This window comes from Sminthopsis crassicaudata, chromosome 2 (assembly GCF_048593235.1).
Source record: "Sminthopsis crassicaudata isolate SCR6 chromosome 2, ASM4859323v1, whole genome shotgun sequence".
NCBI classification, from domain to species: Eukaryota; Metazoa; Chordata; class Mammalia; order Dasyuromorphia; family Dasyuridae; genus Sminthopsis; species Sminthopsis crassicaudata.
This window is the reverse complement of record NC_133618.1, coordinates 57,304,300-57,376,388: the sequence shown is the minus strand read 5'-3', so window position 1 is coordinate 57,376,388 and position 72,089 is coordinate 57,304,300. Positions and strand designations below refer to the sequence as shown.

At 40.4% G+C, this 72,089-nt stretch overlaps 1 protein-coding gene across 3 annotated transcripts; it reads left to right on the top strand.

Moving 5' to 3' along the window:
* The first annotated feature begins 28,897 nt into the window (after nucleotides 1–28,897).
* OSGIN1 (oxidative stress induced growth inhibitor 1) lies at nucleotides 28,898–67,675 on the top strand. 3 transcript variants are annotated; one of them, XM_074286359.1, is made up of 6 exons: nucleotides 28,898–29,067; nucleotides 60,968–61,054; nucleotides 62,600–62,736; nucleotides 63,154–63,345; nucleotides 63,582–63,673; nucleotides 66,250–67,675. In XM_074286359.1, exons 2-6 carry the CDS (start codon nucleotides 61,012–61,014, stop codon nucleotides 67,196–67,198), a joined length of 1,413 nt encoding a protein of 470 aa, XP_074142460.1. In that variant the 5' UTR covers nucleotides 28,898–29,067; nucleotides 60,968–61,011; the 3' UTR covers nucleotides 67,199–67,675. The 3 variants fall into 3 exon arrangements, with proteins under 3 accessions (XP_074142460.1, XP_074142458.1, XP_074142459.1); XM_074286357.1 differs by lacking the exon at nucleotides 28,898–29,067 and adding an exon at nucleotides 55,070–55,279; XM_074286358.1 differs by lacking the exon at nucleotides 28,898–29,067 and adding an exon at nucleotides 55,471–56,261.
* Nucleotides 67,676–72,089: the final 4,414 nt, after the last annotated feature.

Here is a 72,089-nt window from a genome sequence, read left to right as displayed (position 1 = left end):
TATATATATATATATATATAAAGTGTTTTGCATACCTCATTACATAAATGTGATTAATGATTATGATTTCCCCTATATTTTGGGATCCTGCCCATGCCAATCCAGGAGCTTTTCTGTGTGAGGGACTCGGGATAAAGGCCGCCCCGGCCTTCCTGGAAATCCCAATTCTCCATTCAGATGCTGGGACTCCTGTGGGATCCCCACACTAAGGGGATGCTGTGGAGCCCGTGGTCACGAGGTGGCGCTGCAGGACAGTGAGGGTTGGTTCTCCGGCTCAGCCCGCTGGACTTTCTTCCCTGCAAAGTGAGGAGAGACGGCAGATCCCTTCCCTTGTACCCCGGGCCTCTGTGCCCGGCGTCTGCGGCCCTTGGCCTTCCTCATTCACAGTTAGGCTTGGATCTTCCAGGGTTGGCTCCTTGATGAAGATAGGATGTCATTTACCCATGGGAATGGGGCAGAGGATGGGAGAGAATGGGGAATATTGATCAGAGTGAGGGGGGAGAATGGGAAAATATTGATAAAAGAGTGGGGGGAGAATGGGAAAATATTGATAAAAGAGTGGGGGGAGAATGGGAAAATATTGATAAAAGAGTGGGGGGGCAAATGGGAAAATATTGATAAAAGAGTGGAGGGAATGGGAAAATATTGATAAAAGAGTGGAGGGAATGGGAAAATGTTGATAAAAGAGTGGGGGGAGAATGGGAAAATATTGATAAAAGACTGGGGAGAATGGGAAAATATTGATAAAAGAGTGGGGGGAGAATGGGAAAATATTGATAAAAGAGTAGGGGGAATGGGAAAATATTGATAAAAGAGTGGGGGGAGAATGGGGAATATTGAACAGAGGGAGTGTGCTGGGGAAAATAGGGGAATATTGATCAGAGGAATGGGGGGATATGGAGGAAATATTGAGTAGAGGAGTGTGCTGGGGAGAATGAGGAAAATATTGAGTAGAGGAGTGGGGGGGAGGATGGAGGTGAGGAGAGGATTCAGCCTCCAGCACAAGACTCTGTATACAGCAAAGATCAGTAAAGACTTGTTGAACACACAAGGGGAGTTAGTCAGGAAGGCTTTGGTTGGAGCACGTAGCTGGCTGCTGAGTATATAGAACGAGGAGGAATTGCAACTAGAGTGAGAGGCTGGAGTTGGACCACGTGAGGTGCATGGGACCTGGGGCCCTGTGGTAACAGATTACACCCTTCCCCTTTTTCCCAGGAGCTGACTGGGACATTATATAACACTTTACAAAACACTTTGCATCCAATATCTTCCCTGATCTCCCCCCCCCCAATCCCAGCTAAGTCGATACAATACAAATGACGCCCCTTTTACAAATGGGGAAAGAGAGGCTCAGTTAGATTATGCAATTTATACAAGATCACCTAGATAAGAGCCAGGCTTTAAACCCATTTGTTTCTATTGAAATCCATGGTATTTCCCTTACACCAAAGCTGCTTGACAGGGGGTGAGAGGACCCTTGGCCAGCATATGAACACAGATGCATGGGAGGGTCTGTGAGAAGGGGAGCTATATATAGAGCACGTGAACAGCTAAGGGGGGAATCACTGAGCTAGAGGAGGGTGTGGAGTACAGGGAGCAAGGTTAGCATTTATATGGAGCTTCAAAGTCTCCAAAACACTTACAAAATGTTATCTTGTTTTATTCTCACCATTATTATCCCCACTTTACAGATGAAGATCCAAGCAGATAGAGGTTCAGTGACTTGCCCAATGTCATAGGATTTCAGTTCAGGTCTTCATGCCCAATTGCTTTATTCACTTCACCATCCAGCTGTGAGGATATGCTCCCATATGTAGAGGAAGGTTGTGTCTGAGGGGTGTCGGGATCTGTGGGTGGAAATTTCAAGGAGCATGAGAAGTGGCTAGGGGAGCCTCTGAGATACCTCCTGATTGCCCAGAATGGCTCTCTCCAAAGGGGACAGGGGCTAGGAAGTTCACTTCTGTGAGCATATCTTGACCAAGGACAAGGGAAGTGAATTAAGTCATGTGGCTTGTATTGCCCTTCTTTTTCCCCCTTAACTTAAGCCTGAAGAGACTATTTTTGTCCTGTGCCTCAAGGGGCTGCCTGGAGAAGTAAGTGATGGCCACAGCTGCTTCTGACTGGGTATGCTCTCCCTTAAGAATGCTTGGAAAGAAGGGGTGGCTCTGTGGAAGGCTAGGAAGAACTTTTCCCACAGAGGCCCCTCACCAACATTTGGAAGTCCAAATCTGTCTCCCTCCCACCTCCATCTAACCCTCCCTCCAAATGACAACAGCAGCCACAGAGAGAGAGGAACAGTAACAGCTGTATTTAGCCTCATGGGATTTCATTCTGGAAGAAAACGTGGAGATCATCTGGTCCAGACCACTCAAATTACAGATGAGGAATTCTTCAAGGAGAGTTAATGGACTTGGCTCAGAAAACTAATGTGACCTTCCAAGGCCTGGTGAGGACTCCGAATCCTACAGTGTCAAAGCCAGAAGAAACTAGAGATTTTGTCCAAATGGCTCATTCCATAGAGGAGGAGAATGAGGCAAAAAAGAGAGGAAATGGCTTGCCCAAGACAGATTTTTCACTTGAACCTTTACTTACCCTAAGCAATAAGGCAGCACAGTGGAGGGAGTGCTAAACTTAGAGGCAGTAAGACTTGAGTTCAAATCCCGATTCAGACACTAATTGACTATATCCCCTCCATCAGACCATGAACTCCTTGCTAGCAAAGACTGCCTTTTGCCTACCTTTGTATCCCCAGCATTTAGCACAGTGCCTGGCACATGATAGGAAGTCAATAAAAGTTTGTTGACTGACTGACTCAGAGCAAGGCAATTAACTGCTCTTAGCTTCAATTTCTTCACCTGTAAAATGGAGATTATAATAGTACTTTTCTCCCAGGGTTGTTGTCAAGATAAAATGAGACAAATCTTTGACAAACCCAAAGATACCAACATTAGGGACAAAATTCATTATTCGGAAGAAACTGTTGGGAAAACTGGAAATTAGTATGGCAGAAATTAGATATGGATCCACACTTAACACCATATACCAAGATAAGATCAAAATGGGTCCATGATTTAGGCATAAAGAATGAGATCATAAATAGATTAGAGGAACAGAGAATAGTCTACCTCTCAGACCTGTGGAGGAGGAAGGAATTTATGACCAGAGGAGAACTAGAGATCATTATTGATCACAAAATAGAAGAGTTTGATTACATCAAACTAAAAGGTTTCTGTACAAACAATACTAATGCAAACAAGATTAGAAAGGAAGTAACAAATTGGGAAAATATTTTTAAAAGGAAAGGTTCTGCCAAAGGTCTCATTTCCAAAATATATAGAGAACTGACCCTGATTTATAGGAAACCAAACCATTCTCCAATTGATAAATGATCAAGGGATATGAACAGACAATTCTCAGATGATGAAATTGAAACTATTTCCACTCATATGAAAGAGTGTTCCAAATCACTACTGATCATAGAAATGCAAATTAAGACAACTCTGAGATACCACTATACACCTGTCAGATTGGCTAAAATGACAGGAACAAATAATGATGAATGTTGGAGGGGATGTGGGAAAACTGGGACACTAAGACATTGTTGGTGGAGTTGTGAAAGAATCCAACCATTCTGGAGAGCAATTTGGAACTATGCCCAAAAAGTTGTCAAACTGTGCATACCCTTTGATCCAGCAGCGCTACTACTGGGCTTATATCCCAAAGAAATACTAAAGAGCGGAAAGAGACATATATGTGCCAAAATGTTCGTGGCAGCTCTTTTTGTTGTAGCTAGAAACTGGAAGATGAATGGATGTCCATCAATTGGAGAATGGTTGGGTAAATTGTGGTATATGAAGGTTATGGAATATTATTGCTCTGTAAGAAATGACCAGCAGGAGGAATACAGAAAGGTTTGGAGAGTCTTACATGAACTGATGCTGAGTGAAATGAGCAGAACCAGAAGATCACTATACACTTCAACAACAATACTGTATGAGGATGTATTCTGATGGAAGTGTATATCTTCAACATAAAGAAGATCCAACTCACTTCCAGTTGATCAATGATGGACAGAAATAACTACACCCAGAGAAGGAACACTGGGAAGCGAATGTAAATTGTTAGCACTACTGTCTCTCTACCCAGGTTACTTATACCTTCGGAAGCTAATAATTAATGTGCAACAAGAAAAAGGTATTTACACACATATATTGTATCTAGGTTATATTGTAACACATGTAAAATGTATGGGATTACCTGCCATTGGGGGGAGGGAGTGGAGGGAGGGAGGGGATAAATGGAAAAATGAATAAAAAAAAAAAAAAGATAAAATGAGACAACCTACAAAGCTCTTTGCAAACCACAAAACACTATTGCTATTATCTTTCTCCTGACTTGCAGTTCAGGGGTCTTTGTTGCCCATTGAGGAATAGTCTCCAGGAGTAATATTCCAACTTACTTTTTGGAAAGAAGATGCCACACTATCTAAGGCTTAGTAATGGGTTTGGAGAGAGGGCAGAAGAAAAGGGGGTTCATTTGATACTTGGAGGTTCATCAAGAGAGTTTCCTGATCAGTTTGAAGAGTTAACAGGATGGTGAGCCCTTGTTCAGAACTTTTGAAAGCATCTCCTTAGAGTGTGTGTGAACATGCTTATAATACTTCAATGAGAGGATAAAATATGCTCCTGATCAAAGGTCAATGACTGGATGGGCCCCCAAGATGAACTGGTTAGTTGGTCCCCTTTGGCCCTTCCTGGAACAGGGATCTCACCACTAAGAGCTGACCCCAAAATAAATTGGTTGATTGAGACTCATGGAAGATGGACTCATGGGAAGAACAGAGAGATTACCTGGGCTTTTCCATTTTTCTCTTTCTTTTAGACTTCAGCATCCAAAGAGATACTAAGAGTACAATAGATACAGCCAGTGAAGGGTGATTCCTCGGGCAGTGGACTCCCAGAATCTGCTTCTACCCAGAGATGAATCACTTTATTGGATAATTCCAGTCACTTGGAGCGGCTCCAGACTGAAAATTTGGTGTTGGACTGTTATGGGCCAGAACTTGAAACAAGGTGCTAAGTCACTGATAGAGACAATGCTTATGTACTTAGTTTATACCTTTAAAGGAGTTCACACCTTTAGAGAGCATATATAAGGAGTTAAGGAGATTTACAAATCGGGCAGAAATATAAGCAAAAAGCTCTCAGGGCCAGAGCCACAAGCCCACTCTCTGGGAGGAGGAGTCAAGATTCATTCCAGATTCCACCTTTGTTCTGGCTGGAGATTCAGAGGGAGCTCTTGGAGCCAAGGAGAGAGACAGGTCTCTACTAAAGCGAAGTGGGCCCCAGGAAGAGATTCAAGACTTTGAAGGAGAAAATAAAGGATCTGGACTTTAACTCCTGGCTACATTTGGGATTATTACACTGATCTGAAACTAAGCCTGCCTCCAGAAGCTCCCCAAGAAATCTGCTTCTAGAGAACATTATATTTTAGAGAAGAGAACATTACAATGGACAACCATCCTGATAAAGAGAAAGGGAATGTTTAGATGACGGGGATCAGGTGAGAGAAGAGAATCTTGTATATGGCCCTAGGACTGGAAAAAGGAGCAGTTGCATAGGGGTAAGACTTTGTACAGTCATACTTCAGAGATATGGGACAACAAGGTATGTCAGTGGATAGAGTACCAGGCCTGCAGTCTTGAGGACTAAAACACTTATTATGTAATCCTGCTCAATTCTGCTGTTTGCCTCAGTTTTCTCATCTGTAAAATGATCTTGAAATGGAAATAGCAAACTACTCTAGCACATTTACTAAGAAAAACCTAAAGTATTAAAAAAAAAAAAAAAAGGAGTCAGACATGACTTGAAACAACTGAACAACAAAAAACAGAGACATTGTGAGCATAGTTTCGGGCCACCATAATAAAGAGAATATTGCATAAAGCAATTCACACAAATTTTGTTGTTTCCCAATGCACATAAAACTTATGTTTAATATTTAACATGTATGGGACTACCTGCCATCTAGGGGAGGAGGTGGAGGGAAGGAGGGGAAAAGTTGGAACAGAAGTTTTTGCAAGAGTCAGTGTTGAAAAATTACCCATGCATATATCTTATAAATAAAAGGCTATAATAAAAAAAACATGTTTATACTATATTGAAGTGTTTTAAGAGTGCACTAGTATTATGTCTCTAAAAACCGATGTGTGTAATTAATTAAAAATATGTTATTGCTAAAAATGTTAACCATCTCCTGAGCCTTTTGTTGATGGCTGCTGACTGGTCAGGATGGTAATTGCTGAAGGTTGAGGGGACTGTGGCAATTTCTTAAGATAACAATCAAGTTTGCTACATGGGTTGACTCTTCCTTTCACTTGAACACTTAGGATCGATTTTAGGGTTATTAATTGGCCTAATTTCAATATTATTTCGTGGAATAGGAAGGGCAAGGATGGGGAGACAGAGATGGGGAACTGTGACTTGGTGGAGCAATCAGAAAACAACATTTATCTATGAAGTTTGCCATCAGGTACATGGTTTGGAGTACCCCAGAAGCAATAGTAACATCCAAGATCATTGAGCAAGAACTAGAATGTAACACAGAGATACAATGTGAGCACATGCTGTTGGTAAAATGGTACCAAAAATTTTGCTTAATGAAGGGTTGGACAAACTTTCAATTTGTAAAAAAAAAAAAAAATGCACCATCTGTGAAATGCAATAAAATGAGGTCTGCCTGTTCTCTGCTGTTATGGTTAGTTATTCAGCTAGTGTGGATGCAGTAAGAGGGATTGTATGTCTAGCAGCACCAAGAATGTTTCCCTTCCAGTGGGGCTAAGCCCTTAGAATAATTCTATAAGGAAAAATGCCTAAAATGATCTCCGTGGGACTAATTTAAAGAGAGATTCACCAGAATGATGGGCTCTTGTCCATTTAGCAATCTCAGGGAGATCAAATGTATATAATGGGGCTTAGTCTGAAGAGCTCGTTTTAGGAGACTGTCAAAAAATGGAACCCACATAGAGAAAGAGGGAAACCCTACTATTTGTGTGCTATTGTCCCTTTTGCAGACCTCATCCATTGTTTAGGGGATCAGGGAGGTCTTTTCTGCATTTCCTGCAGGGTAAAACCAAAAAGTTAAATCAGTTCCTCTCTCTCTTTCTTTCATCATCTCTCTTTCTGTCTCTACCTCTTTCTGTCTTTCTCTGTCCATTTTTTCCTCAGACAGACAAACCCACAAATTTCTGAGCTATGTGGATAGAGCACACCGGATTTGGAATTAGGAAAACCTGGATTCAGATTCTGTCACAAACACTAACTGTGTCCCTGGGCATTTTGACCTTTCTTTCAGTTTCCCTTAGGTTTAAAACAAGGGTGATAGATTTTGTGGCCTCTAAAGCTATAGTTTTATGGTCAATCAAGTAGCAAGTATTGATAAATTACTTAGTTAGGCAGGAGTAATACAAAGACCAAATGAAAGTGATCCTTGCCCTTACCTAGTTTATAGACTATGGGGGGGATACCACACAGATACACTAAGAATTTTAGGAAGGGATGGAGTAATGATTTGATTTTATTGATTTTCATAAATACCAATTCATAATTTCTAGAACTTGTATAAACATGTTTATGATGTGTATATATTATATGTCTGTATGTATATGAGTATTATATATGTATGTATATATGAGAGTTATATATGTATGTATAGATGTGTGAATGAAACAATCTCAACTTAAAGAGATTTTATTTTCTAACAGGAGATACATACATACATACATACATATATATACACACACACATATATATAAACAAAAATATAATTATATAACTAATGTATAACATATATAATTTTATATCTATATGAAACATAACCAAAAATGTACCATATAGTTGTCCCTCCTTTTAGAATGTAAGCATTGTGTGAGTCAAGAGAGTTCCATTCTTTGTATTTATATCCCCAGCATCCAATGTAATAATATGTTACATTATATTATGTTATGTTATGTTCTAATATATTATGTTATATATAATTAATAAAAACTTGTTGATGAATCAACTCAAAATAATGATTTATCAAAAAATGGGAGGATCCTTGAAGAAAGAACTTGTGTCTTTTCATACTTCAACCATTCTCCTTCCCAAAAGATGCTTGGAGGGAGCACAATGTGAGCACCTCCAAATCTCCCTAGAATGCTCTTTCACTGATGTTAGAGAGCTTCCTGATTACAGTTGCAGCGATGTCTCACTTCATTTAGACAGCACCATAGATATGTTATGGATAAGCTAAGAAAGCCCAGGCTCCCAAAGAGAAGTGATGCACATCCTAGTCTAGCTGCAGCATTGGGCTGTAGCATCCAATCCGTCCCCAGCTTTTCCTTTTCTCTTGAGCCATCTCATTCACCCCAACTTGAACCCCCATTGGGAGGAAAGTTGGCAGGATTTCCCAGAGAGGGAAACTCACTCTCAGTCCATAGGGGTAACCCTAGGATAGGGAAGTCTGTCTACTATTCAAATTTTAATTCCTGAGCTCCCATTGATGTACTTCCCATTTAAACAAATCAAGATGACATAATTAACTCTTAATCATGCAACACTTACCAAACCAGTGTCACAAAACCAGAATAATTATAATATAATCTACTCCTCTCCCATCAATAGTGTTTGTAGGAAAAAATGCAAACTTATAAAAACTTACTAGGGAGACACTTGACTAGGGAAATCCATGGGTCCCTGGGAGAGAACACAACTATGTTTTGTATGTTTTGACTTCCCTAGCCTCCTAAGGGAATAACTTGTGTCCACAAATGAACTACTAGGTCAGAGTGGCCTGCTAAGTCAGAGCTCCTTCTATGATGGTTGCCCCCTTCTAACTGCTGTTTTCTTAAGCTCTGAGGCAGTCCTACAATCTTTTAGAAAAAGGCTGAGCTTGTGATCTGACAAATTATTCAGCTCAGCTTTCTTGCTTGGAGTCTGAAGGGTTTTCTCCTTTTAAACCCCAGATGACAGTAAAGAGCAAAGGAGAGAAGCTTCTCCTTTCCCATATCAATTTTGTTAAATAGCAAAAAGTCCTTCTTCCTTCAGTCAGCTCCCAGAAGCAAAACTTTTCCTCCAATCAGCTGAATTCCCAGCAGCAGATGCGTAATCTATCTTCCCCTCGTCAGCTCAGAAGGCTTCAAGCTCTGCTCTTAATTCTCAGCCATTTTTCCATGAGTCATTTATTTAGTTAGGCTCAGCTGAATAAGCTCTTTTTAAGCGGAAGGCTTCTTTTCAAGAAGCAGAGGGTAATCTCATTTCTCAACCTTCTAATCGGTTGGTTTTGACTGGACTGAATTCAGCTCACTTCAAGGAAAGGGAAACCTCACTTTGCTTCCATCTTTATTCTGCTCCTGTGTTCTTTCTCATCTTCTTTGTCCTGCCTTAAAGTAGGATAACTTTGTGTAAAATGGCACACTTCTAGTTTGGGATGAAGAGAAAGAGGAATAAAAAACCTCACATTTATATTAGATATGCCACAAATAGACAATATATAATTGTCCCATAATCATCAAAACATTCTAATTCACAGAATTTCCCAATTGTCAACCTCAGAGTGCTCATAATAATTATACTAAATTAGCCTCTGAGGAACAAGATATTTTATCTATCTGCTTCAGTAAGTACTTTTCTTTGATGGTCACTTTCTCTCAGATTCTCTCAAAATTGCTTTCCCCCTCCCCCCCATGTATATTTCTATGCAGAAAAGTACTTTCTCAGAGATTTAGGAGTAGCAGTGTTTCTGCTCCTCTCCATAAAGTTGTCCAAATCTAAAAGGGGTACCATATTACAATATGATTATAAGAAACCTCAGAGATCATCTAATCCAGCTACCCCATTTTTATAGATAATGAAGTTAAGGCCTTCAAGGTCACATTGATGATCTTACTTTTAAGCTTTAGTAAGATCTGAGCCCAGGTTCTCTTGATTGAAGGCTTAGACCTTCTGAGTTTTAGGTGCTGCTGGAATATCTTTATGCAAATGTCCAACAAACTATATACATATATATATATATATATATACATATATATATATGAGAGTCATTTTGTAGATGTCATTGAATCCATGAGAATTATATCACTAAGAGAGAGATTGCAGAGAGTCATTTCTGCCTCAGTTTCCTTTTCTGTAAAATTAAGGGCTTGTACTGGGTAGTTCTAAGGTCTAGTCCCCTCAAGCTGTAAAAATCTCTTCTCATTTGTCCTTCCAAATCCAATGAGTTGCCAAATCCTATTAGTGTAAGCTCCTTAAGCTCTCTGGGCTTCCATTTTGTTATTTCTAAATTAGACTAGTTGACCTTTTTAAGGTCTCTTTCAGCTCTCTGTCTACTTACTACTTCATCATCAGTTTTGAACTACATATGACACAGGAACCTGGAGCTGTCTTATCTGATTAAGATCTTTCACTCTGATCACATCCTCTGATAATCATAAAATCTCAGATTTGTAAAGGACGTAGAGGCTACATGGTACATTAGAAAAACTAGAGGGAATCAGTCAACAAACATTTGTGGTTATTGTTATTATTCAGTCATGTCTGACTCTTTGTGACCCCAACTGGGTTGTTTTTTTTTTTTTGGCAAAGAAACTGAGACAAACAGGGTGAAGTGACTTGCCCAGAGTCATACAGCTAGTGTCTGAAGCTGGGCTAAAATTTAGGTCTTATTGATTCCAGACCCGGTACATCAACTAGAATCCCCAGCCAACATTTATTAAGCATCTATTATGTGTCACTTATTGCTGCTAAGGGTTGAGAATACAAAGAAAGGTACAAGATAGTCCCAGTCCTCAAGGACTTACAACCTAATAGGGAGAGAACATGCGAAAAAGATGTACAAACAAGCTATAGGCAGGATAAATTGAAGTTAACCACCAAGGGAAGGCTCCAGTGTTTATACAGTGAATCAGGACAGGCTTCCTGCAAAAGGTAGTTGAGCCCTGAAGAAAGCCAGGGAAGCTGGAAGGCAGAGAAGAAGAGGGAGAGATGGCTGGAGTAAATATAGCCAGAGTCCACAAATACAGTGTCTGCTTCAAGGAAGAGGCCAGTATCAGTCTTAGTATCCTGATTCCAGCTCCAACCATTACCTAGTAGTTCAACCTTAGGCAAGCACAGATTCCTCATCTGCAAAATGAGAACAATAATACTTGTATTACCAATCTCACCAAGGACTGTAAGGAAAATGATTCAAATATCTTATATTACCTATAGAAATGTAAATTAAGTAATTAGATCTAGGATTTTAACTTTTTTTTTGTGTATCATGGGAAAACCTACAGACCCAGTCTTAGAATAATATTTTCAAAAGCATAAAATAAAATTCAAAGAATTACAAAACAAAATCAATTATATTGAAATCATTTTATTTCCCTCCAGTATATGGATCCCAGGTTAAAAACATCTGACGTACAGATCAAAACAATTTGAAAAATATCCATTTTTCATGGGTAGGCTGAGCTAGTATAATAAAAATGACAATTCTATCTAAATTGGTCTGCTTGTTCAATGCCATACTAATCAAAATGCCAAAAAAAAATCCTATTTTATAGAGCTAGAAAAATTAATAACAAGATTCATCTGGAATAATAAAAGGATAAGAATATCAAGGGAATTAGCAGAATCAGACATAAAACTTATAGTTTTTATTAAGCAGGAGTCATCTTAACTATTTGATACTGGCTAAGAAATCGTGGTGGAGCAATAGAATAGGTTAGCTACATACAACACAATAATAAATGACTATAGTAACCTAGCATTTTTTTTTTGCTAAAGCCACTGGGATTAAGTGACTTGCCCAGGGTCACATAGCTAGGAAATGTTAAGTGTCTGAGACTAGATTTGAACTCAGGTCCTCCTGACTTCAGGGCTGGTGCTGTATCTACTGCAGCACCTAGTTGTCCCTAGTAATCTAGTATTTGATAAGCCTCAAAATTCTAGCTTCTGGGATAAGAATTCACTATTTTACAAAAATTGCTGGGAAAACTGAAAAATAATATGTTAGAAACTCAGCATAGATCTACATCTCACACCCCATACCAAAATAAGGTCACATTGGATTCTTGTTTTGGGCATAGAAGTTGATACCATAAGCAAATTAGGAGAATAAGGGAGAGTTTACATATGAGATCTTTGGAGAAGAGAGAAATTTATGACCAAAGGAGAACTAGAGAACATTATGAAATGCGAAATGGGCAACTTTGATTACATTAAACTAAAAAGGTTTTGTACAAATGAAATAAACACAAACAATATTAAAAGGGAAGCAGAGAGATGGGAAAAAATTTTACAGCCAGTGTTTCTGATAAAGGTCTCATTTCTAAAATATATAAAGAACTGTGTCAAATTCATAAGAATACAAGTCATTCCCCAATTGATAAATATTCAAAGGATATGAATAGACAATTTTCAGATGATGAAATTAAAGCTATTTATAATCATACAAAAACGCTCTAAATCACTATTGATTAGAGAAATGTAAATTAAAACATCTCTGACTGCCATCTCATGCCTCCCAGATTGGCTTAGATGGCAGGAAAAGATAATGATCCCTTGTTGAAGGAGATGTGGGGAAACTCCATTGCTGATGGAGGTGTGAGATGATCCAACCTTTCTAGAGAGCAATTTGGAACTATGCCCAAAGGGCTATGAAACTGTGTATATCCTTTGATCCAGCAGTACCATTACTAAGGTTGTATCCCAAGAAAATCATAAAAAGGTCCCACATATGTAAAAATGTTTGTAGCAGCTCTTTTTGTGGGGGCAAAGAATTGGAAAATGAGTGGATGTCCATCAATTGAAGAATGGTTGAATAAGTTATGGATTATGAAGGTTATGGAATATTATTGTTCTATAAAAATGATGAATAAGCTGGTTTTAGAAAGGCCTGGAAAGATTTACATGAATTGATGCTGAGCAAAACAATATATTCCAGAAGTACATTGGACACAGAAACAGCAAGATTGTGCAGTGATCAATTATGAAAGATTTGTTTCTTCTCCGTGTTTCAGTGATGCAAGTAAATCCCAATAAATTTTGTATAGAAAACATCATCTGCATCCAGAAAGAGAACTATAGAGACTGATTTAAATCAACACATGCTATGTTCACTTTTTTTCCTTTTTCTTCTATTTTTTTCTCTTGTGGTTTTTCCCTTTTGTTTTGATTTTTCTCTCCCAACATAATTCATAAAGAAATGGGAATGTTTAAAAAATGTACATATATAACTGGGAGAAATACAATAGTAATGAAAAAAAAATACCCAAAAAGAACATCTAACCTAGAGTTATTGTATCTCACAAGGCAATCTGGAGCCTCCTATATAACATCACAGATAAATGGTCAAACAGTGATTGCTTATGGTCAGAAATTCACCTAGAGGGTACAGTGATTAAATTGTTTGACTCTGGAAGATCTGAATTCAAATCCTGCATGGGACACTTAATAGCTGTGAGGCTTTGCACAATTTACTTCTTTCACACACAACTAATAAACTTCAGTCTCTTCTGAAAAATGGGGGAATAATAGCACCTACTTCACAAGGTTGTTATGAGGATTGAACAAGTTGGTAAACCCAAGTTTGCTAACCCCAAAGTGCAATATAAATGCCAATTATTTTTATTTTTAATGGAGTTTTTTCAAATAATGAAAATCTGTCTTTTCTCCCCACTCTTCCTCCTCTTCTGCTCTAATCTCTCAATTGAGAAAGAAAAAAATAAAAGCCCTGTCACAAACATGTCTAGTCAAGCAAAACAACTTTCCCCATTGGCCACATCCCAAAAAATATGTCTTAATCTGCATTCTGGGGCTGTCACCTGTAGTCAGGAGGTAGGTAACGTGTTTCATCACGAGTCCTCAGAGTTCCAAGTCCTTGCAAGGTGTCTATCTTTACAACAATGCCATTATTGTATAAATTATTCTCCTGGTTCTTCTCACTTCACTCTGCATTAGTTCATAAAAACCTTGTCAATATTTCTTTGAAACCAGCCCCTTTATCATTTCTTACAGCTCAGTAGTATTCCATTGCATTCCCACCACAATTTGTTCACATAGCTATTAGCACTGACCTTCCAAGTGACCAATTTCATTTGCAGACAGCTGTGATTGTTAGGAAATTTCTCCTCGCATGTGCCAAGTGCTAAAACCTGCTTCTCTGCAACTTCTAACCATGATTCGTACTTCTGCTTTCTGGGGCAAAACTGAACAAGCCTAATCCTTCTTATAAAAATGCAGCCTTTCAAATATTTAAAGAGAGCGCTTAGTATCTCCCCTCTCCCAGGCTTTCTTCTCCAAGCTAAACATTTCCAATTATTCTACTGACTCTCTAGAGGTATAGTCTCCAATCCCCACACAATCCTGAGGACTTTCCTCTGGATGCATTCACCTTGGCAGAGTCCATCCTCACACATGACTCCCTAAATATTCTCCTCTGCGCTAAGATTCTCTCAATTAATCTTTGGACGATGTGGTCTTGAGTTTCTGTATCCATTCTGGTCATTCTTTTTTGTATATGCTGTAGCTTGTCATTATTATTCTTGAAACATGGCAATGGGCTTGTAGCCCTAAATCATTATTTCCTCCAAGATTTGCACAGGATTAGATGTGACCATGGCCCGACCTACCTGTCACCAGGTAAGTCTTAGCATCCAGGTGTGTCCGATCCTGTGGATTCACTGGGCTGTAACTAAAACATGATTAAGTCTTAAAGCCTGTTTCCAAAAGGGGGAATTAGGGTCTCAAGAGGTAGGAGGTAGGGTGCAGATTCTGGGAAAAGGGCCTGTAGTCACTTCCCAGGGCTGGGTGTGGCCCAGTGGATTTTCATTGAGCTGAGGTCAGATCTGAAACCCCGTGCCAGGATCCAGAGAGGAGCACTAGAAAAGCAAATCATTAGACTTGAACTCTACAAGAGATCTTGGTGATCTAGGAGTTTAGCATTCTGCTGTAGAGTGGGAGAAGCGATAATACTGTATGAGAAAAAATACCGCCAAGCATTTGCATCATATTTTGGCTTGGACACTCACTAGCTAGGACACGAAACCCGTCTGGTCTCAGTTTCCATTTTTTTTTTTTTTTTTTTTTTTTTGCAAAATGAGAAAATTAAACTGACAATATTTCCATTTCTTTCAATTCTAAATCCCGTGAGCCCAGATGTTGCCTGGATGAGTCTATGGGATTCATATAGCTTCATGGTTTCTAGGATCCAAAATCCTTAGGTACAAAGCCAAACTCTTTTAAGTAGTACAGAATCTCAACAAAATCATAAACTTGGTAAAGTTGGTACTAGGAGTAAAGGTGGTGGATGGGCAGATAGAGAACCAGGTCTAGAGTCAGGAAAATTCTTCTTCCTGATTTAATCTGGGCTCAGACACTTACTAGTTGTGGGATCCTGAGCATGTCACTTAATCATATTTCCCTCAGTTTCCTCATCTGTAAAATGAGCTGGAGAAGGAAACAGTAAGCCATTTTAGTATTTTTACCAAGAAAAGCCCAGATAAGGTCACAAGGAGTGGGATGCAACTGAAAGAACTGAATGACAAAAGTTGGTGGGAGTAATCCTTCCTCCACATTTCCCCATCAAAACCCCTTTTTTTCCTTCCCATCCTCCTACCCTAATCATTTGTCATATATTATGTAATGTACTGTATGGGGCAGTAAGGGCTTAAGATTTTCTATTTTCATTTTAGGAGGAGATTCTTGAAGGACAACAGAGGTCCCCACTGAATAAAGCCTACTGGAGGATAAGTGTTGAGACTGATACATGAGGAGAGTGGTTTCTATCTGGTACCTTTAAGCCATAAGATATAGCATCCTTATGGAAGTGGATATCTTCAACATAAAGAAGATCCAACTCACTTCCAGTTGATCCATGATGGACAGAAACAACTACACCCAGAGAAGGAACACTGGGAAGTGAATGTAAATTGTTAGCACTACTGTCTATCTACCCAGGTTACTTATACCTTCGGAATCCAATACTTAATGAACACCAAGAAAATTGGATTTACACACATGTATTGTATCTAGACTATATTGTAACACATGTAAAATGTATGGGATTGCCTGTCATCCGGGGGAGGGAGTAGAGGGAGGGAGGGGAAAAATTGGAAAAATGAATACAAGGGATAATGTTATAAAAAATTACTCATGCATGTATACTGTCAAAAAAATTTATAAAAAAAAAAAGATATAGCATCCTTCCTATTTGCCAGTCTGGCACTCTGAATGGCAGTTCCCACAGAGCAGGATCTCTTGCCCACAAACCATGTAGGACTGCCTTACTATCACCATGGGAAAGGTTTTGTTATTAGGGGCACTAATATGTACAGAAGGGATTGAATTAGAAGACTGGACTTGGACCTCTGCTGTTTAGTACCTGTATGAACTTAGGCACTTACTAAATACTTGTTCAAAACTCCATGTAATTCTACTCAGAAATATCATAACTAGGCTAATAAAAATAACAATAATATGAACTGGTATCTATAAAGTACTTTAAAGTTTATAAAGTGCTTTAAAATATTATCTCACACCTCACAACAACCTTGGGAACCAGCTGCTATTATTATTATTCCCTTTTTACAGATGAGAAAACTGAGGTACAGAGGGATTAAGTGACTTGCTACTAAGTATCTGAAACCACAAAGAAGAGGAAAATAACCTATGTGCATGTACAGAAATATTTACAGAAGCTCTTTTTGTGGTGGTCAAAAATTAGAAATAAGGGTTCCTATCAATTGGAGATGGCCATAAATAAATGTGTTGTAATATTCTTCAGCAAAAGCAGGAGAACAAATAATAAATAAAATTACAACAATGTAGTCAAGACAAACAACCTGGAAATATTTAATAACAACAAACCGGGATTCCAGAGGACCCATGATGAGCATGTTCCCCACTTCTTGACAGAGGTGGTGGTCTCAGGGTATTGAAGGAGAATTTCTCTCTTGATGTGTGCAATGTGGGAATTAGTTTTGCTTGACTCTGCACAATTGTTACAAGAGATTTATTGTTCTTTTTCTTTTCCAGTGAGAGGAAGTGGAAGAGAAGAACAAAATAAAGTTTTATTTATTAAAAATAAAATTGAACTTAAAAATAATGAAAATACTTGTTAACTGACTGATCAACTGAACATATATATACTCAACCTTTCTGAGAGATCTCAATTTGATTCAATGCAAGGGATATGATAGACTAAAGACCCTCAACCTTTGTTTTGCCTTTGAATATGAATCTCTATGGAAAGTATAAATAATTGCATTAACACCACATTAAGAAGATAGCACCTCCTTGATGAAAGAATCTTTGATTTTGATAATTATTGATTCATTAAAACTTCTTTGACATGAGTCAAGGCTAGCTGACCAGAGGTCCAAAAGAACTGAACTCAGGTCTCAGAGACTAGAGAATGAAATTCCCCTCAAGGAAAGAATCCTAAGCTTGATGATCACAGTATATAAGGAAGGGGAAACTATTGACTTTGGTGAAAATATTACCAATTTATATATCCACTATTTCACCAGCAACAGATCAGGAAATAAAGTCTTCTGGGGGCTACTTGCAGCTGCCACTGCTTTTGAGATTTTGTCATTATCTTGTCACAAGTGGAGAAAGAAGGTCCTCTATTAACTACACTTTATGGAATGCAGCCATTCTCCAATATTTCCTCATAGTAGCATCATATTATGGGAAGTAACTAAATGGCACAAAGAATAGGGCACTAACCTTGTGTTAGGAAGTCATGAGTTCATAACTAGCCTCAGATACCAACTATAAATCCCCAAGAAAGTCACATGACCTGTTTGTCTCAGTTTTTTCTGTAGGAAAATGGGGATAACAACAGCTTACACCCCAGAGTGATTGTAAGGCTTAAACGAAATAATGTTTGTAAAGCATTTTGCTAAACTTAAAGTACCATATAAATACTAGTTATTACTATCATTACTCTCATGAGGATTTTAGAAACTGCTTCACTGCAGAAAGCTACAGTATATGGGCTACAATGCCCATACTAAATAGGTGTTTAATAAATGTTTGTTGAATGAAAGCAGGCATGGACAACCTATAGGTAAGGCAATCTCTATTTCATAGAAGAGATTCAAAATCCAGTTTTAATACCATTTTCCCTTGGTTTGATTCTCTTATGGAATCCCAGAATTTCAGAATCAGAAAGATCCCAGGTGTCGGAGTGAAAATCTCTACTTTCACATTCCTCTAAATGGTATCATTATCTACTTGATTAATTGCCTAGAGGATGAAAAAATCCACCATTGCTCTGGTTGGTTTCACTTTGGATTCCTACCTTTATATATAAATATCCCAAAATCTACTTCTTCTCAACTTCCATCCACTGTTCCAGGAAACAAATCTTGTTGGGTGGAATAGATTCATTTAGAAAGTGGATTCGCACTAGAGTCATAGGGTCATTAATTATCAAGATTATTATAATAATAAAAATATTGATGTGATTATGCTTCCAGAGTCAGAAGTGAAATGGGGAGGATATTGTTTTATAAAATTTAATTTTTTTTCCTGTTTATCTTTTTTAAATAATAGCTTTTTATTTTCTTTTTTGTGTCAACTATATTTCTTTATTTATAATAAAGCCTTAATAAGGGCTCTCTTAGAAGAGAAGACTTTGAGGTACAAAATGATTCTTCAGATTATTTTGGGACAATGAAAAGCTCAAAATAATAGAAATTATAATTTAATTCAAATATTGAAAGAAATATCCACACATTCACTTTCTTGCTTTTTCACTTCTTTGACTAGAATTGCTGCCCTGGCCTTCCCCACCTTGAAGTTCCCAATCATTGGTCTCTTTTTAAAGGCTCATTTAGGTTTCTGGATGAATACTCTCTAGAAGCCACTACATTAGAAGAGTCTCTTGTTTAAGTTCTCTTTGGGATACAGACCCAGTAGAGACACTGCTGGATCAAAGGGAAAGCATAGTTTGATAGCTCTTTGGCCATAATTCCAAATTGGGCTCTAGAATGGATGGATCAGTTCACAACTCCGCCAACAATAGAGTCTCCCCACATTCCCTCCAACATTTTATTAGTATATTTTCCTGTCATCTTTGCCAATCTGAGAGGTGTGTAATGACAATTTAATTTGCATTTCTCTGATCAAAAGTGATGTAGAACATTTTTTCATATGACAAAAATTGGTTTTAATGTCTTCATCTGAAAATCGTTCATGGTCTTTGAAGATTTATCATTTGATTCTTATAAATTTGAGTCAATTCTTTATATATTTTAGAAATGAGGCGCTTATCAGAATTCATAGATGTAAAATTTCCCCCCAGTTTTCTGCTTTCCTTCTAATCTTGTCTGCATTAATTTTGTTTGTACAAAATCTTTTCAATTCAATATGATCAAAATTATCCATTTTCCATTTCATAATGTTCTCTGGTTCTTTGGCCATAAATTCTTTCCTTCTCCACAGATCTGAGAGGTAGATTATTCCTTGTCCTCCCAATTTTCTTATACTATCACTCTTTATGTCTAAATCACGAACCGATTTCGATCTTATCTTGGTATTAGGTATTGGTCAATGTCTAGTTTCTGTCATCTATTTTCTAATTTTCCCAGCAATTTTTGCCAAATAGTAGATTCTTATCCCAGAAGCTGGAGTCTTTGGGCTTATCAAACGCCAGATTACTAGAGTCACTGATTACTGTGTCTTTGAACCTAACTTATCACACTGATCGACTACTTTATTTCTTAACCAGTAGCAAATGATTTTGATGAACACTGATTTATAATATAGTTTTAGGTCTGGCACAGCTGGGCCACCTTTATTTGCATTTTTCCCATTAATTCCGGGGAGGGTGAGCAGATGGTAAGAAGATAACTTGGACAGAAGGTAAGGATGGCTGAGGCTTTCTAGATAGAGTGGACTTGTGACTTTTCACACTCACTAGTTAGAACTGCAAAAGATTAAAGATAGGAGTATCACAGTTAAGGGGGTTAAGAGAGAGGAACAGAAAATACTTAAATATCACTTTTTAAACTTTTGCTCAAATATAACTTCCTTGAAGACAGGAAAAATGTCTTTTTTTGTTGTTTTTGTATCCCCAGTGCTGCCAAATGTCATGCACATACAGCATTTTATAAGTATCATTGCAAGCAGTAAAGAATACCAATATTTTGACTATGATAATGAAATAATCTGGTTATAACACTGACAAAAATACTGACATAGGAAGGGGAAGCAGATTTTGGCAGAAAGCTGATGAAGCTTGATTTTGGACATACTATAATTGAGGTACCATCAGGATACAAGTGGAAATTTGTTAATATGCTAAGATGTAAATGTGAAGCTTAGGAAAGACATAAAGCCTGGAGATAGGAATCTGAGAGTTATCTGTGGAGACACTGCACAGATAGTTGAAGTCATGGGAATGAATGAGATTTCCCAGACAATGACTGCCAAGAGACAAGATGAGAGAGCCAAGAACAGAACCTTGGGGAAAACCCACCTTGCAAGGGAAGGAAGAGGATGAAGAAACAAAGGCGAGATTGAGAGCCAAGAAAATGGGATGTCTCTGAAGCCAAGAGAAAAAAGAAATAAAATTAAAACAATGCTTAAGTTCTACTTCCTACCCATCAAAATATTCACAGATGATATGAGGAAATAGCAATTGTAGGAGGACCTGTGGGAGGATAGGCACAGTATTGTGCTATTTTGTTGATTGGTCCAACCATTCTGGAAATCATTCTGGGATTATTTATCCTTAAAATCACTTAGCTGTGTATGCTCTTTGATCCAAAGAGATGAAAGATGTGAAAAAGCAACAAAAATATTTACAGCAATGCTTTTTTTTGCTGTAGCCAAGAACTGAAAATAAAGTGGATGCCCACAAATGGGGAATGATTGAACAAACTATGCTACATGTATATTATTGTACCATAAAAAACAAAAATATGTTGAATTCAAAGAAATCTGGGAAGATGTATGAACTGATAAGGACTCAACTTTAGAAATCAATTTATTTTAGGCTCATAACAATGTAAAGGAGAATAACTAAAGGACTTCAGTTCTCTGATCACCCCAGTGATCAATTATGACTTTAGAAGTCAATCAGTAAGCACTTATTAATAATAACTGTGCAAGGTAGTGTATTAAGGGCATGGGGAGACAAATATGAAATAGTCCCTATCCTCAAGGGACTTACAATCTAATGGAAGAAAACGTACTAAAGGAAACTGAAAAGGATACAGGGATAGAAGACAGTACTTGGGAGAATGGGGGGAAGTGAAATTATGGAGAAGTTCAAAGAAATGAAATTTGTGAGAAATAGAGAAATGCTTGGCTAGAGCATTTTCCTTAAATCGAGGCTTTGGGAGAAGCTCTTCCCTCCACCTCCCAATCAGAGGGACAATGAGTCCTGAGGGTACAGATGAAAAATTGAGTATCAATACTGATGAAATCTTGAAGATTTCAGCAAACTGATAATGAAACATTATAATCCTCTTGGCAGAGAGGAGCTGAGCTAAAGGTTCACAACAAGACATTCATTTTCAGATATAACCAATGTTTTATTAATTTTGCTTGTCTATAAAGGTGACTGGGCACTGCCAAGCTGAGATCAAAGGGGCTGCCACCTTGGCCAATCTCCATCCTTTATCTATCCTTGAAGTTCACCCTGGGTTCACTGTTGTGAAGTTTTTATCTTCTCAAGAACACTAGTCTCCCCATGACTTTAATTCCACCCTCATCCCTAATGATTATTTTCTGCTCTAAAGATTCAAGAAAAGGGAGAAAATATAAGGATACCCAGAATCCCAACATTAATCAGGTAAAGAATAGATTGTTTAATTCTTACACAAAAAAGGGAATGCTAAACAATAAATGCTAAAAAAAAATGACTAGTTAGGACAGAGTCCAATAACTTACCTGACCCATAGAAATTCAGTTGAGAGGCTAAAATTTCCAAGTGTTATTGGAATGTTCACAAACTATCCTTTCAAGAGCTACGAGGCAGCCATTTTATATTTCAACTTCAATGAGGGCAGTCTTATAAATGTCAAGAAAACTTTCTTTCCAGCTTTCTGGCTGGTCTTTGGTGGCTGTGGCTACCATTGCATCAAACATACCATGCTGTTTTTGTTTTTTTTCTTCTCAGGTTATTTTTACCTTCTTTCTAAATCTGATCTTTCTTGTGCAACAAGATAACTGTATAAATATTATATAAATATTGTATTTAACATATACTTTAACATATTTTTAAAAAACATACCATTCTGTTTTTGTTTTTTCTTCTCAGGTTATTTTTACCTTCTTTCTAAATCTGATCCTTCTTATGCAACAAGATAACTGTATAAATATTATACAAATATTTTATTTAACATATACTTTAACATATTTTTAAAAATATATACCATGCTGTTTAGAGTGTCTCAGAAGGGGAAGAAGGCACCAGCTGTCTGTGGAGATCTCATAAGGTCCTACACCAAAGGAAAGAAGGGAATGAAAAATGTGGCTTGGCCAAGCACACCTAGGTGACCTGAGATCTGAATTTTCAGCCAGCTAGAAAAGAAGGGCACTCCCATACTGACAGTTCAGAGGCTAAGCCTTGAACTTCAAGGATGAAGAGGCTTAAGGGGTCAGCATTGTCTCTTTAGTAAATCCATAGAGTGCTGGCTCAGCCTAACCAGTGAAACCTTTGATGCCATTATGGCTGACCAACAGAAGGCTGTGGGAGTGAAGGAAGATGTATGCCCCTGCTCTGAAGTAGGTATGATGTATATGTGGTAGGGTCCGGCTCTATTCCACATACACACATATCCCAAAGTAGATCCCACCCAAGCTTCTATGGGCTTGAATGGAATGACAACTGAGCAAGCTCCAAAGGGGGAATCATCAAGAGGATCCCTACTGAATTATCCTTATTTATTATAAGGGAAAGTTGCTTCAATTTGGGTGAACTTGGTGGAGAGAGTAGGAATTTGATGGATAATAATGATGCGAAAGAAAAAACATAAAGAACACAATGAAATATTTTTAAAATACATAGAAAAGAACAGAAAGAAGTTCAGAAAAGGATATCAACAAGCTGGGCAGTTTTGGGACGACCGTGTTTAATTTACTATGCACTTTTTAAAACTATCTATCAGATTGCCTGTCATCTAGGGGAGGGGGTAGAGGGAGGGAGGGAAATTTTCAAAAGAAGTGAATACAAGGGATAATGCTGTAAAAAAAATTACCCATGCATATGTAATGTCAAAAAATATAATTATAAAATTAATAAAAAAAAACTACCTATCAGAAGGGCACAGTTTCATAAACAATTCTGTTTTCTGTTCTTTGCTTATTGTACTGTTTATGTTTATTGACTGGCAATTGTTAAGTTTATAAAAAAAGAAAATTTATATATTGAAAAAAAGCCAAGGGAAGAGAGATTATCAATCATGTCAAATGCCACAGAGATATCAAAGATCATTAAGAAATCATTGATGTTCTTTGAGAGAGAAGTTTCAATAGTCAGGTGACCAAAAAAAAAAAAAAACAGATGACAAAGAATAGAGGAGAGAGTAATGGATAGAGTGCTAGAGACCTAAACTGAAGACACATATTAACTGTGTGATCTTAGGCAAGTCACTTTAATCTCTGTTTGCCTCAGTCTTCTCAACTCTAAAATGGGTACAATAATAGCACTTAGCTCACAGGGTTGTTGTGAGAATCAAATGAGATGATCATTGTGAAATGTTTAACATAGTGTCTGGTCAGTAAATAGTAGACCCTATATGCATGCTTGTTCCCTCGTGTGGAGGAACTGACAAGAGCGTGATAGATATGAGAGATGTTGTATCTACATAAAACATCTTTACAGTACCTGACAACTGATTAGCTATGGGCAGTAAGAAAGAATGAGTAATCCAGATGATGTCAAATTTCTGAGTATGAATAACTAGAAGAATACTTGAGTTCTTGACAGAAAAAGGGAAATTAGACAAAGGGATGGGCAAAAGAGGAAAAGAGAAATTCCATTTTCAGCAGATGAGATCAAGGATACAAGTAGAAGGTTTGGCTTTGGCAAGAAGGACCAATTCTTTCATCAGAAATTGCAGCTAAGGAGAGAATAAGGAATGATTTTGAGAGGTTTTGAGATATAGAATTATGAAGAAGAGAAGAGCTTTTTTTCTCAGGAGTGTACAATCTGAGGTCTTCTGCTGAGAGTGAAAAAGGTGGCTTTTAAGCGAAAAGTGATTTGGCACAAATGTTATTCAATGGAGAGATGATCAAGAAAAAAGCCTGAACTGGTACATACCAGTTCACAATATAATAGAGAGGATCACAAAGGAGATTAATTAATTTGTGAAATAACACAAAAGGAATGAATGGACTCCAAACCACAAAAGTCCCAGGAGTCAAGAATTCAAAGAGAAGATTATAAGGGCTGAATGGGAATGGTAGGCTGAGGCATCCAAATATAGATTGAATGACTAGGTGCTGTGATGAAGATAACATACAGGACTAATAGAAATAAGCAGAGGGAAAGATAAAAAAGATAGGACATGGCAGTCAGAGGAATTTCAGAATTCTGAATTACAAAGGTCTAGTGGTTACAGGTGATGGTGATAGTAAGATTATGACTATATCTAAGTGCCTAAGTGGAATGAAAGTACTGATCACTGTACCCAAAATATCAGAGGAGGCATGAACATATGAAACATAAGAGATGTTATTCTAGCCCTTCCCTCCAAATCTAATTGAATCCTTAAGTTTTAGGCGTTTTGTGATAAAACACAAATTGGGAATACATGGACATGGAAATATGTTAGGTTTTGTTTTCTAATGCCTTATTCCTGCACTATATTTGGATTCATTGACATATAAGTAAGTTTGGGTTTTTCTCCATAAATCTTACACTCCTTTCTCAAAAATTTTATCAGCACAATATACGGTATCACTTGCTATTTTTTTAAAACAGCATCATGTGAATCCTTGCAAGAACACACAGCCATCACCCCAATCCCTCCTCACTCCACACACAGATAAAGCTTATCTTTGTAAACAACTCAAACATTATCATTCCTGTTTCACACACACATACACGTACGTGAAAGATAGACCATGAGATTCCACTATTGCTAATGTTGCTAATTTTTTCAACTCTGAATTTTTTTTGCTTCTGCTTAGGCTATCTGATCTTCAAGGAGTCTATTGTTTCATGGAGATTTTTCAACATCTTTTCTATGTTGTCATTTCTTACAATCAGCCTCTTGAATCTTTCCTTTTATGATCTTCTTTCTAGTCTTATAAATGACAGATTTTTCCTTGTTTTTGTTATTCTGTTTCTAAATCACTCTAGAGCAATGGTTTGTAACCTGGGATTCATGAACATCTTTTGCGTTAATATTTCAATAACGATTTCAATGTTAATTGTTTCCTTTGTAATTCTCTGTGTTTTATTGTATGCATTCAAAAACATGATTCTGAAAAGGAGTCTAGAGGCTTCTACAGATTCTGCCAAAAGGATCTAGGAATAAACAAGTTTAATAACAGCTGGACTATGTTCCTAGCATCCCAGATTTAGGGTTCAAAGGAGGAATGAATAAATGAATGGATTCTTTATTAAGCATTTTCTATGTTCAAAACACTGAGGATGCAAATAGAAAAATAAATACAAGAAGCTCCCATTCTACCCACATATGCAAAAATGTTTATAACAGCCCTTTTTGTAATGACAGGGAACTGGAAACTGAGCCCATCATTAGGAGAATGGCTGAATAAGTTATGGTATATGAATGTTATGGAATATTATTGTTCTGTAAGAAACAATTGACTGGATGATTTCAGAGAAGCCTGGGGAGACTTACATGAACTGATGGTAAGGGAAGTGAGTAGAACCAAGGGAACATTGTACATGGCAACAAGATTATACAATAATGAATTCTGATGATGGACGTGGCTCTTTTCAACAACGAGATGATTCAGACCAGTTTCAATGATCTTGTGATGGAAAGAGCCATCTAAAACCAGAAAGGATTGTGGGGACTGAGTGTGGATCACAGCATAGTGTTTTCATTTTTTTATTATCCTTTGCTTGCATTTTGTTTTTTTTTCTCATTTTATTTTCTTTTTGAACTGATTTTTCTTATACGGAATACTAATTATGGAAATATGAAGGATTGAACATGTTTAAAATATATTGAATTGCTAGGGGAGGAGGCTGGGGAAAGGCAGGGAGAAAAAAAATTAGAACACAAGGTTTTTCAAGGGTGAATATTGAAAACAATGTGTGTGTTTTGAAAACAAAAAGATTTAAAATAAAAACAAAAAGAAGCTCCCATTTTAATCGGGAAGACAATATATCATAAACTATCTGGGAAATCATCCAATCTAAATCTCTTATTGTACAAATGAGACTTAGATCTAGAGAGATAAGAATAGTGTCTTGCCCAATATCAAATAGGTAATAATTGACAGAATCAGGATTTGTCTCTGTATCCAAAGTTCTTCTGCTATACCATGTTCTTGTGGTATGCCCAGTATCCCTTTGAAAGACAGAGTCAGCATGGTTGTCTTGTTCTTCCCAGTAGAGACCTCTTTTTTTATCCCACGGTATTTATTCATTGTAGTCCACTCTTTTTTTTTTTTTTTTTTTTGCTCACTGGTTTCTTCTTTCTGTCAATTTCCTCCACCAGCATTTCTTTCTTTTCTGCCCTTTTTATTGCTATTAGTCCTTTATATTACTGGGGACATTTTTCATCCTTCAGAGATATTGCAGGTTGAACTGGGCTTCATAATGACCAATTACTCCACTAACTTTCTGGAAATTAGTCTTTATGTTCTTGACATTTTTTTCCCAGGATTGGAGCAATTTGTTCTGTTTCTAGGTTAAGGTGAACATCTGCGTGAAATGTCTCCATCTGTTCGGGAGTTTGGAGTCCAGTAAAACATGCCCCTAGTTATAGAGTTCAGTCCCTGTGCCCATTAACAAAATGCTTTATGGAGCTTGCCCGGTTCCCTAATGAAGGAAAGTTCAAGGAAGTCCCTATTCCGGGAATGGTCAATGGCGCTGGCAAGGAGATCATTGGATTGTAGAATTTGGATCAGGAAACAATCTCGGTGCATAGAATGTCGGGGTTGGAAGGAAATCCAGAGATCTTCCATCTTGTCCAAACTTACATCCCCACACCCCTTCCAATCTTACATGTGAGAAAATAAGGCTATGAGAGGAAAGGCTCCTTATCTAAAAAATGCCCCTCAGACATCATCTGCTGCCTGCCCCATCTCTCCATCTTCCTACTGCAACTAGCCTTGCTGCCTACAGTAGGGGATATGGGGGCAGGGTACAGAGAAGAGGGAATGGTAACAATAATAGCCCACTCTTAACTTGGGAAGAGTATGTCTGAGCACCTTGATAAAATGCAGCCTGACAGAGTGAATGTGGATGGAGCATTGAGCTTGGAGTCAGAGAGATGGGTTCAAATCCTGCCTTGGACACGTCTAGTTTTGGGATTCTGGGAAAATCACTTAACTTTTCCGTCTCAGTTTCCCCATCTGTAAAATAAGGGGATTGGAGTCAATGACCTCTAATGTCTCTTCTTGCCCCACTTCCAGCTCCTATACTCTGATCCTTGAGTGACCCGGGCTCAACTACATTGCCATGACAACTGGCCTTTCCTCTTTCCCCTGGACTCCCACGGTTGAAGTTCCCAGCTGGTTATTGCATTATCAAGGCATTTACATCTGGAATCTCCTCTGGGTCTTGCCGGGTGTCTTTGGCATTTGTCCCCTGGCAGGAGAGTACACGTCCATATCTCTGGCTCCAAAACCTGCCGCCTCCACTGTTGGATGGATCAGTATAGGGAGGAAAGATTCTGCTGGATCTTCCTCCTACCTCATAGATCATTCATTGTCTTTCTAATCTGGATGGGAGCTTTAGAAATCTTCTCTAATCCAACCTCTCTGTTTTACAGATGAGGAAACTGAGGTCGAAAGGCAGAATCACTTGAAAAGATTGAGATTTCTAACTCTGTTCATGAGACTATTACAATCCTCTCAACTGAAGTCATAAAGGATTTGAGTGTGGGAGGGGGAAGAAAGTGTGTTTGATTTAAAAGAACAGAGACTGGTTATTTTTAGCCTCAATTTCCTCATCTGGAAAATGGGATCATAACAGCCCCTACCCTTTAAGGTTGTGAGAACCATAAAGAGTTTTGCAAATCTTGAAGCAATATAGAAATATTAGCTTTTACAATATCCAGCTGTACAGCTCTGGACAACCTTCTTCTTCCTATACCTTCGCCTTTGGTTCTCAGAGGCTGATGGAAGAATTTGACTCTCAAATACATATTCACTCCTAGAAAATGGGTCAAGGACTACATGACTTGAGTTGGAAAGACTTATCTTCCTCTATTAGATTGTAAGCTCCTTGAATACCGGGACCCTCTTTTATATTCATTTCCTCAGCATTTGATACATTACCTGGAATACAGTAAGGTTTTGGATAAATGGTTATTGATTATGTCAGGAGGTGATAACCAAGATAGGACCATAGGCTAGGTAATAACTTTATAATAGGTATGGGAGGTCCAAGATTAGATGGTGACAAAGAACCTGGGTTGGAAGGAAAACAAATGGCCTTCTCAACTTGAAGGAAACAACAGAGAGCTCTGGAAGAAAAGCTAGTATAGCCAGAAATAGCAATTCCCAAGCTCATGTTTATGACTTCCAACCCTAAAGACAAGATAAAGATAGATAGGACAGACAGAGGAGAGTCAGAGAAGTCCAGTGGAAAGAGAACCAGACAACTGAAGAGTTAGTCATAACCATAACTAGCATTCCAGCTCCCATTACAAACATTATCCAATGCACAGGAGACAAGAACAAGAAAAACTCTCTCCAATTGAGGTCTTAAGACAAATGCTATTGATCATGGAAAGATTGAAAGTCCTGCTGGGAAGGGGAAAATCCCCAAGTCTTAGCCCCATGAGATCCTGCTGAGGCGGCTCCACCAGGAAAGGGAACTGTGCCACGGAGAAGCTCACCTGAGGAACAGCCACCTAGGGAAGGTGGCCATCTGGTACTTTTCTATTTTAATTAATTACTCTTGCTGCCTAGATGTTAAATGCAGTGTTTTAATAATTCTTTCAATGCCTTCTAAATTTTGGTCCCTCCAGGGGCAAAGCCCCAATTGCCCTGGCCTAATTCTAGCTCTAGTTTTTTAGTTCTTGCTCAACATTAACTCATTGTGAGACCTTGGAGTCATAGAAACATGGAGTTTTAGAAACGAGAAAGCTCTTAAAAGTGATTTAAATGAACATCTGCTGGAAACATAGCTGTCCATTTTAACATCTTAATAAGGGCTTATCTAGTCTCTATTTGATCACCTCAAGTTCCGGAAACTCACTTAACCTGTCACATCTCAGTTTCTTCATCTGTAAAATGGGAATGAAAATACCTATCATACCTACATCATTGAATTATGATAAAGATCAAATGGGAGAAAATGGAGGGGATTTGTGAATAAACTATAAAACAGCATATTATGGGCTTATTATGATAATGAACAGACAGTTGAACCTTAGGATCTGACTTCACTGCATGTAAAGTCAAACCTGGGACAGAATTTATGAGCTCAGATGTGGGCACAGAGCCCAGTGGGGCCCTGGGGTATTGAGGCATAGAGGTGAAACATTTTCCCTAGATAATTGCCAGAGAGTTAATGAGTATCACACAAGGAATTTTTTTTAAATTTCAGGCTAAGGGTAAAGAATGAAGGGAATAAGGTCTGTGCAGTGAGATATGGACTCTAGCTTATGCTCTTGGTTAAGTTATTTACCACCCTCTTGCTATCAGTCTTTACATCCATAAAAGGGAAAGAAGAGGAATTCAAAATAGACGACCACTAATGTAACTCGTTCCTAACACTATAGTTCAATAGAAGTCTATGAAGTGGGGAGAAGTCTAACCCTACACCCAGCAAAAAAAGGAATCTAGATTTTCTACCTCCGACAGATTTCCAAGGCAGAAAGAATTCCTATTGCTATCAAGCCAAGGAGAGGCAATCTGGCCCATAAAACCAGAACAGGTTGGAATCCTATTGCTATAAAAACAGCAGAGGAACAAAGGAAACTGGAAAGGATCAGGGAAGACAAGGAGCAAATGGAGTCTAATATGGCAAGGGATTTGATGTCATCCTTGTGAGAAAGAATAATGGAATGGTCATCAAAGGAATTATCACCAAGAAAAAGACCACCAAAGTCCTTTCTGCATTGGACACCATTGCTTGGTGTTGGAGAACCACTCGCCCAGTTATCCAGTCTTCTTTGTCACTGTTCCCCGTCCTCTACCCACTAACACCAGGTAAACCAGTCTCCTCTTGTCTCATGAACATGCCATATGCCTTCCTCCCTCCATGTTGGCATTCATATTGCTCTACTTGCAATCCAAATTCCAGCCATCCTTCAATGCTTAATTGAAGCTCCATCTGCCCCTTGAACTGGTACCCTAGCTAAGGGAACCCGGCCGAGCTGCTAAAATATCCCAAGTCAATGTGTTGCCAACCTGATATTTGAAAGCATTTTTATTCTGGGGGCATTTATGGAAATTGGAAGGTAATTTCTCTTACAGCAGATGTAAGACTGGCTACATCCTTTGTGTTGTTCAGCAGAACTGACTTAGCTAAGGAAAGAGAGATCTGCCTGAGTTTGACTTTCAAGTGTAAAGAAGAGCACCAGTGGATGGAGAGGATGATTCAGGGAAGCTCCCTTTTGTAGGCTCCCACGGACTTTCTCGTTCTGATGACCTATTCTGAAATTACCTGAAAGGGACAAGGGTGATTATCGGCATATGGGCTCACCTTTGTAATAACTTCCCATTCAGCTTCCCCCTTTTCATTCTTTTTCTCCTCACTCTATCCTCCACAAATCCTTCTAACATCATTTTTCTAATCCGTGTAATTCTTGTTGTTCATCCTTTAGACCAACTTCTAGTCTTCATTTCTATAGCAAACTGCTTGTTGGCCATATAACAAGAATAATAACTAACTAACATTTATACAGTACTTATTATGTGCCAGGTACTGTGCTAAGTGTTTTATAATTGTTGTTTCATTTTGTTTTCACAACAACTCTAGGGGCTATTCTTAGCCCCATTTTATAGATGAGAAAACTGAGGCAAACTCTGTGTGTGTGTGTGTGTGTGTGTGTGTGTGTGTGTGTGTGTGTGTGATGTCTTGCCCAGGGTCACACAGCAAGTATTTATGAAACTGGATTTCAAATCAGGTCTTCTTGAGTTGTTGTCCCTTCACAAAGCTTTTGAGCCAGATTTTAGAAAAAATAGACAAATATACACACACATATATACACATACACACTATATACATACATATATATATGTGTGTGTGTGTGTGTGTGTGTGTGTGTGTGTGTGTGTGTGTGTGTAGACAAAGATAAAGATATATAGATAGCTATTTATGTGGCAGTTTTTCTTATCTTTTTTTTTTTTTTTTTCCTGGAGATAAAGCTAGATTGCTCAACTACCTTTGATTAGCAATAACATTTTTTTTTTTTTTTTTGCCAAGGGCAATGACAAAGATCTGTAACTCAAAATAGCCTAGATCATATATCAGTAAAGGTGATTGACCTGAAACTTTGCCCCCACAGAACTATTACTTAGAATTTTTGTAGCCAAAGTATTTTAAGTCATGCCTCAGGTATATGCCATAAGAAAGCCTGCCCAATGGCAGAGGGGAATGGGAATACAGAAGGAAAGTTCAGCCCAGCCTGTCATCTCAAAGCTTCTTATTTTAACGAACTATTTTTACTAGCTAGTTACTAAAGCTTTGGAACTAGAGGAGCTTCCAATGCCCTTGTAGTTGTACTGCCCTGGGACAAAGTCCTGATTGCCTCACTCTCTGTTGCTCCATTCTTCCAGGGCATTAAAAAAAATTAAATTTATAACTATTTTAGTATAAATGGCTTTCTTTGTAATCCTACATATTTTATTTTGTAAATAGAAAAAAAAAACATTATTGTGAGGAGATCATTGGTTCCCTCAGACTGCCAAAAGGGTTGATGACACAAAAAGTTTTAAAAAATCCAATTTGAGAGCCTCAAATTTATGCTATAAAGCTCTCTCTGTCCAATCCAGCCCACAGTGATCACTTTTTCTTCAGAACTCCTACGGTGTTTAGTCCATACTATAAGAACCCGGTACTTGATTATATATTGTTGTTTCATGTTTCTTAGTCATCCCTCGCCAACTACAGTATGAGCTCTTTTGGGGGAGGAATCACATGTTGGCATCCTAGTTATGAATTTCCCACAATGCTGAGAGTACAGCTGGCCACACAAGAGCCGCTAGATAATACTTAGAATTGTAGAATCACAGAATGTTAAAGCCTTAAGCATAATCCAATGGCAGAATGTTGGGAGTATAAGAGACTTCAGAGATGCTCTGGTTCAGCCTTTTCATTTCACAGAAGCCCAGAAAGAATAGATAATTTATTTGTATCATAATCATAGACAAGGGCTACATCTTTTGTCTTCCTATTCCCAGTCCAGTGCCCATTCCACAATAATAGACCAACTGTCCTTTTGGCTCATTGAAATCACAGATTTAATTAATCAACAAGCATTTTAAAGTATCTACTGCTTGCCAGGCACTAGGGATACAAATAACAATGAAATAATCTCTACTTGCAACAAGTTTACATTCTAAGCATGGGGAGAGCTGGGGTAGAGGGATGTGTTGGGAAGGGGATGGAAAAGATGACAAGTACAAATAGAAAAATAGAAAAATGAGGAAGAAATACAATAAATACAAGAGAAATGTGTGCTGACTAGAGAAGGGGGACAGCAGTCATTGAGGCAGGGGAATGATCAGGAAAGGCTTCATGGGGAAGTGATGCTTGAGCTTCAGCTCAGAGAGAGAGGTTCCTGGTTGATGACTGAGGCAGAGGCTTAGGAAGTAAAGTGTTGCCATTATCATTTTCTGAAACTGGGTTTTTACTTTGTGCAGGTGCAGGCAGGGAACCCTGTGGGAGGTTTTGCAGGGATTTGAAAGACATGGAGCAATGGAAATAATAAGACAGTTATCAAACAAATAAGCCCAGGAGATCTAGGGTCACAGAAACAAGAATGGAGGCTCTGGAGACAGGGGCTAGTACTCAAGGCTCCAATTGGCTCCTTGAAGAAAGGGAAGGCTTTGGATAGACAGGAAAGAGGAAGGCATTTCAGGCAAGGGGAATGATGTGGGAAAGGGCATTCATGAATGAAATGGAGAAGGTCATGAGCAAAGGACAGTTGAGAAATCACCCTGATGGAATGGAAGGTCTAGGACCTCCTTAACCATTTTTGTTTCACAGACCCCTTTGATGGCTCTCTTTGCCTATGGACTCCTCAGAATAGCATTTTTAAATAAGAAAAAATAAAATAGTTTTACCAAGAAATCAATTGTGCTACAGTTATCAAATTGTAATAAAGTTTTTCAAAAGTTCATAGACCCTAAGTCTGTCCTAGACTGTAGGAAAGAGACAAAGATAAGATTAGATAGAGAGGAAGAGGAAGATGGAAATACCCTTGAGGAGGACATACTGAATTGTTTTATAGACAGATAGATGGATAGATAGATAGATATAGATATGTGTGTGCATGTATATATATATGTGCATATGTGTATGTATTTATATACGTACATATATCTATATGTATATATACAAATGCAGTGTGTGCATGTATATAAATATATACAATATAAGTACAGAGTATATTGTAATATATAATATAGTCATATTTGTAATGGAAAGAGCATTCAATCTGGACCCAGAAATCCTGAGTTTCAATTTCAGCTCTGGCCCTTAGTGATCAATGAAAAGTCTCTCAGCCTTAACATCCTCATAATGGGAAGTCAGGGAGCTTGGATTAGATAGATATCTCCAGGGTCCCTTTCAGCTCCATATCCTCGGATCCTTTGGATGAAGGTCAGCCAGAGAAGTTTGAAAAACTTGACTTATAGTCAATGAGGAAGGAACCCTTACAAGTCCCTTGAAGGAGGGGAATGTTGTGATCAAAGCCACATACTACCTCACAGGGTGGGGAGAAGGGAAGAGAGAGAAAGGACTCAGAAAAATCCCAGAAATCCAAGAGGTGGGAACCACCAGAAGCAGTCTCCTAAGAGGACAATGTCTAGGGATCAATCATTAACTTGACAGGTTCAGAGGACCCATGACCTAGATTTTAGAATTGAGTTTCTTCCTGCCTATCAGAGAATAGCCCTTTTCCTAGAAAATTCTGAGGGGGAAGAATAGATTTGAAGCTAAGAATAACCCATACCAAGAAGCCAAGAGCTGCTGGACTCTAACCCAATCTCTTCGATCTGATTTTTAGTGAGATAGCTTCTGACCTATTTCTTGTGGTTGTCTGAAAGAGTTCTCAACTTTGACCCTGAGAGCTGAGGGATCTTATCTGTCAAGGGAGAAGCCCACAACAAAGGAGGTTGAGATTAGAGAGATTCATCCAAATTCTTCCCACCCCACTCCACCAGTGGGACAGGAGGTAGAGGGAAAAAAGTATAGACAAATACAGGAAGGTGAGATTAAGCATGGTATATGGAGAAGAGAGTGTAAATTTTTACTTGATACATTAAAAGAAGATATTAGGAGTAACAGGAACTAATAGTAGAAAAGGAGGCTAGGGTCATAATGGGACTGGATTAGGAATACATTGGAATTGTCTCAACTCTGGGAGGAACTGAAAAAAGACAGCATTGAGGAAAGAGTAGGACCTTGTCAGTGATGGGGAAGAAACATCTAGATGCTGTACAAAGGGCTTCTGGAGAACTACATTCATGATATTGTAAAAAACAAAAAGTATTCACTGAATTCAGAGATCCTGGGGGCAAATCCCGATTCTGCTATTGCATTGTTGTTCTAAATTTAGCCGAAAGTGAGGAGATGGAATATGCTATTCAGACTTTGAATAAATCCTCCAAGCTCTATGTTTCTGTTGGTGGAGGAAGCATCCATTGAAAGAACCATGGGATATAGAACTGAAAAAAAAAATTAGGAAAAATGTAAAGGAACCTAATGTAATGTTCTCTTGTTTGGGTTTCCTTGGGGTCTCTAGGAGCAGCCTTCTTTTCAGTTCAGGCATCATCACAAATGCAGACAGGTGTTAAAGTCCAAATCCTTTATTGTCTCTTTCCAAGTCTCCTTTCCTGGGGCCCAGTTAGCTTTCTTAGAGGCCTATCTCTCTCCTTGGTTCTGGGAGCTTGAACTCCTGCGGCCAGTTCTTTGTCTTCTCTGCTTTCTGAATGCTTCTAGCTCTCTCTGAATCTCTCCTAATCTAAAGGTTTGTGCTTCAGCCTCCAGCCCCCACAAAGGTGGGCCATGGAATGAATCTGTCTCAGCCTCTGAGAGCTTCTATAGTGCACTTGGTTTTTTTTTGGCCCTGAGAGCTTCTAGTTTATATGCCCCACACTGAGTATACACCAAACATTACATCACTAGGAAACCATTATTTGTTGTAGGATTAAATGAATGCTAAACTAGATTTAACCATTGTCTCCTCAATTCCACTTAGTATCTCGTTTCAAGTTCTGGCCCATAACATCTCCTCATAAGATCAGATCAATCATACTGAACCATGCTAAATTAGATAACTATTGTCTCTATCCATTCCAGTGACTTAGTACCTTGTGAGAATCCTTTGTTTCAAGTTCAGAGTTCTGGCCCATAATACCTGTGTTTCCCTACCTCTCAAATATAGGAGGTGGAGTAGATGGGCCCTAAGACCCCTTCCAACTCTGAATCTATGATCTCAGCCTCTTCTGTTGGCTCATCGTCCATCTCCCAAGCGATAAAGCAGCTACCAAATTAATCCTTCTGAGACACCAATCTTCCTTGTCAAAATATTACCAATAATTCCCTATCCCTTTAGGATAAAGCACAAAAACTTCAACCTAGCATTTTAAAGCCCACCACTAAATGGATCCAACTCTATCTTTTGAATTTTTTTTTCATATTTCTCACCTTCACGCTCTTCTGTGTTCTAGTGTTGGTTCTTTGAACTCAATATTCCATATCTTCTCTCTTCTTTGCACAAGCTCTTCCCCATTGCTGGATTGTACTCCCTGCTCATCTCTGCTCCTTAGCATCCCTAGTTTTCTTCAAGAGTCAACTTGAGGTTCTTCTCTTCAGGTACCTACTCAGTCCTTTTATCCTTTCCCACCCTCCATCTCAGCTATTGTTATTGTTTCTCCCTTCTGTAATCACCTTGTATTTACTTACCTAGGTACAAAGTAGATAAAATACATACTCCAGTTCCTAGATAACATACATACTTTAATTCTTAGGAGATTACTAGCACCGGGAAAGCAAAGATTGTTTCAATTTTTTGGTTGTTGTTTTTTAAATTTGTACCCTAAATACTGAACACAGTGTTTCATATGTAATGACTAGATACTTAATGTTTGCTGATTTAGACTGGATTGGATTAGATTAGACTGAACTAAACTGAATCTAGGTACACATTTATTCATGCTTCCTATGTGTTCTTTCACCCAAAATTCTCCAATTAAGAGCTATCCTGATATATAATTGATCCTTGTTCCCAGAAGGCTCTACCATAGGAGGGCAAGCTTTGGCAGGTCTTACCAAACTAGAAAAGCTGGGTGATGGAGGGTGAAGCATTTTGAGGATCAGTCTAGCCAAATAAACAGACACCCAGCAAAAAGATAACCATGGCATGATAATTTTTTTCAGCCATGATTACTGTTATAGATTATAGCCTGCACTAGTAGAAGGGATGTCTATGAGAGAGACAGAAAGAGAAAGAGAGACAGAGACAGAGATAGAGAGAAAGACAGAGAGAGACAGAGAGACAGAGACAAAGATAAGTGGATGTCCTGCCTTCATCACTTCTCCACTAAGACCAAGGACTTGGGCTGATCCCGAGGACCTCCAGAAAGCTAGCCGAACATTACAAGAACAGATTTTATTTCCCCCAATAGAAATATGAAGAAAAAGAAGAAGAAAAAAAAAGAAAAGAAGAAGAAGAAGAAGAAGAAGAAGAAGAAGAAGAAGAAGAAGAAGAAGAAGAAGAAGAAGAAGAAGAAGAAGAAGAAGAAGAAGAAGAAGAAGAAGAAGAAGAAGAAGAAGAAGAAGAAGAAGAAGAAGAAGAAGAAGAAGAAAGTAAGGGAGAGAATAAGAGAATAACTCCTAATGTAGTGGCTCAGTCTGGTCATGATAAACAAGCCTGAAGGATGGGGCTTCCTATATAAAAGGTGAGCATTATAGGGTTAATACAGACAGTTCAGAGTCCAGAAAACCTGGATTCAAATCCTGCATCAGATACTTAACTAGCTATATTGACACCCTAGCCAAGTAATTTAACCCTTGTCTGCCTAAGTTGTCCTTTCTATAAAATGGAGGTAATTATAACACCTTCTAAGACTAGTGGTAAGAATAAAAAATATGTAAATATTTTAATAATATTAATCAATCTGTTAAATCAATAAATGAATAGTAAGGATCAAAAAAGGTAAAATATATAAAATATAGGTTCTTTGGAATTCATAAATCTCTATATAATTGCTTGTTGCTGTCATCATTGATTCCATATTTGAGATATTAGTCACACTCATTAATGGTGAAGGAGAAATGACCTTGCCCTGGAGATTTGGTTCATTAACATCAAATTGAGGATGGATCATTGAATCACAATTGTGATAGATCTGGGATAGCAAGAAGTAATTAGAGTTCCTAGAGCCAGAATTCTCGAAAGAACTAGTTCCTGGACAATCCCAATTTCCTAGGCCAAGCAAAAGGGTTCTGGGTCCAAGTAGCAATTGGAAATTATATAGATCATGAAGGGAAAATAACTCTTCAAATGAAAAAATATTCATTTGAAAATGAAATTAAAACCAAGTGATATAGATCTGTGTGTATGTGATATCCTCCTGCATCTAAGCTTTGATGACTATAAATCCAAGATCAAGAGCCAATAAAAGGTAGAGCTATGATATAAAGAAGGAAATTAAGGCCTTTCTCTCCACTAATATTATGAATTACATAACCTGTGCAGGCCCAAAGGAAAAGAGGCTGACTCTTTTTTCAATTCTAAGTTCTCCTTTCAGGGGCCTCTCAAACTTTAGGAAAACCCTTAGTCTGGAGTACTCTAGGCCTCTGAGGAAGGTGGTGCTCACCAAAAGCTGCTCCCCAAGTGTTCTCCTTCTGCAGGGATCTCTTGGACATAGGGATAGTGCTATGGTAAGGAGAATTGTAAAAAAAAAAAAACTTAAAAAGAGAAGCATCGTTCAACTGTGAATGATTAATATTTTCATATTTCTATTGGGGGAAATAAAATCTGTTCTCTATTTGATGCACTTTTAGCCTAAGAGCTTTCATGGAGATTGCACTTTTACCTTCTTATAGAGACTTAAATATGAGCTATATTTTGATACTCCCGGGTATTAGGGATTGGAGGGGAGTAGCAAAGGGAACCAAATGGATAGGAGAGATTCGGTTAGAAACCCCCCAAACCTAAATGCAATCTGTGTAGCTTTGGAGTCTAAGCCAGATGTTACACATCTAGTACTGAAGTACGAGGACTCTGTGTCCAGTCCTGAGCTAGTTATCTGTGAGGAAGAATACAGAGAAGAAAACCCAATTCTTGTTCTCCAAAAGCTCCAAGTGTATTTTTACGGAAATAAGTAATAACTTAGATACACTGCCATCAGAAGTTAAAATGATTTAATATGTAGGAGATTAGGGTGGTTCTGACTCTAAAAAAGGGGGAAATGCATAAAATGGGCCAGATCTCTTTAGTGTCACAGGCCGTTCCTCCACAGTTCTCAGAAAGCCATGACTGTGTGCTAACTAGTAGTCAAACCTCCTGTCTCTCACATACCCTATCTAGTTAATAAATCAAGACTGACTCATACTATTAATAAATAATAATTAACCAAACACATAATAAATTAACAATTTATTGTTAATGGTGTGCTCTAGGGGACACGCAAAAGGTCTTCCTTCCCCCAGATACCTCCTCTATCTTCCTGGCAGAAAGCCTGAAATTTTACCACTAGAGATGAATTCCTTTTGATTAACGTAACGCCTTTCACCACTTTATTGAGGACTATATTGCTCCCCTCCCTCCTTCATACAGAGTGCTCAGGTGAAGTGATAAAAGCATTGGATTTAGAATAACATGATCTGGGTTTTAGTTCCAAGAAATTTCATTCTAGTGGTTCTCTGCAAATCTGTACATGTATAATCTTAGGTAAAACATTTCCTCTAGAGCCTTACTTTCCTCTGCTGAACTTTTCCGACTCCTATGGGAGTCAAGAGGGTGCTGAGTCCTGGTTCTTTTTCTCAGGGAATCTGTCCAGGAAATTTAGCTTCCTTCTAGTTCAGAAATCTTTCTTCTGAAAGCAGTTTTTCTTTTCTGTGAGTCCCTCTTACAATCCCAAACCGGAGCCCAGATTTTTAGATTAGAGGTACTGAGCCCTGCCCAGTCCAGACTTGTTGTACAGCCTGTCTCACACCTTGGAAACGCTGAGGGCCTGGGGGCAAGGGTTACTTGGGGTCCCATAACAATCACCTAACTATTTAAGAAAGACATGTTGATGAAAGCCCCTTCTTTCAAAGACCCCAGGGCTCATCAGGAAACCCCGGCTGATGCAGCTTCTGCTGGGAAGGTTGCCAAGGACCCAAAAGCCCAACAACCACAGCTTGGAGGGAGCTCCAGGATCCAGCCTGCAGAGCTGACCTCAGGAGGAGGAGGAGGAGGAAGAGGCAGGTGCCCACATGTTAGGCTCAGAAGGCTTGCAGGAGGGAAGGGTGAGGTACGTGCTGCTGCCTTGGATGCAATCACCAGAGAAGAAGAAACAAAGTTAATCTCAAAAGGAGTTTCTGTTCCTAAGGAAATATGGTAGAATGGATTGTTGTTGTGTGTCCTTCCTTCTGGAAGAGGACCACATCAGGGAGGTGACAACATGACGGGCAAGTGAATTGGATTTTAGGAAGGGTCACCTGCCTCACTTTCCCCTCCAGAGACATCTAGGTCCAGTAGCGAAATATAGATCAAGACGACTGGAGATGGCGCATAGACTGGACTTCAAAGTCAGGATACCTGGATTTAAGTCACTGGAATTCCATTAGCATCAGAACAGGAGATTATTTCGTCCAATCCCTTCTTTTTACAAATGGGGAAACTGAGACTCTGGATTCAAATCACTGCTCTTCCATTAGCTTCAGAATAGAAGATCAGTTAATCCAATCCCTTCTTTTTATAGATGGGGAAACTGAGGTGCCAAAAAAGGGAAGGGCAATTTGCTGCATGTCCTTGGCAAGTTCCTTTCTCTCCATTTCTTAATCTCTTAAATGAAGGAGTTGGACTAAACACTTTTTAGCTCTTGGGTGTACTCTTGGGAGTCCCCAAATAGTCAAAGAATCTAAAGCTAGAGCTCTGAGACCTAGTCCAGTGGCTCTCAAGGGGTGGTCTAGGGACAGGCTCTGGATACTTTTTAAGGAGTAGCTTAGGGTCAAATCTATTTTCTTAACAATACTAAGTTGTCTTGATTTCAAATATTATAAATATAAATAGATAAATCTCACAAAAGCTCTTTTGGAGGTATCCTCAATAATGTTTAAGAGCATAAAACCGGGGAGGAGGGTAGTATAGGGCACAGTGGATAGAGCACCAGTCCAGGTGCTCAGACACTTAAATCCCATTTCAAACATTTAACACTTCCTAACTATATGATCCTGGGCAAGTCACTTAACCCCAATGACCCCCCCCCCCCCCACACACACACACACAAAGCATAAAGGGTCTTGAGACCAAAAGGTTTGAGAAACCTTCCTAACTTATAGGAATTCAAAATCTGAGACCAGAGAACAACCACTTCATTTATATAGCCTTTTACCATTTTCAAAGCTGTTGATTTTTTTTCTCATAGATGGTATGGAGAGATTACTATTGACTTTGCAGTCAGGGGACTGGGGTTTGAATCTTAGATCTTGTCCCTTTCTTAGTATTTGTGATTTTCACCTAAATTCTCCAGCCCTAGGTCTCAGTTTTCTAATCTATAGAATAGAATAGAATAGATAACTAGAATATAACTAGCTCTCCTTCTAGAGTTATGTTCCTGTTGCCCTCACAACAACTGTGAGAGTATGTGCTGTTATTATCAGCATTTTACAAATGAGGAAACCAAATTTCTGAAAGTTATATGAGTTCTCCAAGGTAATGCAGCTATTAAGAGTCTGAAGCAATAGAAAGTTGTCTAAAATAGGAAGCAGTGGGGTTAAGTGACTTGCCCAGAGTCACACAGCTAGGAAGTGTTAAGTGTCTGGGGTTAGATTTGAACTCAGGTCCTCCTGACCTCAAGGCTGGTGCTCTATCCACTGAACCATCCAGCTGCTGCTCCTTTCCCTCTCCCCCCCCCACACCTTGCATTGATTCTCTTTGAGAAAATGTTCTGAGCACTAAGTTAGGGGCTGGGAGAGATAGATAGCATATAGTGCTTCTCAGAGCTCACCATTGAATAGGGAAATAAGATACAACGCCAAGTAACTTAATACACCTAATTCTATTACATAACTCCATTACAAAAGACAAGAATGGTAGGTGAGTTCCCAGAAAGAACATCATTGCCAGCCAGCAAGGATTAGGGAAGGGTTCAAGTTGGAGGTATCTGACTCAGCCTTAAAGCAATGAGGTCAAGGGAGAGACTACATACCAGGCATAGGGAGCCCTGTGGGCTAAGGTAAGGAGCCCTGAGCCTGAGAAAGGTGATGGAGAATAGCCTAATTCGGTTAGAGCACAGAGAGAAGAAATAAGCATTTACTAAACACCTAGAAGAAAACAAATATTTATTAAGCACCTAAAATAAAACAAGCATTTATTAAGCACCTAGAAGGAAACAAGCATTTATTAAACACCTAGAAGGAAACAAGCATTTATTAAGTACTTAAAGGGAAACAAGCATTAAGCATCTAGAAGGAAATGAGAATGTATTAAGTACTTAAAGGGAAACAAGCATTAAGCATCTAGAAAGAAATAAGGATTTATTTAAAAAAAAAAAAAACCTAGAAGGAAACAAGAATTTATTAAGTACTTAGAGGTAAACAAATATTAAGCACCTAGAAGGAAATAAGCATTTATTAAACACCTAGTAGGAAACAAATATTTACTAAGCACTTATAATGTGCTAAAAGCAATAGGGAGCCTCTGAGGATTTTTGAACAAAGTTGTGACCAGATTTATTAGGTATCCTGATTCCAAATTCATCCATTTTTTTCCTTACACCATCCTAATGTAAACATCCCACAGGGAGACACCATTTGAACCCACAGAGATGCCTTCTTGTTTCCCATGCCAAGGGAAAAGGTGTGTACACCAGCTTCCCCCCTGCTGTGTCCTTTCTCAGCTTTCACTAGAGAAAGCATCCGCCTGATCTGCAATCATTGCTGGGCCTGGAATAGATCCAACTACAGATAAAAGTGTAAAATTCACATAAGTTTTTCTTTGGGATGCCCTTGGCTGATACCCCCCCTTTTCTAAAAGTATCTCACTCCAGATCCATCCCTCTCTCTACCTCCTCAACATGAGAGACAATGAAGACTAAATAAGCCTCTAGCACTTTGCAGAGCTCAGAGCATGCTGGGTGACTCGAAATTAATATCTTAATTGAAATTATGATATCACCTCCAGCCAGAAGGCATGAACTTATTCACTCCACCATGGGTAATGTCTCTCTCTTAGTCACTGTAAGCCTCTCGTTTCCATTCAATTCAATATTACAGTTGGAGAAAATATGGCCAGGGGAAAGATCACTTGGGCTATGGAGGCAAAAAACCTGGGTTCAAATCCTGCCTGGGATGTTACTACCTGGGTGATTTAGAACAAGAACTTGGACCTCAGTTCTCTTTTTAACATTGAGGAGAAATGGACTAGAGATGGTTTCTGAGGTCCGGCCCTACCAGCTCAAACTTTATGAAAAATCGATTAAGCATAGATTGCATTCAGAGGACTGTGCTAGGTAGAGAGACAAAAATGAAACAGATCTTCCCTCGAGGAGCTTACAATCATCTGGGTGCAGGGAAGGACAATAAGGGATGTGATACAGGCTACTTGAGCAAGGAGAAAGCATCAACAAATTGGAAGGGCTAAGAAAGTCTTTGTTTAGAAGGGATTGCCAGAGTCCAGTCTTGAAGGGAAATAAGTATCCTAAAAGACAAGAAGGAAAAGCTTTCCTGGCCTGTGAAAATACAAGGCTATCAGCTCCAGCTGCTGTGCAATTACCTCCTCCTTCTTCCTCTTCCTCCTCCCTTCCTCTTCCTCCTCCTCCTTCTATGCTTTCCCTCTCTTCTTCCTCCTCCTCTTTCTCTTCTCTCCTTTCTTTCTCTTCTTCCTTCTTCTCCTTCCTTCTCCTTCTTCTCTTCCTCTCTCTTCTTCACCCCCTTCCTTCTCCTTCTCTTCCTACTCTTCTTCCCTCCCCCTCCTTTTCACCATCTTGATGCTCTTATCTCCCTCTCAAATGTGCTAGAACTACTACCAGGACTTGGAGGCTGCCATCAACCAGCAGATCATCCTGGAGCTCCACGTCTCCTACATCAACCCATTCACGAGATGACATGTGTCGAAGAACTTTGCCAAGTATTTCCCACACTATTCCCATGAGGAAAGGGAACATGCGGAGAAGCTGATGAAACTCCCAAACCAAGAAAGTGGCCTCATCTCCCTGAGAGACATCACAAAACAAGATCATCCAGTCTGGGAGAGTAGTAAAATGCAAAGGAATGTGTTCTGTACTTGGGGGGGAAAGTCAATCATTCCTTACTAAAATTGCACAAGAAAATGCTTGTGGCCCTTTTTGTAGTGACAAGGAACTGGAAGTTTGGGGAATGAATGTAATGGAATATATATATATATATATATATATGAAATAATGAGCAGCTGGGAAATCAGGCTTTTCTGAAATGAAAAGCTTGGAAAGACTTACATGAACTGATGCTGATGAAGTGAGCAGAACCAGGAGATCGTTGTACACAAGAGTATACAACAATCAATTCTGATGGATGTGGCTCTTTTCAACAATGAGATGATTCAGGCCAGTTCCAATGATCTGGTGATGAAGAGAGCCATCTACACACACTACTGGGGACTGAGTGTGGATCACAGTTTGATATTTTCATCTATGAGGTTGTTGTTTGTTTGATTGGTTGTTTTTTTCCCCTCATTTTCCCCCCTTTTGATCTGATTTTTCTTGCTCAGCATGGCAAATACGGAAATATGTTTAGAAGAATTGCACATGTTTCTATATTGGATTGCTTGCTGCCTAGGGGAGGGAGGAGGTGTTGAGGGAAGGAGAAAAATTTGGAACACAAGGTTTTGCAGGGGTGAATGTTAAAAACGATCTCTGCATGTAGTTTAGAAAAAAGCTATTACAAATTTTTTAAAAATAGAATTGCACAAGCTGGCAACCGACAAAACGACCCCCCATTTATGTGATTTCATCAAAAACCCCTATCTGGATGAACAGGTAAAATCCATCAAATGATTGGATGATCACTTAACTGACCTGCCCAAAATGGGGGCCCCCATTCTGGCAGAATATCTTTTTGACAATCACACCCTTGAAGACAATGGTAACAGAGCTAAGCCAACACCTGGCTTCCTCCCTGCCTGGGAACTGTGGGTGTGACTCCTACTGTCTTTCAGTGCATGCATTTTGATTATCTGACCTTTTCATAATCTGTACCAAAAACTACTACCATTTACATTCTAATAAAGTGACTTGGTTCAGATGAGAAAAAAAAAAATACAAGACTACATGGAACAGGGCAGCTGGATGGTACAGTGGATAGAGCACCAGCCCTGAAGTCAGGAGGACGTCAGTTCAAATCTGCTCTCAGACATGGCTGTGTGACCCTAGGCAAGTCACTTAACAACCCAATTACCTCAGCAAAAAACAAAACAAAACAACAAAACAACAACAAAAAACAAAAAAACAAAAAAACAAAGAAATGACGATCAGGTTGATTTCAGAAAAGTCTGGAGACTTACATGAACTGATGGGAAGCGAAGTGAGTAGAACCAAGAGAACATTGTACACAGCAACAAGAAGATTATGTAATGATTAAGTGGATGGACTTGACTCTTTTCAATAATGAGATGATTCAAGACAATTCCAATAAACTCATGATGGAAAGAGCCATCTGCATCCAAAGAGAGAACTATGGAGACTGAAGGTGGATCACAGCATAGTCATTTCACCTTTTTGGGGTGTTGTATGTTTGCTTGACGGTATTTTCTTTCTCATTTTTTCCCTTTTGGTCTAATTTTTCTTGTGCAGCCTGATGAATATGGAAATATGTTTAGAAGAATTGCACATGTTTAACCTATAGAAAATTGCTTACTGTTGAGCAGAGGAGGTAGGGGAGGAAGAGAGAAAAATTTGGAACACAAGGTTTTGCAAAGATGAATGTTGAAAACTACCTTTGCATGTATTTGGAAAAATAAAAAGTTATTTAAAAAAAACATTATTTTTCCTCAAATGACCCTTCTCCCTGAACTTCCTTCTTGTTCTCTCTCAAAGTGATTTAGGGTTGTGACTTTTCCCTCCATACTCCTTTATGCCATATATTTAAATAAGCTGACAAATCTTGTCATTTTTATCTCCACTTCACCTCTCCAATCTGTCCCATTCTCTCTATTCACATGGCTACCATCTGACTTTAATTACTTCTCGCTTAGACTAGTGTAATTGCCTCCTAATTGGTCTTCCTACCTCAAATCTCCCACTTCTCCAATCCATCTCCATGGAGCTTCTTAATTTATTTTCCCAAAACCTTGGTCTGCACATGTCTCTTGTTCACTCAATAAACTCTGATGCTTCCCATAGTTCTTTTAGGATCCAAATGCAAACTGTGTTCTCTGTTTGACTTCTAAAGCCCTTCATAGACTGGCCCCAACCAACTTTCCATTAGTCCTTCCCTTCTGTGCAGTCCAGCCATGCTGGACTTCCTGGTCTTCCTGCCAAATGATGTTCTATCTCCCAAGTCTAGGAGCTGGAAGGCACTTTTTCCTCACCTCCACTTTAAAGTAAACCCCTTATTTTCTTCAAAACTTGATTATGTGTTACCTTCTCCCACAAGAAGCTTTTCTGATCTGCTACTGGCTGCTACTGCTCTCCCTCCCAAGATATTTACATGTAGGTATATATGTATGCATACATATACCCATATGTATGTATATATATATATATAGTGTTTAAAACATATCATATATTTATTTTAAGCATCATATATAAGTGTTGTCTCCCTTGATAGGAATGGAAGAAACAAGCATTTATTACTTGTGCTAGACAACATGGTAGGATTTTATAAATATTATCTTATTTGAGTTTCACAACATCTCTGGGAAGTGAAGCCCCCATTTGACAGATTAGGAGATGTAGAGGGCTACACATAGTGGGGGGGGGGCTCTGGGTAAGGTATGAGACCCTTCAGCCCAAAGTGAACCTCTGACAATGTCTGATTTGGTGTTTTCACCTTCCTGAGAAGTTAAGGAGGGTGTGACCACCTGGGTTCTACTTGAAGCAAAGGATACTTACAGTAAGAGATATTTACATATCAATAGCAGGGTGCTTATGGTTAACACTTACTCAGTGTGATGTAATGGTTCTCTAGTTGGCACATGCTTAGTGTGCTGTAATGATGTAATCATACTGATGTATTTAAGGGCTGAGAGGACTGGAAATAAGGACTTTCCATCTTTGACCAAACTGGTGGCTCTCCTGCCACTAAGACCAAGGCTGATCCTGAGATCCTCCAGAGAGCTAGTCCAGACACTACATTTTTTTAAAAAAGCATGTTTTGATCTGCACTTATCAATTCTCTCTTTGGGTGTGGATAGCATTTTTCAAGGAAAATGAGACAAATAGAATCATACTTGCCCAGTATTATAAAGCTAATAAATATTCAATGCTAAATTTAACTCAGATTTCATACTTTATCTACTGCTCTATCCAAATGCCTCTTAGAAAGTAAGCTGATAAGCATAAGAAATGCTTCCTTTTTGTCTTTGCATCCTTGGTACTACAACAGTTCTAGGTGACTGTGATATGGGCTTAATTTACATTTGATGATTAATTGATTAAAAGAATTTATATTTTCTCTTTGAACACCATAAAAAATTTCTGAGCATGAGAGGAGCAGGTCAAAGTTCTAATCCTTTATAGCAAGAGTCCTTAAGTAACTCTGTTTGTGTCTTGGGCCCTTAGGCAGTAATCTGGAGAAGCCTCTAGACCCATTCTCCAAATAATGCTTTTGAATGCATAAAATATTACACACAGAAATGCAATTTCAAAGGAAACCAATTGTGTTGAAATACTTATATAAATATTTTATTTAAAAAAACCAACAAGTTAATGATCTCCTAGTTAAGAACCCTGGTTTAGAAGATTATTTTGACATCTGAATAAAGAGAATGGATGGGAGGCAGGGAGAACCAGTAAGTCACAGGCTATTCCAATAAGCTATGGCAGAGATTATAATTTGTGAATGGAGGAAATTGAGAGAGATTGTGGGTGGGGGTGGTTGTGGGGGCAGAATTAATCAGAACTTGGCAACTTAGTGGATATGTAAGGTGAAGGAAAGTGAAGAATCAAGTATAAGTCCAAGTACAAACTTGGAAGATGGCCATACCTTCCATGGAGATAAAGAATTTTGAAGGAAGATCTTCTTGGGGGAAAGATGTTTTGGATACACTGAATTTCAAAGCCATGAGGATATCCAAACAGAAATGAAGCCCAATAGACTAATATACAGATTAGGAGGACATTTGCTTTGGGATAATACTTGGCTCTATGGGTAGATAGGACATCACTTAGGAGAAAAGAGAAGAGGTCCAAAGAGAGAGCCTTAGAGAACACCAATGCTAGGGGAGCAGCAAAGGAGATCAAGGAGAATGAGAGGAGGACCATGGAAGACTAGTGTCCCAGATGTCAAGGAAGCTGCTCACTTTGTCCATCAGTCACTGTTAGTCAACAAGTGGACCATGGCATCATAAATCCATATGTACACACACACACACACACACACACACACACACACACACACACACACGCATGAGAGAGAAAAGAGGAAGGAGAAAAGGAGAAGGAAGAAGAGAAGGAGAAGGAGGAGGAGAGAAGAGAGGGAGAAGAACAGGATGAGATAGAGAGGAGGAGGAAGAGGGAGAGGATGAGAAGAACAAGGACAAGGACAAAAAGGAAGAGGAGGAAGAAAAGAGGAAGAAAAGAAGAAAAGGGAAGGAAGAGTGGAAAAAGAAATAGAATATGTATACACATATGTATACACACACACACACACACACACACACATATATATATAATACACACACATACTCACACACCTATATTTAGAAACAATTATTAAAAAAGACATTAAAGGGGCAGCTAGTTGGTGCAGTGGATAGAGTACCAGCCGAGAAGTCAGGAGGACCTGAGTTCAAATCTGGTCTCAGACACTTAATACATCCTGGCTGTGTGACTCTGAGCAAGTCATTTAACCCCAATTGCCACAGGAAGAAAAAAAGACATTAAGGTTAAGGAGGACCAGGAAAGGCTCTTCTAGAATATGGGGTTTTGGTTGATCCTTGAAGGAAGCCAGAGACGTTGAGATGGGGATGAAGGAGGAGAGAAACTCAAGCATGGGAGATAGTCAGTGAAAGTGCCTGAAGTTGGGAGATCTGCACTGGAGATAGATAAAAGAGAAAAGTGAAAAAGTCAGGGAATATTCTATAGGGGGATATAATACTTTTTCCTACAAGTATAAACAAAATGTATAAAAAAAGAAATTCTAGACAATTTGGGGGCAGCCTTAACAGCTGGGGAAATCAGGAAAGACCTCATGTGGGAGGCTTTGTGGGAGGCATTTGAGCTGAGCTCTAAAATGTTAGTTCTCCAAGGCACCTCAGATGTGGAGTCCAGCCCCCTGATTGTACAGAGCAGCAGAGAGGGGGAAGTATCCTATTAGCAAAGCAAGTAAATGGCAGATCTGGGGCACGGGCCCTTGGACTCTTGTCCCTAGTGTGTAAAAGATGCCTCCCACTGGGTATAGGGTTTTGGATTGTGCCTTATGGGCAAAGATAATAGAGACCACAATATCTCAATACAGAATTGGGTTGGTAGGTGCATCTAGGCAGGGAGCAGGAAGAGTAAAGAGTCCAGGCTCTTTAAAATAGGAGCAGGTTTGGGGGGAGGGGAGGAGCTGGTGCTGTCAATGAAGGTAATGGGATTGCTTTGAATTCCATATGTTCAAGCAGGGTTTTGCAAAAAAGAGCACAGCCCCCACTTCTCCACTCATTCCTAAGTCCGCTCCCCTTTGACCCCCCTCAAATCCACTAGGTCATTGTGTAATCACAACAATAGATGGGGAGCCCAAGGGTCTCATGGAGTGATAGAGAAGGCATTCAAAGACCAAATCATAAAGGTTTATGGGAGAAAGGAATCACCCAAATTCACAAAAGCAAAACCTTTCAATGTTTTGTCTCTGCTTGCCCTCTGATCACTTCTTTCTGTGTTTGCTTCTGTCTCTGCTTCCAAAGTAGAACAAACAAAAATTCTATTTCTGATAACCCCATCATTAAATAAATAAAGTAACCAAATAAGAGAGTCCATTCTTGGTCACTTATTTGGAAGTTGAGAAATTTCCAAAAATCCTTGAAAAAGAGCCAGGCTTAGTTAGTGTCTGTCATCATGAGGAGCAGAAGCTGCAGGGAGCACAGCTAAAAGAACAATTGAAGGAGATCAGAGTTCCTTTGATAATATCACCCTATCTATCCATTCGTTCAAAAAAACCCACTAAGGTGTAAAGCTCATGTACCAAAACAAAATAAACAAATCCTTCCCTTGACCTTTCCAGACCATCTGTATAATGACCCTTTTCAGTAGTGATCAGTAGACCTGGTGAAATCAGGTTGGTTCTGGATGAGGTGGAAGGTCATTGGGACAAAGAATTCCAAGACAACATCTTGTCAAACATTAAGCTGGTACTCCTTGACCCTGTTGGTTCCTTCTTCCTCCTCTGGCTATCAAAAGCCATTTTGGTCAAAAGATTCCCCTCAGGACTTCTTTAACCCTCCTAGACTAGAGCTTGGTCCAGAAGGAATCACTGACTTCATCTTTTTTTGCCTCAGTTTGCCTGTCTGAAAATTCAAACCCACCTCCAAGGGATGGAAGACTGAGAAACACGACATAAACATAAGGTGTCTCAGTTTTCCAGTTGAATTCATCCAAGTTAAATCCCCTAAAATATACTGGGCACTGGCTGTGTGTGGAGCCTGGGACTAGGCATCTTTAGGTGATGTAAGCTCCTTGAATACTGATCCAAGGAGGCCAAAGTCCAAAGGGCCAGCTGGCTTCAGAGAATGTCCAGCAGAGGGGAAAAAACCCAAACAAAAACCTTAGAGATCTCTAATCTATCTGGATCTTCTTTTTACCAAGAAGTAACTGAGACTGGGAGGGGAAAGGACCGTTATTTCTAAAGTCACATATGTCAGAATGAGGACACAAAATCCAGGTCCAAGGCTCCCTTCCAGCTTAACCCTTCAGTCTTGACTTTAGGAAGTCAAACCATAGTGTTCATGTTTAATGTTCGTAGTTGATTGTTGTCCTTCATACTTGAAGAGGACCCAAATGTCATCACTATATTAGAGGAGAGTTACAGGGTGTCCAACTGTGGCTGATCAGACCAATATGAGCGTGGGATGTTCTGCTACAAGTCAGACACAAATAGTCCCTTTGAACATTTCTCTCTCTGTCTCTCTGTCTCTCTCTGTCTCTCTCTCTGTCTCTGTCTCTCTCTCTCTCTGTCTGTCTCTCTCTCTCTGTCTCTCTATCTCTCTCTGTCTCTCTGTCTCTCTCTCTCTCTGTGTCTCTCTCTCTCTGTCTCTCTGTCTCTCTCTCTGTCTCTGTCTCTCTGTCTCTCTCTCTGTCTCTCTCTGTCTCTCTGTCTCTGTCTCTCTCTCTGTCTCTCTCTCTCTCTCTGTGTATGTGTGTCTGTCTGTCTGTCTGTCTTTGTTTCTCTCTGTCTCTTTTAGATTCTCTAGATTAACATGGAAATGGAACAATTCTACATGGCTAAATGAGTAAGAATGATTATGAACAATGTGCAGGGGAAAACTTGCAGAATAACTAATGGGTAACTTCATGGTCCTTCCTTCCCCTGCTACTTCCCTCCTTAGGACCCAGTCCCTTTTTCTCTCCTGCTTCTGTTATTTTGGAGCTGCAATTACTGATTTTAACTCAGCCTCAGTTGATAGATCTTAAAAAAAAAACACTAGAAAATTCCAACCCACTTTATACCCAAGGGTTGGAGGAGTAAAAAGGATGGGAGAAGATATGAGAAACAGATGCAAGGGCAGCCCCTTTCCCAGGGAGGAAAGAGAAAGCCTGAACAGGTTTCCTCCCGAGTCCTGAGGATATATTGGGGGAGGGGTGTTGAGAGAAGGATGTAATGGTGATACAGAGAATAGCACAGATTCTTGACCCTTCTTTCTCTCTCCTCTGAGATTGCACTCATCTGTTCTCACCTTTGGTGAGTCTCAGCTGCTGACTCCCAAGCCTATATGTCAAGTTCTGACCTCCATTACCCCAGACCTAAACCTCAAAATTATAGGATTTTAAAGATAGGAAGGATGTTGAAGATTTCCATCCTCTCATTTACAGAGGGAGAAATAGATGCTTAATTTGGTCCAGATCACACAGGTGATGAGTGGTTGATCTAAGGAGTCAAACCTGGCTTGACTGCAATCAGGTGTTCTTCCTCCTGAATTATTCTGCCTATGGGCATCTGTAGGAAAGTAGGTGGTACAAAGGATAGAGGTTTGGACTCAGGAAGAGTCCATTGTGAGTTCAAATCAGTCCTCAATACTTAATAGCTGCATGTCTTTGCATGAATCAATTTGCCTCAGTTTCTTCATCTGTGAAAATGAGATGGAAAAGGAAATAGCAAACTAACTATTCTAGCATATTTTCCAGATAGGGTCATGAAGTGTTGGAAAACTATTGAAAAATGACTGGACAAAAAAACCTAACCTAGATATCTATTTTGAGGTGTCCTTTCACAATCTTAAACAACACCTCCAAAACCAAGTTCATCCTCTTCCTATCACTCCATCCCAAGATATATCCTCTTCCCAGCTTCCCAATTTATAAATTATTCACCCAGGAAGATGATTCCCTCCCTCCATAATCTGAAATATCAAATTTTCTTCCTTCTTAGTCACATTTCCCGGCACAGAGTAAAACACTTAAATGCTTATTGACTGACTGACTTCTTTCTTCCTTTATATCTAATCCATCATCAAATTCCACCAAATTCTTTCAAAACCTCCTAGATCCTTCCCTCTTTTTTTCCCTTCTCCTGGCATTATCCTCTTCAAGCTTTGTCCTTCCTCCTCAAGACCAGCACTTAGAAGCCTGACAATTTTCACCTAACTGGTCTCCCTACCTCCAGCCTCTCCTTGCTTCAGTCCCTCAACTATAGATCCCTAGTTTAGTCATTTTACACACTCCAATTTATATCTTGTCAGACCCCTTCTCAAGAACAATAACAAAAACAACAATAACATGGTGCAATAAAAAGTATATTGGTCCAAATCTGGGCTCTGCATGTGACCTTAAACAGGTTGCTTAATTCTTCTGGGCCCCAGTTCCTCATCTGTTAAATAAGGAAGTTGGACACAATGGTCTCCAAGTACTCTCTTAGCAGGAAGTATATTATCCTTTCATTCCATGACCTTCCACACATTTTTTAATATTGTACTTTTTTCCCTCCCTAACAGTCCTGTGAATTCCACCTCTCCTATTTCACTTACACCACAGCCTGACTCTGTACTAGGCACGTGAGGGGGAGGAAGTGGATCACAGCATTCCATGGCTATGACTCATAGTTCTAGAGGCCACTTTCTCTCTAACCATCTCATTTTACAGATGAGAAACCTGAATTTCCAAATAGATTTGTTTCTAAGTGGTATGTTTATAGAATTTTAAAACTGGAAGGTACTTTAGTTGTCTTTAAGTGTGTGATCAGTGGCTGGAGTAGAGGAGACTACATGGCCTCTAATGCAGCTCTCGGTACTGGAATCCTATAAAGACAAAAACCATTTGCAGGAGATTTTTCCCAACCTTGAGGTCATTGACCATCCCAGGACAGGATCATATTAACTGTTTAAAATCTATGTTGTAAAATGAAGCAAAGCCCCGGGTTTTAGACAAAACACATGGATAATGTAAGAACAATAGTGGTGATATTTCTCAAGTATATGTATATGTACAGTATAGTATAGTATATATCTATACATATATAAAAAGCATATAAAACTCAGAAATGAGAGCCAGTGTGTGAGAATAATGTGACATCATGGGAAGAGTCCTGGATTTGAAGTCAGAGAACCTGGGTTGAACCTATATGTGCTTTAGATTTTAGGTTCCAGGGTACCATTTTACTGAATGGGTATTGGCTCAGTTAAACTGAGACCTGGAAAAGGACTTTAAAAAAGGCCACTTCATCCAAGGCTATCTCTAGTCATCTTGATCTATATCTGGACCCAGATGGCTCTGGAGGAGAAAGTGAGGGTGGTGACTTTGCAGAGCCCTCCCTTACTTCAATCCAATTCACTTATAAATCATTGCATCACCTCTCTGATGTCATGGTCCTCTTTGAGAATGAAGGACAAATAGCAACTTGTGAGAAGTAGTAGCTGACCCACTGGGAATCCAATGGACCATTTCCAGTCATATAACTGTCTTCCCCACTCCCTTCTTTCCTTCCTTCCTTTTCTTTTTCTCCCCTCCCTCTTTTTCTCATCTTTCTTTTCATCTTCCTTCCCTTCTTCCTTCTTCCCTCCTTTTCTTTCTTTCTTTCTCTTTCTTTCTTTCTTTCTTTCTTTCTTTCTTTCTTTCTTTCTTTCTTTCTTTCTTTCTTTCTTTCTTTCTTTCTTTCTTTCTTTCTTTCTTTCTCTCTCTTTCTTTCTTCCTTTCTCTCTCTCTTTCTTTCTTTCTCTTTTTTCTTTTCCCTCTATCCTTCTTTCCTTCCTTTCTCCCTCCCTTCCTTCCTCACTTCCTTCTCTCCTCTTTTTCATTTTCCTTCTTTTTCTGTATCCTTCCTTATTTCTTCTCCCTTCTTTTCTCCCTTCCTTCCTTTCTTTTCTTCTTTCTTTCTCTTCCTTTCCCCTCTTCCCCTCTCTCCCTCCTCCCCTCTCTCCCTCCCTTCCTCCTCTCCTCTCCTCTCCCCTCCTCTCCTCTCCCCTCCCCTCCCCTCCCCTCCCCTCCCCTCCCCTCCTCTCCTCTCCTCTCCTCTCCTCTCTTCTCCTCTCCTTTCCTTCCTCCCTCCCTTCCTTCCTTCCTCCGCTGTGTCGCATGTACCCGCACGTGTTCACACCTCCCTCCCCATGTACCCGAGTGCTCAGAGGGCAGATGCTGCCGTTTTTGGTTTTTGTCCCCGGTATCTAGCAGATCTTTTTTGAAGGCCGGACCGGCTCTCTGTGCGGCCTTGGTGTTGGCCCTTACCCCCCCCGCCTCAGTTTCCCCACCTGTAAGATGAGGGGGCCGGGCAGATGCCGGGCCCTGCGGGAGTATTTTATAACTATCTCGCTGAATCCTCACAACCCCCCGGGAGCGATTCTCATGCCCATTTCGCAGTTGAAGAAACTGAGGCCCAGGGATCAGCGCTTCCAACAAGGCCCTGAACGTCGGCCGCACAGAGCCAAGTCCGACCCTGGCTCAGCTGTGTGACCCTGGGCAAGTCCACGTACTTCCTCGGACATTCCCAGTCCTGTGGAGACACAAAGGGGCCGGCCCGCGCGGTCCCCGGCTCTAACTCTGCGGTTCTGGGCTCCTCTAGCTCCTTCTCCCGGGTCCGAGGGGACAGAGCTAGCGGCTGGGCTGGGCCTGGCTCGGGGCCGGCTCTCGGTGCGGAGGAGTAAGCCCGGAGGAGGCGGGCCGGGCCAGCGGCCGAAAGGGAGGCCGGCCCCTTTAAGGCGCTCAGACAGCCCGTAACCCGAGCGGCTCCAGTTCATTCATATGAAGAGACCCTGCTGACTCACGCTTATGAAAGTGATTTTGTGGCCCCGCCCCCCGCCAGCCGGTGAAATAAGCCTCGCGTCCCGTGCGGCTCCGAGCAATGGGTGTCTGAAGGACCGGCCGGCCCGAGCCCCGCGCCCCCTCTTCTCCCGGGAAGCGAGACTGGCCGGCTCCCCACGCGCGGCCCTGAGCAGGTGAGGGCTGGTGGAGTGTGGGGGGAAATGCCTGTGGGAAAAGCGACCCTGGAACGCCCGGACCCGGGTCCCGGGCTGAGCGCCTGGAGACCCCGGGACCGCCGCCCCGGGGCGTCCCAGCGGCCTCGGGCTCGGGGGCCGGCGGGTCAGCGAGAAATGTCTGCCCGCTTAAACCCCCAGCCCGTGGAGAGGGATGCAAGGAGCCCCTTCCGGCAGCACTTTCTGGGACTGACTCACGAAGCCCCGGCCCGCGCTGCCCCGCGTCCCGCGGCCTCCCATCCCGGCTGCGCCCTCACGCTCTCCCCGCTGCCCCGCGCTGCCTCGGTGCCACCTTTCCAACGGAGTCCGGGGGGCTTCCCGGCGCACGGGGGGGAGGACGGCCGCTCCTTATAGGACAAATCACTTTATTTCCACTTTATGGGACAAATCACTCCGCTTTTAAAGTGGGAGCAGTAATGATACCTCTAACAAACTCCCCACCGGCCGGTCTTGGTTATCTGAAGCGCTATGGGCGTGGGAAACGCCGCTGTAACTCTCCGAGGCTTCATTCATTCACTTCTCCGGGAGACATTTAGTCAGGCCGGGGTTGTCCGGGCGCTCCGAGGCCGTAAGGAGAGGGCTTAAAGCTCTATAAGCAGCAGTTATCCCAGTCGTTACCATTATTATGGCCCTTATAATACATCCCAGGAGGCCTTTGGCGGCTTTCCCAGGGTGACATCAGGCTTTGGAAGGGTGGAGAAGATTTCTGAGAGTCTTTGACCGGGTCATAAATAGAGAGCCTCTGATTTGGATTCAAATCCTGCCTTAGACGTGAGACCACGAGCAAGTGATTTTAATCCTCTGGGCCTTCGCTCAGGGGATCACAACAATGTCTCCCCTACGGGTGATTCCAGGGAGGATCCAGTGAAAGTGTTTAAATTTTTTGTTGGGAATTCAGCAATAATTAACAACTATCTCAGGACGTGTCTTTGCCAGATTCAAGGTAAATGTTACCTGTTAGGATGATAATGGTGCTAGTGTAAAAACAAGATGGAATTTAAAGTCACAAATCCTGGCTCTGCTACTTACTATTTGTATGACCTTAAAGCCCCTAGTGTGCGCCAGGCTCTATGGCAAGCATTGGTGGTACAAGGAAAAAGGAAGAAAGATAAAAAAAAAGTCCCTCCTCTCAAGGAATACATTTTAGATAACTTAGCTCTCCGTAGCACTGTTTCCTCTTCCATAAAACGAGATTAAACTAGACTTTGTTCCCAAATCCTGGGTTCCTAAAGAGAACCCTGCTAAAGATGCAGGTCCTGTCTTTGCCTGGGAATCTCCTGTACCTTCCCAGTGTCTTTAACATATTCTTGGGCTATGGAACTCAGGATCTGAGCGGGGTGACCTCAGCCAGCATCCGGGCCTGCCTCAGCTCCTTGGGACAGTCAGTGAATTGCCACCACTTTAAGGTGACTGAGCGCTCCAGGGTTCAGAGATGATGGAGAGGAATCTAGCTCTCTTGTGCGTGAGTCAGGAGAAGTGTCCCTTGCTGGTAACTAACCCTTGCCCTTCTCCACGCCTACTTGCTTGGAGGAGAGTCCAATCTCCCTGCTATGAGGGTGGAGTTCAAATCTGCATGTGTCCTCTCTCTGGGATGCAATCCCGGACTTTGTGCAACCTGTTAGGCCTAAGCAGGTCAGGATCTTAGGATTTAGACCTCAGAGTTATGTCCTGTCCAACTCTTTTTTTTTTTTTTTTTTTTACAAAGGAGGAAACTGAGTAGTGTTGTATAGTGGAGAGAGCATAAGGGTTGGAACAATAGTAACAGTAGCCAGGATTGGAGGGCAGCAGTGATACAGTAGCTAGTGTTGGGCCGAGAGTCAGGAAGCTCATCTTTGTGAGTATGACCTCAGACCCTTACTAGATTCTGTGTGTCTCAGTTTTCTCATTTGTAAAATGAGCTGGAAGAACTGCTCCCACAGTGCCCTATAGGCAAGGCACCGTGTTAGGTACTGGAGATTCGGAGAAGTAAATGAGACAGTCCTCGTCCTCAGGGAGATTACATTCTAAGGAACATGTGATATTCAGTTAAAGGAACCCAATATATTTAACCTCAGTGAGAGAAGACTCAGAAGAGGATCTTTAAGTAATTTTAGTGGAAAAGAAATTAGAATTGTTCTGCTTGGTCCCAGGGGGGTACTAGGAACAATGGCAGGGGGTGTTTGAGGGGAGGAAATCATAAGGGGTTAATATAGGGAAGATCATCTTTTCTATGAGAGCAGTAGAATAGGTGATCTTAAGACATAATGAATTGTTTGTCATTGGAGTTCTTCAGCATTTGTGGATTTGGGGAGGCTTTCTATCAGGGCATCAATTGGATGATTTCTATTGTACCTACAAGCTTCTTAACAATCTGAAATTTTTACAGAGAGGAAACTTCACTCCAAACAGAGATGGCAAAGCTTAGGAAGGGACCCATTTAGAGTTTAGAATATAGTTTACAGATCAGACTGTAACCATGTCTGAGAAGAGACTAGATCAACCTGAGCGACTTTTCCAAGTTCACCTTATTTTGAAAGCATGTGGGATGTAGAAGGCCCTTATCCAAAATGACTACTCAGAGATCATTCAGTAGAAAGCAGAAAAGTTGTTTATCAAAACCTCCAGAGGATGAGCTGTCCCATCAAGAGATAAGAAAGAGAAAACTCATGATAGGAGGACTAAAGAAGTAGTAAAGATGCATAGCTTTTATACAAGAAATTACATCACAAGTAAGAGAGCATTGAGAAGGGGAGGGGAAGGCATCTAATTGGTTGTTACTATTCAGAGACATTGAAATAGAAGATTTCTGTTTCCCCAAAATCTCCTGATTTCTAGGAAACAGAAAATCAGGCCTTCAGGCTTAATCAAGTAGATAGTGGTCTAGCTAATAGACTAAATATCGATAAATGTCAAATACTGATAAATGTCGTCAGCTCAGGTTAAGTAAATATGGTTATAGCTGGCCAAGGCTCAAGTAAATATGGGCCTGCACATATTATACAGGTCATAGGGGAAACACAGAAATAATGAAAATAAGATGTGGAAAAAGAATTTATACATTCCTGTAAGTTCTTCACCTTATCCCTCTATTCCATACAAGTGGGAATCCCAGGACTATTCTTTCTGGCCCTGGGCAATATCAGTATCATTCTGGCACCTAGTATTTATTCACCACCACCACACCCTCCCCCCCCTCCCCCCCCCCCCCCCGTTTTGTTGTTGTTGTTGCACTAGGCATTGAAGGTAGAAAGACAGAAAACCCCCAGGATCCAAAAAACAAAACAGGCCTTGACTTCAGTGAACTCCTATTGTCTTCAAATCTCAACTAAAATCTCATCTTCTGCAGAAAGCCTTTCCCAGTCTTTCTAAATGTTAGTGCTTTCCTTCTGAGATTATCTGCCAATTTATGCTGTCTGTATCCTTAGCGGTTCGAATGTTATATCTTGCATTAAACTCTGAGCGCTTGGATAGCACTGATTGTTTTCTGTTTGTTTTACTTTTTACTTCAGAATTTAGCACACATATTGTTTGGCGCATAGTAGGTGCTTAATAAATTCTGGTTGATTGATTGTCAAACAAAATATTTGTTATTGAGTTGGTTCAGTTATGAATGACTTTTCATGACCTTTTCTAGGATTTCTTTGGCAAAAATACTAGAGTGGTTCGTTATTTCCTTCTCTAGCTCTTTTCATGGAGAAACTGAGGCAAAGGGTGATAGATGATTTGTCCAGGATCACACAGACAGAAAGTGTCTGAGGTCAGATTTGAACTAATGAAGATGAATCTTTCTCACTCCAAGCCCAGCACTTTAGAGGCTAGCTGCCCAGACAAAATAAAATCTAGAAAATATAAAATAAAAGCAAATATAAGGTAATTTGAGGAGCAGATATATGTAACATCTGGCGAATTGCAAAAGAGATAGAAAGTGACTTGAATTGAGTTTTAAAGGAAAGATTCTAAGAGTCACTGACAAGGAAGTTCAGATAAACAAGAACACCAAAGATTCTTTTGGCTGTGCCATGAAGTGCTGGAAGGGATGAAGGAAAAGAGGATTTATTTATTAAGTACTTTCTATGTGATAGGTATTATGCTGTAAGCTCATTTGATCCTTACAATAACCCTGGAAGGGTGACACTGCTATTATTTTCATTTTTACAATCGAGGAAACTGAGGCAGACAGGTGAAAGTGAATTGCCCAGGGTCTAAAATTGGTTTTGATCTCCTCTCTTCTTGACTCCAGCCCCAGGGCTCTGTCCACTGCATCTCCTGGCTGGAAGGAGAATAAGGAATATAATAAAGGTGGAAAGAGAGCAAAGGCAGGTTGCAAAACATTAGATAGTTTATATGTGATTCCAGAGACAATAAGGAGCCATGGACATTTATTGAGGAGGGGATCAGAAGGCTTACGCTCTAGGAAAATCACTTGGACAGCTATGTATAAGAAGGATTGAAGTTGAGATAGACTTGATTTAGGGAGACCAAATTAAGGGATTATTCCAATAGATTATTGCAGATTATTATTAACTATTCTTTAAGGAGGGGATTCTGGTCAATATTGGTTCTATGCAAAAGGGTAATATGAACCTGCCCTGAAGAGTTGTTATAAAGACTAATGAGATAATGGACATAAAGGACTTTGCAAATCTTTAAAAACAACATCCTTGCCATTTCCTCTCTTTTCTTAAACATAATGGCCCTTATTACCTGTTCCTTCCAGTGATAACCCTTCCTTCCTAGAGGCAAAATCTGAACATTCCAGGGTTTGGTTTTTTTTTTTTTTTTTTTTTTTAAGTGTATTTGGGGGCTGCCTTCTAAATTCCTGGCTCTTGTTGGAAGTAGGAGAAAGGGACCTCATTTGCAGAGCAGAAATGTGATGTACCTTAAACCCAATGGATGGCCAAACTCTCCTTAGCTCAGCTCCACCCTTTCCCCAAGTTGATGGCTATCATTCAGGTATTAGCTCCTATCCCCTATCCCCTGCTCCCCCTCCCAGCATCCTATCATTACAGGTTTGCCATGCCAAAATGCCTTTAACATACAGTAATAAGAATATATTTTCTATGTTGGAAGGGAGGGTTGTTCTTCACAGGCGGACAGGTCAGGGCTGATCCGAGAAGCAAAAGCAGAGGAAGACAAGAACGCTCATGAAATTTGAAGGCAGGGGCAGCTGCTGCTGGGTTTTTTTTCGGGGTTAAGAAGGGAGGAAGTCACTGATAAACATTTAAAGGAAAGGAGAGTTGGCTGGGAGGAAGGCAAGAGCTGGCAGGGTCTCAGGCTGGATCCATATCCTCTAGGGAGCCCCTGTCTTTGCCCAGGCAGGGTTCTAGAGTAGAGTGGATGGTAGCTGAGAAGGTTAAGTCTGAGAAAAGAGACCTCCACCAGGGTGCTGTGGACGGAGGATTCAATTGGGAAGACCTAGGCCAGAGTCTTTTCCCTGTTACTTACCATCTTTTTGGCTCTGGGTCAAGCTCTTCCACTATAAACCTTAGTTTCCTTATATGGAAAATGAGAAGGTTGAACTAGGTAACTGACCTACTGTCTTCCAGCCCCAAATTCTATTTTCTTACTTAAAGATGTGGTGCAAGGATCATCATTGGCTGAGATAAAAGGCTTCAGCCCCCCCATGCTTAATGATGCTCGGGTCACCCCAGTAATTGTCTTTTTCTTCAGCCCTAACAGGTTGGTTTCTGGCTTTGAAACCTTTTCTTGCGATCATGTGTTTTGTATGGAAGGAGCCGCTCCCAGTGATCATCATTGGTGAGTATTCCCTTCTGAGAGAGAGGAATCTCCTAGGATTTTGAATCCTTAGGTGACACTGATTATGAACCAAAAGACCTGAGGTTGGTCAAAATACTACTTGTAGAAGCTACCACAAGCAGTTGGTGGGAGGGAGGGAAGAAAGGAAGGAGAAAGAAAAGAAGGGAGGGAAGGAAGAAGGAATAGGAGAGAGGGAACATAGGAGGGAGGGAGGGAGGGAAAAAGGAAAGAAGGAAGGAAGGAAAGAAGGAAGGAAGGAAGGAAGGAAGGAAGGAAGGAAGGAAGGAAGGAAGGAAGGAAGGAAAGTAGAAAAGAAGGAAGAAAGGGAGGGAGGGAGGAAAAGAGAGAGAGAGAGAAAGAAAGGAAGAGAGAGAGAGAGAGAAAGAAGAAAAGAAGGAAAGAAAGAAAGAAAAAAGAGAGGAAGAGAGGAATAGATGAAGAGAAGGAGGAAGAGAAGGAAGAAGGAAGGAAAGTAAGAAGGACGAGAGGGAGGAGGAAAAAAGGAAGAGAGAAAAGACGGGAGGTAGGGAGAAAGGTAGTAAGAAAGTAAGTTAGGAAGGTAGAAAGAAAGGAAGGAAGGAAGGAAGGAAAGAAAGTTAAACTTTTATGATATACACTGTACTTATTGCTGATATACAAACAGAAAAATAAAAGACAGTCTATATACCCTGGGGAGCTCACATTTTAATAATGAGATAATATATAGAGAAGGTTTCAGTTATAAATCATATGGAATGCAGCAACAAAGCAGATTGTAATGCTCTTTTTAAATGTCATTTCCACTGGAAAATCATATCTGTTTCTATTATTAGATCATGTAACACTATTTTGTAAACTTTTTATAAAAATTAGGATAATGACAATATTGATCCAGGCTTCTTACTTATTGTATAAACCCAACAGATTTCTTCTTAGGGAATTGCATATGCTTAAAAAAAGAATTACCATATATTAGGATACAATTTCACAAACACAGAAAAGAAGAAATGCTAAATACATCCTTGATTGATCAATGCAACGAAAATAATATTCAACAAAATAAAGAATTTAAAATTAATTGGAGAGTAAATAACTTTATCCTAAGGTATATAAAATATAGAAGTCAATCTCAGGGAGAAAGCACATGGGAGTTGAAGGGACGTAGTACTACATCTGCTTCCTGCAAAAGGTAGGATTTGAGCTGAATCTTGAAGTTAGGGAAGCAAAGAAGAGGAAATATCCCATGCACATAGGAAAGCCAGAGCAAAGACAGGATCTTGTTAGAGACATATTTGAGGAACAGGAGTACAACTAGACTATTGGTATGTGGAGGAGACTTGTAAAGTGTAAGAATACTGGAAAGATAGGGAAAGGTATCTGGGGGGCTGTAGATCATCGGCTTGGATATCTTATAGCTATCGCTTTCACACCCAGGGTCCTATAAAAATATGTGTGATTTTTAATTGGTGGAGAGACAGGAACTGGGGCAGCCATCTCTTCGCCTTTAGAAACTGGACTTGGCAACAATGGGCCATCCATCACCGTGTCTCTTCCCCTCCTTCCCAGGTAATGGCCCTTCAGGAATCTGTCTGTCCTATTTGCTGTCTGGTTATACACCTTATGTAAAAGCTGATGCTGTCCACCCACATCCCCTCCTGCAGATGAAGCTGACTGAGAAGCCCCATGTCTCCATCCTGGACCAGGTCAGTATGGAAGGCTTTACAAGTGCACCCTGATTGATCCTCACCCATGGAGTCGGTAGTCCTCCCTTCTCTTGATTTCTTTGCTTAGTATCCAATCTTGAAAACTTTATCAGTAATTTGTTTGTTTTTGGTTTTTGTTGTTGTTGTTGTTGTTTTGGTTTGGTTTTTTTGGATTTTGTTTTACTGCTTCTTTCACTCCCACAATTTGGCCTTGAATATTAAGGAGGAACTAGTCAACAGGTCAGAGCCTCAGGCCCAACCTTGTCTCCGATAGGTCCTAGGCCAGATCTATCAAAGAGCCCAGACTAATCATTGACCCTTTGCCTCCCTTTCTTTGTCTGTAAAACAAAGGGATTGTCTCCAATGATCTCTGAAGTTTCCTTGTAACTCTAAATGAAATATTTCTCTCCCTGGTAGGACTTGGACTATCTGTCAGAGGGCTTGGAGGGCAGAAGTCAAAGTCCTGTAGCTCTGCTCTTTGATGCTCTCCTGCGCCCAGACACAGATTTTGGAGGAAATATTGAGTCTGTCCTCACCTGGGAACACAGAACAGAACGAATGATTCCCCACCTGGTCCTGGGTCGCAACCTCCCTGGAGGGGCCTGGCATGTGAGTTGGGGGAAACAATTTTGGGACATGGGGGAACTTGGAAGTGACCAATGATGAACTTCGCTTCCAGTGATTGGTCTTTTTCGTCCCTTTCTCCTAGCCAATGTATCATCCTCCTTTCCTGAAGGGACCTTTCCCCATCCCTCTTTCCACTCATCCTTCCTTCCCTTGGCTGGGCCCCAGGGTCGGGAAGGGGGATTTGGAAGCAGAAACTAAAGGACTTTCTTCTTATCTAGTCCATCGAAGGCTCCATGGTGACCTTAAGTCAGGGCGAGTGGATGGGGCTCCCTGACCTGAAGTTTAAAGACTGGATGCAGAGGAAGCGCAGGTGAGACTATGGGGCCTGATAGAGGAGGAGGGAGGAAGAAGTAGGGAAGGAAGACTGCTCCAAGTCAGAGAAGTGCATTTCTCCCAACCCTAATTGGAGCAGAAGACTCAAAATCCAGGATCATGTCTCCTCTGAACCTGGCCCGAGGATTTTTTATTTTCCTTTTTGCAGTGATGAGACAATAATAATAATAATAATAATGATAGCTTACAGCTATATAACACCCTAAAGCAGCGGTCCTCAAACTTTTTAAATAGGGGGCCAGTTCAATGTCGCTCAGACTGTTGGAGGGCCGGACATAGTAAAAACAAAAGCTCACACTCTGTCTCCGCCCCTCAGCCCATTTGCCATAACCCAGCGGCCACATAAACGTCCTCAGTGGGCCGCATCTGGCCCATGGGCCGTAGTTTGAGAACCCCTGCCCTAAAGTTTGCCAAATACTCTACACACATTATTTCTTTCCATCCTCACACCAATCTTATGATAATAACTTGTTCAGGGTCACACAGCTAAGTGTCTAAGGGATTTTTTAAAGCCAAGTTTTCCAGAGTCCAAATCTTTTGCTCTATCCACTGTACCAGCCACCTTCCTATAAAAGAATGGTATATGGTGCCTACCTTTCCCAACTGACATTTTTCCTTGATTCCCACCCTCTCTATTCTATCCCTTCCCATACTGTCTATCCAGTAGAAGACTTAGTCTGGTCATTATCAGTATACCCTCCCACGCCACTCTATAAACTCACTGTGTAAATGGACAAATTCCTTGACCTCCTTGTTCTTCCCTTTCCTTATGTATAAAATGAGAGGGTGGGACTCAGGGACCTCTCAGATCTCTTCCATCTCTAAATATGTGGCTCTGATTTCTCTCTACTTATGAACAATCTCTTTTTAGATCCTGAGATTGCTTTTTAATGTTTTATGCGTTCTCTTTATTTTTTACTTTGTTGTTACTCTCCAGTGACGACTCTTCCACAAAAGTAAAGCCCTCCCTTTTAACAAAGGTCATTTAAAGAAAAACAAATCAGAACATTGGCCCCATCTGACAAGTGCTTGTCCCCTCTCCAGTGAGAAGCTGGAGACATGCTTTAGCAGGACTGGAAAAAGGAAATTTTAGCAAGACTGCAAAACTGAAATTTTGCTGAGGAACAAGTGATTTATGGGAAAGAGCACTGAACTGACAACCCTGAGATCTAGAGTATGGGGCTCTCCTCCTTCATCTGGGAAGTGAGGGGATTGAGCTTGAGAAGTACTCAGGTCCCTTCCAGCACAAGCATTTAATGATCCTTAAAAAAAATAGCTACCCACAAATCTTCCAGCTCCACAACAGAAGGAAGAGCTTATAAAAATGAAGTTTACAAATATTCCTCAGAAAATGTGTGCAAAAGTGTTTGCAAAAAAATTGCCCAGAAGATGTCTGTCAAAATGAAGCTTGCAAAAATGTTTACAAAAAATTGCTCAGAAAATGTCTATCAAAATGAAGTTTACCAAAATGTTTGCAGAAATTACTCAGAAAATGTTTACAGAAATTACATTTACAAAAATAAATGGGGGGCAGCTAGGTGGCACAGTGGGTAGAGCACCAGCCCTGAATTCAGGAGGACCCGAGTTCAAATTTGATCTCAGACACTTAACACTTCCTAGCTGTGTGACCCTGGGCAAGTCACTTAACCCCAGCCTCAGGGGGGAAAAAATAAATAAAAATAAATGCAAAAATTACTTACAACTTTTAGTCTGAGTTTGGTCAGTCTGAACCCTAGGTTATGTTGGCCAGCACAACTTATTTGGCCCCATCCTCTCATTCTTTACCCTTGCTTTAACCTTGCCTAGAACATCCTACCCTTCAATCTGTCCCCCCTTTTTTACCTTTAGCTTTTCTCCCTTCCAATTTTCTCCTGTTGGATTCCCCATTGCCTCAAGGAAGAGGACATGAATAGAAATTCTCATCACATACCCCCATCTACTTGGTCTCTAGATTATTTATACTGGGGCAGCTAAAGAATTCTGGGCCTAGGGTCAAGATGACTTGAGTGCAAATGCAACCTTAGACATTTACTAGACCCTGGACAAGTCACTTAACTTTGAAAAGCCTTAGCTTCCTTATCAGTAAAATGAGCTAGAAAATGGCAAACCATTTTAGTATCTTTGCCAAGAAACTCCCAAATAGGGTCACACAGTGTGGAATAGGACTAAACAAAAGCTTCATATATAAAAATATATATTATAAAATATGTTGGTGTCGAACTTTAAGTTTTACCACTTTTACAAATATTTCATTTTATCCTATTATTATCCCCATTTTACAGAGGGAAAAATTAAGAAGTTAAGTGTTTCTCTCACAGAGAGTCACCTAGATCATAAGGGTGCCTGATAAGGTCTCCTGATTCCAAGCCCAGAACTCTTTCTTCTAAGAACCTAATGGGCCAGTCTCTTTGGAAATGCAGATGGCCCCATAAACCAGGAAGCCCAAGGCCCGTATGATCTGTGTCCTCTGAGAGCTTTAAGGGCTCATTCATGTGCCTGTATTGCTTGGACCACTGAGAATGACTTCTAACTTTGCTCCGGTCTTTTTCCCAGGGACTTGCGGGACTTCCGGGCCACAGCTGGGGACATTGCCCATTATTACCAGGACTATGTGGTGAAGAAGGGACTCAGCCACAACTTCCTCTGTGGCTCTGTGGTCACGGCCGTGGACATTGAGAGCCTTGACTCGGGGGAAACTAGGGGCCAGCAAGGCGGGAGCCCCCTGTTCATGGTAAGCGGCTTTATGACCACCAAGGATGGGAGCCAGAAGCCTTTCAGTCTCCGTGCCCGCAATCTGGTCCTGGCCACAGGCACATCGGACAGCCCAGCCCGGCTGGGCATTGCTGGAGAAGACCTTCCCTATGTTCACTATGAGCTCTCAGCCTTGGAAGAGGCCCTGAAAGCTGGGATTGTGACCCCCACCTCTGACCCCATACTCATTGTTGGGGCTGGGCTGTCCGCAGCTGATGCTGTCCTGTATGCTCGGCGCTACAGCCTCCCAGTGATCCACGCTTTCCGCCGGCCAGTGGATGACCCTGACCTCATCTTCAACCAGCTCCCCAAGAAGATGTACCCGGAGTACCAAAAAGTGCACCAGATGATGCAGGAGAAATCCATCCTCTCGTTCACCACCTACACAGGCTACTTGAGCCTGCCCAAACATCGGCCCCTGCTCTTCCAGGAGGACCACCAGGCTGTGTTCCAGGACCAAAATGGGGAACACAAGCTATTCAGGGTCTCCCTTGTACTGGTGCTTATTGGCTCCTACCCTGACCTCTCCTTCCTGGCCCATGGCGGTGCTGACTTAACTGTGGACCCAGACCAACCCCTGAGCCCCAAGAGGAACCCCATTGATGTCGACCCCTTCACCTACCAGAGCACCCGGCAGAGGGGCCTCTATGCCATAGGGCCCCTGGTGGGAGACAACTTCGTGAGATTTGTGCAGGGAGGGGCCCTGGCTGTGGCCAGTTCCCTGCTGAAAGAAAATAGGAAGCCTCCCTAGGACTTCCCCTGCCCACCCTACATGCCCCCAATCTCACAGCCCCAACTCAGATTAGGAAGGAGACCTGCTCAATCCTGCCTGGTACAATGTCTGGGGCTCAGACTATTGGGAGGCCCCAATGTGGGCCTCCCCTGGAGGGACATCTCCCTGTAGGGAGGATATAAAGGGGGGAGGAGTGGGAAGGGCAGTGATTCTAAAGACAGTTCCTTGTTAATAGACCAAAAGGCCCTTGCCCTGGGACAGGGATAGTGATTGTGGGTCTGGCTGGGCCAGAATCTGAGAGGCACACTTAGTACTGACCACTTCAAAAGTTTCCTGAACCCAAATGAGATTTGTGGGCCGTTAGAACTTCAGGCTCTCAGAGCCCCAAAGCCTGGGCCAATGAGCAGCACTGGTGATTGAACTCGGCCAGGGGAGGTTACTAGCCTCCGCTCTTCCCTAGGACTACATCTTGAATAAACTAAATAACTGCCAAAATACCTTCTTGGAGAGTTTGTTTTTGGGATGTTCCAGCTTGTCCTTATGGGGTGATTCCAGGGATCTCAAACTGAGGTTGTGTTTTGTGTGTAAAATTAGAGAATCCACCCCAAATCTGCCCCCCAAAATAGAGAACCCACCAATATTGGTGTCCAACGTGTATTGGTCTGATCAGCCACAGTCTGTAACTAGACTTAACACAGTGATGCCATTTTGGTCCTCTTGGAGAATGAAGGATACCAATCTGAGTAAAAGGCACAAAAACAGCACAGGAATGGGCAGACACTGGCAGAGTGTGGAGGGGAAGGAAGGAGTAGATCCATGACATTCACTGACGCTTCCCTGGTCCTCATCTACCTACCCCATCATTAGCCAAATTGGGTCAGATATACCTCCAGAACACCCTCTCCTCACCTTGAACCCCCAACTCAAGCCTTTGCCACCTTTCCATCACAAGACTTCATTAGCTTCCTGTTTGACCTTCCTGCTTCCAGACTCTTCCCTCCCCAGAGCAGCCATATGGAGGGTGATATTCCTGAAACTCAAATCTGACCATGTCACCTGCTTCCTAAAAATCCTCAGTGGCTCCCTACTGCTTCTCAAATAAAATAATCTGCCTAGAATTTAAGGCTTATGATAATGTGATTCTCAACCACATTTCCAGTCTTGCTTTGTATTGTTTTTTGCAATCCTAGATCGGGTCAAATTAGCATACTAGCTATTCCCTATATATGGGAACTATATGATGTCTATATATGACCATCTCTCACCTCATCCCTTTATCCAAGGGGTGCCTCTTTCCTAGAATGTTGTCCTTCACTACAGGTATCACCTACATGAAACCTTTCCTGTTTCTTCAATTAATACTCTTACTTTTTTTTGTTTTTGTTTTTTAATTTTTTAAGAAAACAGAAAAGGAACACAAAAATAAATAAAACAAAACAAAAGAGAACATTGTCATGTGCCCAGCAGAACATCAGGGAGGATTCAAAATGTATGACAAATTACCAGTTCAAGAAAGTGTATATATGAATAGAAAAAATATATTCACGAATGTCCATCTTTTCTTTACTTTGTTGTAAACTCTTCTTTTGTTCTCTGCTGTGCATCTTTTTTTACTTTAGTCTTTGTTTTCCCCTTCCCCCCCCCCACCACTCCCAAGCAGGCTATAATTAAGAAAGGACATATTTATGTATACATATATAGATTTATACATACAGAAACATACACACTCATCCCCTCCCACTTACAACACACATATAGATATCTCTCTGACTTTTTAATTTAATTCTGCTTCTTAACTTAACCTCCCCTGACCCATGGATTTCTCCCTTGTCTTCTTCCCTCAATCTTTTCTTCCCCTTCTGCCCATTGCTCCTCCCTTACTTTTTTTATAGATTTTGGAGGGGGCTATATCCTTCATGGTAGATATGTAGTGTTGCCTATTGAACCCATTCCTGATGTGAGTAGATTTTCGTAACTTATGAGCCTTCCTCCTCTTTCTAATGCCTCTGTGTCTATTCTTCCTCTGCACCTCATTTGTATAACATGATTACTATTTTTACTTCAACTCTGTTCCAATTTTTCTTTTGAGCTAACCTATTGTTAATGTCAATCTTAAACATATGATGTACATTTCCCATGTAAAAAAAGACAACATAAATAATTTGTCCATGTTGAATTTCTTTAAATTGATCTTTGATATTGGCTTTTATATGTTAAATTTTCTCTTAAGTTCAGGTTTGGTTGATAGAAAGTCCTGAAAATCTGCAAGTTCATTAAATGTCCAGTTTTTCTTAATTGATATTTTCATTCAACAATTCTCATTCAATATCATTCAATAATTTTGCTGGATATATTTTTGGCCACAGGCCTAGTTTTTCTAATTGTCAGTAGACAATTCCAGGATTTGCAGTCTTTTATTGTGGCTGCTGCTAAGTCCTGTAAAATTCTAATTGTAGCTCCAGTGCATTTTAATTTTTTTCCTTGTTTCTTGGAAAATTTTCTCTTTGATCTGAGGTTTTTGAAATTTAACAATAATATTCCTACGGATTTTCCACAAAGGATTTTGTTGAAGTGGTGATCAATGGATTTTTTCAAATTTCTATTTTTCCCTACCATTATATACCCGTAGGACAATTTTCTTGGATTATTTTTGTCAAGGTTCTTTTTTTGGTCACAACTTTTGAGCAGTCCAATTATATATTTTCTCTTCTTAATCTGGTCTCAGATCTGTCGTTATTCTTATGTTTCACATTCTGTTCTAGTTTTTCATTTCTTATAATCTGTTTTTGTTATTTCTTTGTCTTATAGTTTCACTGGCTTCCCCTTGCACAATTCTAATTTTCAAAGAATTAATTTCATCTTTGAGATTCTTTATCTGCTTTTCTAATTGGTTAGCTTTTTTCGTAATCTTTTTTTTTAATCTTTTCCCCTCAATGTCTCTCATTTGATTTTTAAATTCTTTTGTAAAGTTCTTTTATAAATTCTCTCTGGGCAGGAAGTTATTTCCCATTACTTTTGGGGATAGAGGCTTTTTTTTTTTTTTACTTCAGTGTCCTTCTCTGAAGATGAACCCCAGTCTTCCCTGTATTCATAGTAAATTTCTATGGGGGGAGGGATCTGTCTTCTTTACTTGTTCATTTTAAAAACAAAACAAGAGGTATTAATGTAAACACTTCTAATCATAGGGTGTGGGTGGGAAATGATGTTTCAAGCTTCACTTCAGTTCTCCCTTCTGACCTGGAACCCCAAACCAAGAGTTCCCCTCCTCCTGCAAGTGCCCACAGTCATCAGCGACCCCGGCCCCCAGCCCATCTTCTGCACTCCTGGTGTGCTGGCTCCTTCTCCCCCAAGCTCTGCAACACGACTGGGTCTGATCAGTCTAGGTTCCCTCAGTCTTCTGGGACTCAGATCAAGCTGTTCAGGAGGTGAAAGTTCCTGTGGTTCCTGCTGAGGTTCCAATCATACCTAGGAGCCCCAGGACTCCCCATTTAGTGTTTCTGCTGAGCTAGCCCAGAGGTGTTTGTACTTCACCTAGGTTAATCCTCAGCCCCAGGTCTTTCTTCAGATTTTCTCAGGTTGTAGTGAGAGGATCCCTGTTTGCCCCAAGTCTTCAGGAGTTTTCATTTTTGCCCTGAGATGAAAATTTGTTCTATTTTTGGAAGAAATCTGAAGAACTTGAAATTTACCAACCTACTCTGCCATCTTCCCAGGATCCTCCCCCAATACTCTTACTCTGAAATTTAATTTTTATATATATTGCATTTACCCCTATTTGTCCATACTATATTTCTTTATTTCCTCAGAATTTAAGCTTCTTGAGGACAGGCTTTTTTTCCCCCTACATTCCCAGTGCTTTGGGAAAAACAAAACAAAACAAAAACAGGTGCCTGATGTTTTGTTGATTTGAATTTTTTTGAATTAAATGGGGGGGGGGGGAGAGAAAGAAGTGAGAAACAGACTGACAGACACAGAGAGACAAAGAGAGACAGATACACAGACAGATACCCAGAAACAGATAGAGACAGAAAGGCAGAGAAAGAGACAGAAACAGACAAACAGAGGAAACCGAGACAGAAAGACAGTGAGACAAAGAGACAGAAAGACAGAGATAGAGACAGGCAGAAAGAGGGAGACAGAGAAAGAGAGAAAGAGAGAGAGACAGATTCAGAGGGAAAGAGATAGAGAGAGGGGGAGAGACAGGGAGACAGAGAGAGACACAGACAGAGAGACAAAGACAGAGACAGAGAGACAGAGAGAATCAAAATCTAGGGGATTGGATTGAATGGACAATAAATTTGAAAAAGAGAAGAGCTTTTAATTTTTCATGAGTTCTTAGCTCTCATTTTACAGAGGAGGAAGCAGGTAGGCAGAGGCTAAGTGATTTGCTCGTGTCTCACGGTGAGTGTCTGAAAGTGGGATTCCATCAGCTTTGTAATCAGACTATCGGAGCACCGGCACGTCGGGAGCTGAGCGGTGACATGCGGTGAATGGGCTCTGAGTGAGGGAGGGCGGTGCAAAGTCACTTTCTCCCGCAGAGCCGTCTGGGCCCGGTGGCAAGGGGCAGATCCGGAGGACCGGAGGTGGCCCGGACGCAGTGGGAGCCCTGGGCCTTTCTAAGCCTCGGTCTTTAACAGGTCTCAGTGTGCCTGAGACCAGGCCCAGTCAGTCTAGGCAAGGAATGAGGAAAGAATGGCCTCTTTCACCTAGGGGAAAAATAAGCCACTACCCTCTTGGAAGGGAAGACTGGGGCTTTCTGGTCCGAGAAGAAACAACTGCTGTCTACCCTCAATCTGAGCCGATCAATATCCCGATACATTTCAAGGTTTTATCGATCAAAATTTAGTTTCCCTTGGGCGGAGCAGCCGCCAGCGGGGAGAGCGGCCAGACCTATGCGGCCAGAGGGAGGGAA

What these genes read in the sequence shown, in the direction of transcription:
- OSGIN1 (XM_074286359.1), top strand. Translation starts at nt 61,012, where the DNA reads ATGTGTTTTGTATGGAAGGAGCCGCTCCCAGTGATCATCATTG. An exon ending in TCCCTGGAGGGGCCTGGCAT is followed by an intron (nt 63,346 to 63,581) that starts GTGAGTTGGGGG and finishes CTTCTTATCTAG; the next exon opens with TCCATCGAAGGCTCCATGGT. An exon ending in TGGATGCAGAGGAAGCGCAG is followed by an intron (nt 63,674 to 66,249) that starts GTGAGACTATGG and finishes TCTTTTTCCCAG; the next exon opens with GGACTTGCGGGACTTCCGGG.